General features: G+C 38.3%; 3 non-coding genes across 3 annotated transcripts; 1 reads left to right on the plus strand and 2 right to left on the minus strand.

The window, feature by feature from the left end:
• Positions 1–7,634: 7,634 nt before the first annotated feature.
• LOC148580862 (small nucleolar RNA R71) lies at positions 7,635–7,742 on the plus strand. The gene has a single exon (XR_015896089.1). It is a non-coding gene; the product is annotated as a small nucleolar RNA R71 (small nucleolar RNA).
• A 31,373-nt stretch (positions 7,743–39,115) lies between these two features.
• Positions 39,116–39,219, minus strand: LOC148580863 (small nucleolar RNA R71). The gene has a single exon (XR_015899193.1). It is a non-coding gene; the product is annotated as a small nucleolar RNA R71 (small nucleolar RNA).
• Positions 39,220–47,501: 8,282 nt separating this feature from the next.
• Positions 47,502–47,608, minus strand: LOC148580864 (small nucleolar RNA R71). The gene has a single exon (XR_015899098.1). It is a non-coding gene; the product is annotated as a small nucleolar RNA R71 (small nucleolar RNA).
• Between the last annotated feature and the right edge of the window lie 24,481 nt (positions 47,609–72,089).

A 72,089-nucleotide genomic window follows, 5' to 3' on the forward strand; every position in this document is an offset into this window, starting at 1 on the left:
GTCATAGAGGAAGATATCCTCATTAAAGAGGACAAGCCCATCACTAAGAAAAGGATGGAGCAAACAAGAGAGCCCACTCATGGACCTCAACAAGAGCATGAGGAAATTCCTCATCATGAAATCCCTGAGATGCCTTAAGGGATGCATTTTCCTCCACAAAACTATTGGGAGAAAATCAACACCTCCCTAGGAGAATTAAGTTCCAACATGAGACAACTAAGGATGGAGCACCAAGAGCATTCCATCCTCCTCCATGAAATTAGAGAAGACCAAAGAGCCATGAAGGAGGAGCAACAAAGGCAGGAAAGAGACATAGAGGAGCTCAAGCACTCCATAAGATCTTCAAGAGGAAGAACTAGCCGCCATCACTAAGGTGGACCCGTTCTTTAATTTCCTTGTTTTTATTTTTCTATTTTTTGAATTACATGCTTTATGTTTTGTCTATGTTTGTGTCTTTATTACATGATCATTAGTGTCTAGTGTCTATCTCTTAAAGCTATGAATGTTTTATGAATCCATCACCTTTCTTAAATGAAAAAAAAGTTTTTAATTGCAAAAGAACTAGAAATGCATGAATTTTGATTTCTATCTTGAAATTAGTTTAATTATTTTTATGTGGTGGCAATACTTTTTGTTTTCTGAATGAATGCTTGAACAGTGCATATTTTTGAATTTGTTGTTTATGAATGTTAAAATTGTTGGCTCTTGAAAGAATAATGAAAAAGGAGAAATGTTATTGATAATCTGAAAAATCATAAAATTGATTCTTGAAGCAAGAAAAAGCAGTGAATAGACAAAGCTTGCGAAAAAAAGAAAAAAATGCGAAAAAAAAGAAAGAAAAAGAAAAAGTAAGCAGAAAAAGCCAATAGCCCTTTAAACCAAAAGGCAAGGGTAAAAAGGATCCAAGGCTTTGAGCTTTAATGGATAGGAGGGCCCACAGGAATAAAATCCTGGCCTAAGCGGCTAAACCAAGCTGTCCCTAACCATGTGCTTGTGGCGTGAAGGTGTCAAGTGAGAAGCTTGAGACTGAGCGGTTAAAGTCGTGGTCCAAAGCAAAAAGAGTGTGCTTAAGAGCTCTGGACACCTCTAATCGGGGACTTGGTGCACGAAATCGTGATTGTTCATTCCTTGGTAACAGCACTAAAAACTTAATACGCACGTTCTGAATTTTAGTTCTCTTCACAATTTCGATACAACTAACCAGCAAGTGCACTGGGTCGTCCAAGTAATAAACCTTACGTGAGTAAGGGTCGATCCCACGGAGATTGTCGGCTTGAAGCAAGCTATGGTCACCTTGTAAATCTCAGTCAGGCGGATTCAAAAGGTTATAGAGTTTTAATAATTAAAAGATAAATAAAACATAAACTAGGATAGAGATACTTATGTAATTCATTGGTGAGAATTTCAGATAAGCATATAGAGATGCTTTCGTTCCTCTGAACCTCTGCTTTCCTGCTGTCTTCATCCAATCATTCCTACTCCCTTCCACGGCAAGCTTTATGTAGGGCATCACCGTTGTCAATGGCTACATCCCATCCTCTCTGTGAAAATGGTCCAATGCGCTGTCACTACATGGCTAATCATCTGTCGGTTCTCGATCATACTGGAATAGGATTTACTATCCTTTTGCGTCTGTCACTACGCCCAGCACTCGCGAGTTTGAAGATCGTCACAGCCATCCCTTCCCAGATCCTACTCGGAATACCACAGACAAGGTTTAGACTTTCCAAACCTCAAGAATGGCCATCCATGGGTTCTAACTTATACCACGAAGACTCTAATATCTCGGACTCGGTCCCCTGTATTAGATATCTAGGAGATACTCATTCTAGCTTGTTTGTATGTAGAACGGAAGTATTTGTCAGGCACGCGTTCATAGGTGAGAATGATGATGAGTGTCACATAATCATCACATTTATCATGTTCTTGGGTGCGAATGGATATCTTAGAATAGGAATAAGCTTGAATTGAATAGAAAAACAATAGTACTTTGCATTAATTCATGAGGAACAGCAGAGCTCCACACCTTAATCTATGGTGTGTAGAAACTCTACCGTTGAAAATACATAAGTGATAAGGTCCAGGCATGGCCGAATGGCCAGCCCCCTAAACATGATCAAAGGATCAAAAGATAATCCAAAGATAAAACTAAGGATGTAAATACAATAGTAAAAAGTCCTATTTATGCTAAATTAGTTACTAGGGTTTACAGAAATGAGTAAATGTTGCAGAAATCCACTTCTGGGGCCCACTTGGTGTGTGCTTGGACTGAGCATTGAGCTTTCCACGTGTAGAGGCTTCTCTTGGAGTTGAACGCCAGTTTGTAACCTGTTTTTGGTGTTTAACTCCACTTTGCAACCTATTTCTAGCGTTTAACTCTAGAATGTAGCATGGAACTGGCGTTGAACGCCATTTTGCGTCATCTAAACTCGGGCAAAGTATGAACTATTATATATTGATAGAAAGCACTGGATGTCTACTTTCCAACGCAATTGAGAGTGCACCATTTGGAGTTCTGTAGCTCTATAAAATTCACTTTGAGTGCAGGGAGGTCAGAATCCAACAACATCTGCAGTCCTTCTTCAACCTCTGAATCTGATTTTTGCTCAGGTCCCTCAATTTCAGCCAGAAAATACCTGAAATCACAGAAAAACACACAAACTCATAGTAAAGTCTAGAAATGTGAATTTTAATTAAAAACTAATAAAAATATACTAAAACTAACTAAATCATACTAAAATTTATGTAAAAATAATGCCAAAAAGCGTATAAATTATCCACTCATCACAACACCAAGCTTAAATTGTTGCTTGTCCCCAAGCAACTGAAAATCAAATAGGATAAAAAGAAGAGAATATACTATAAATTTCAAAATATCAATGAAACTTAGCTCCAATCAGATGAGCGGGACTTGTAGCTTTTTGCCTCTTGAATAGGTTTAGCATCTCACTTTATCCATTGAGGTTCAGAATGATTGGCATCTATAGGAACTTAGAATTCAGATAGTGTTATTGATTCTCCTAGTTCAGTATGTTGATTCTTGAACACAGCTACTTTATGAGTCTTGGCCATGGCCCTAAGCACTTTGTTTACCAGTATTACCACCGGATACATAAATGCCACAGACACATAACTGGGTGAACCTTTTCAGATTGTGACTCAGCTTTGCTAAAGTCCCCAATTAGAGGTGTCCAAGGTTCTTAAGCACACTCTGTTTTTGCTTTGGACCTTGACTTTAACCGCTCAGTCTCAATTTTTCACTTGACACCTTCACGCCATAAACACATGGTTAGGGACAGCTTGGTTCAGCCGCTTAGGCCAGGATTTTATTCCTTTAGGCCCTCCTATCCACTGATGCTCAAAGTCTTGGATCCTTTTTATTACCCTTGCCTTTTGGTTTTAAGGGCTATTGGCTTTTTCCTTTTGCCTTTTGGTTTAAGGAGCTTTTGGCTTTTTCTGCTTTCTTTTTCTTTTTCTTTTCTTTTTTTTTGCCATTTTTCTTTTCTCTTTTTTTTTTCTGCAAGCTTTTGTATTCACTGCTTTTTCTTGCTTTAAGAATCATTTTTATGATTTTTCAGATTATCAAATAACATTTCTCTTTTTACATCATTCTTTCAAGAGCCAATATATTTAACATTCATAAACAACAACTTCAAAAGACATATGCACTGTTCAAGCATTCATTCAGAAAACAAAAAGTGTTGCCACCACATCAAAATAATTAAACTAGTTTCAAGGATGAATTCAAAACCATGTACTTCTTGTTCTTTTGTAATTAAAACATTTTTCATTCAAGAGAGGTGATGGATTCATATTCATAACTTTAAGGCATAGACACTTAAATACTAATGATCATGTAATAAGACACAAATATAAATAAACATAAAGCTCAAAAATAAAAAAACAGGAAAATAAATAAACAAGGAGATTAAGGAATGAGTCCACCTTAGTGATGGTGGCGTCTTCCTCTTCTTGAAGAACCAATTGTGCTCTTGAGCTCCTCTATGTCTCTTCCTTGTCTTTCTTGCTCCTCCCTCATAGCTCTTTGATCTTCTCTAATTTCATGGAGGATGATGGAGTGCTCTTGGTGCTCCACCCTTAGTTGTCCCATGTTGGAACTTAATTCTCCTAGGGAAGTGTTGATTTACTCCCAATAATTCTGTGGAGGAAAGTGCATCCCCTGAGGCATCTCAGGGATTTCATGGTGAGGAATTTCCTCATGCTCATGTTGAGGTCCATGATCTCTTATTTGCTCCATCTTTTTCTTAGTGATGGGCTTGTCCTCTTCAATGAGGATGTCTCCCTCTATGTCAATTCCAGCCGAATTGCAGAGGTGGCAAATAAGGTGAGGAAAGGCTAACATTGCCCAAGTGGAGGACTTGTTAGCCACCTTGTAGAGTTCTTAAGGTATAATCTCATGAACTTCCACCTCCTCTCCAATCATGATACTATGGATCATGATTGCCCGGTCTATAGTAACTTCAGACCGGTTGATAGTAGGAATGATTGAGCGTTGGATGAACTCTAGCCATCCCCTAGCCACTGGTTTGAGGTCATGCCTTCTTAATTGAATCGGCTTACCTCTTGAGTCAATTTTCCATTGAGCTCTTTCCTCACATATGTCTATGAGGACTTGGTCCAACCTTTGATCAAAGTTGACCCTTCTTGTGTAGGGGCGTGCGTTCTCTTCCATCATTGGCAAGTTGAACGCCAGCCTTACATTTTTCGTACTGAAATCTAACTATTTTCCCCAAACCATGGTGAGCCAATGCTTTGGATTCGGGTTCACACTTTGATCATGGTTCCTAGTGATCTATGCGTTTGCATAGAACTCTTGAACCATTAGGATCCCGACTTGTTGAATGGGGTTGGTGAGAACTTCCCAACCTCTCCTATAGATCTCAAGTCGGATCTCCGGATACTCATTTTTTTTGAGCTTGAAAGGAACCTCAGGGATCACTTTCTTCTTGGCCACAACTTCATAGAAGTGGTCTTGATGGACCTTTGAGATGAATCTCTCCATCTCCCATGACTCAGAGGTGGAAGCAATTGCCTTCCCTTTCCTCTTTCTAGAGGTTTCTCTGGTCTTAGGTGCCATAAATGGTTATGGAAAAACAAAAAGCTATGCTTTTACCACACCAAACTTAAAATGTTTGCTCGTCCCCGAGCAAAAGAAGAAAGAAAGTAGTAGAAGAAGAAGAAAATAGAGGAGATGGGGGAAGAAGATGTATTCGGCCAAGGAGAAGAAGAGAGGGTTGTGTTGTGTGAAAATGAAGAAGGAGTGAGGGGTTTATATAGGAGTGAGGAGGTGTGTAGAGTTTGTCCATTAGGGTTAGGTTTGGAAGGGAAATTAGTTTGAATTTTGAAGGTAGGTAGGGTTTATGGGGAAGAGAGGGTGGATGTGAGTGGTAAAGAGGTGATGGGAAAGAGTTATTGAGGTAATTGGTGAGGGGTATTTGGGGAAGAGTGTTATGAAAAGTTGTGAAGAGGAGAGAAGAAAATGTTGGGGTCCTGTGGGGTCCACAGATCCTGAGGGGATCCTGTGGGTCCACAGATCAAGTGGGATCAAGGACTTAACATCCCTGCTCAAATTAGGCGTGTAAAAAACCCTTGCTGTGCAATCCTGCCATTTAACGCCAGACTGCTGCCTATTTCTGGTGTTAAACGTCCAAATATAGCTTGTTTCTGGTGTTTAATGCCATGTAGATGCTTGTTTCTGGCGTTAAACGCCAGCTTGGTGCCTATTTCTGGCGTTTAACGCCAGACAGATGCTTGTTTCTGGCGTTTAAACGCTAGACTGTTCTCCTCCAGGGTGTGCTATTTTTAATGCTGTTTTTCATTTTGTTTTTGATTTTTCAGTAGTTTTTGTGACTCCACATGATCATCAACCTAATAAAACATGAAATAACAAAGAGAAAATAAAATAGATATGATTAAATAACGTTGGGTTGCCTCTCAACAAGCGCTTCTTTAATGTCAATAGCTTGATAGTGAGCTCCCATGGAGCCTCACAGATAATCAGAGCAAGGTTGGAACCTCCCAACACCAAACTTAGAGTTTGAATGTGGGGGCTTTGATTGACTCTGCAGTGAGAGAAGCTTTTCATGCTTCCTCTCCATGGTTACAGAAGGAGATCCTTGAGTTTTAAACACAAGGTTATCCTCATTCAATTGAAGGACTAACTCTCCTCTGTCCACATCAATCACAGCTCTTGCTGTGGCTAGGAAGGGTCTTCCAAGGATGATGGATTCATTCTCATCCTTCCCAGTGTCTAGGATTATGAAATCAGCAGGGATGTAAAGGCCTTCAACCTTTACTAACACGCCCTCTACTTGTCCATAAGCCTGTTTTCTTGAGTTGTCTGCCATCTCTAATGAGATTCTGGCAGCTTGCACCTCAAAGATCCCAAGTTTCTCCATTACAGAGAGTGGCATTAAGTTTATTCTTGACCCCAGGTCACACAGAGCCTTCTCAAAGGTCATGGTGCCTATGGTATAGGGTATTAAGAATTTGCCAGGATCCTGTTTCTTTTGAGGTAATTTCTGCCTATCCAATGCATTTAGTTCATTGGTGAGCAAGGGAGGTTCATTTTCCCAAGTCTCATTACCAAATAATTTGGCATTCAGCTTCATGATTGCACCAAGGTACTTAGCAACTTGCTCTTCAGTAATGTATTCATCCTCTTCAGAGGAAGAATACTCATCAGAGCTCATGAAGGGCAGAAGGAGGTTCAATGGAATCTCTATGGTCTCTAATTGAGCCTCAAATTCCTTTGGTTCCTCAAAGGGGAACTCCTTGTTGGTCACTGGACGTCCCAGGAGGTCTTTCTCACTAGGATTCACGTCCTTCTCTTCCCTTGTAGGTTCGGCCATGGTGGTCAAATCAATGGCCTTGCACTCTCTCTTTGGATTCTCTTCTGTATTACTTGGGAGAGTACTAGGAGGAGTTTCGTTGAATCTTTTACTCAGTTGGCCCACTTGTGCCTCCAAATTTCTAATGCAGGACCTTGTTTCATTCATGAAACTTAAAGTGGCCTTAGATAAATCAGAGACTATATTTTCTAAGCTAGATGGATTCTGCTCAGAATTCTCTGTCTATTGCTGAGTGGATGATGGAAAAGGCTTGCTATTGCTGAACCTGTTTCTTCTACCATTATTAAAGCCTTGTTGAGGCTTTTGTTGATCCTTCCATGAGATATTTGGATGATTCCTCCATGAGGGATTATAGGTGTTTCCATAGGGTTCACCCATGTAATTCACCTCTGCTATTGCAGGGTTCTCAGGATCATAAGCTTCTTCTTCAGAAGATGCCTCTTTAGTACTGTTAGATGATTTCTTCAATCCATTCAGACTTTGAGAGATCATATTGACTTGCTGAGTCAATATTTTATTCTGAGCCAATATGGCATTCAGAATATCAAATTCAAGAACTCCCTTCCTCATAGGCGTCCCATTATTCACAGGATTCCTTTCAGAAGTGTACATGAACTGGTTATTTGCAACCATGTCAATGAGTTCTTGAGCTTCTGTAGGCATTTTCTTTAGGTGAAATGATCCACCTGCAGAATGGTCCAGTGACATCTTTGATAGCTCAGACAGACCATCATAGAATATATCCAGGATGGTCCATTCTAAAAGCATGTCAGAAGGACACTATTTGGTCAGTTCCTTGTATCTCTCCCAAGCTTCATAGAGAGATTCACCTTCTTTCTGTTTGAAGGTTTAAACATCCACTCTAAGCTTACTAAGCTTTTGAGGAGGAAAGAACTTGGCTAAGAAAGCCGTGACCAGCTTATCCCAAGAGTTCAGGTTATCCTTAGGTTGAGAGTCCAACCATATTCTAGCTCTGTCTCTTACAGCAAATGGGAAAAGTATAAGCTTGTAGACCTCGAGATCAACCTCATTGGTCTTAACAGTATCACAGATCTGCAAGAATTCAGTTAAGAACTGAAAAGGATCTTCAGATGGAAGTCCATGAAACTTGCAGTTCTGTTGTATCAGAGAAACTAATTGAGGTTTAAGCTCAAAGTTGTTTGCTCCAATGGCAGGAATTGAGATGCTTCTTCCATGTAAATTGGAATTTGGTGCAGTAATCACCAAGCATCTTCCTTGCATTGTTATTATTTTCAGCCATGTCTCCTTCTTTTTCGAAAATTTCTGTCAGATTTTCTCCAAAGAGTTGTGCTTTAGCTTCCCTTAGCTTCCTCTTCAGAGTCCTTTCAGGTTCTGGATCAGCCTCAACAAGAATGTTCTTATCCTTGTTCCTGCTCATATGAAAAAGAAGAAAACAGAAAAGAAAATATGGAATCCTCTATGTCACAGTATAGAGATTCCTTATGCAAGTATAAGAAGAGAAGAATGTAAGAAGGAGAAGAGGTAAAATTCGAACACGGAGATGAAGATGGGGTTCGAATTTTGGGTGAAAGAGAAGTGTTAGTAGATGAATAAATAAATAGAAGGAGATGAGAGAGAGGGAATTTCGAAAATTAGTTAAATTAAAAAAATAAAATTTAAAGTTAAATTTCGAAAATTAAAATTGAATTCAAATTAAATTAAAAATTAAAACAATTAGTTAAAAAAAAGGGAATTTTGAAAAAGAGGGAAGGGATTTTCGAAAATTAGAGAGAGAATTAGTTAGGCAGTTTTGAAAAAGATAAGAATCAATCAAAAAGTTAAGTGGTTAATTGAAAAAGATTTGAAAATCAAATTTGAAAAGATAAGAAGTTAGAAAAGATTTTGAAATTGATTTTGAAAAAGATGTGATTGAAATTTATTTTGAAAAATATTTGAAAAAGAAATTTAAAAAGATTTGATTTTTACTTGACTAACAAGAAACTAAAAGATATGATTTTAAAATTTAAAGATTGAACCTTTCTTAATAGGCAAGTAACAACTTAATATTTTTGAATCAATCACATTAATTGTTAGTATTAAATTCAAAAATATGAAATAGAAATAAGAAAAAGATTTTTGAAAATCAATTTGAAATTTTCGAAAATTATGAAAGAAAAATGAAAAAGATTTGATTTTTTTTTGAAAAAGATTTGAAAAAGATAGAGTTTTTAAAATGAAAATTTGATTTGACTCATAAGAAACAACTAATTTTGAAAATTTTTTGAAAAAGTCAACCCAAATTTTCAAAATTTTATGATAGAATAAGGGAAAGATATTTTTTTGATTTTTTTAATTTTTCATGATGAAAGAGAAAAACATAAAAAAGACTCAATGCATGAAAATTTAGGATCAAAACATGTGATGCATGCAAGAACACTATGAATGTCTAGATGAACACCAAGAACACTTTGAATGTCAAGATGAACACCAAGAACTTATTTTTGAAAAGTTTTCAAGAAAAGAAAACATGCAAGACACCAAACTTAAAAATTTTTATTCTTTAGGCATTAATGTTTCAAGAATGCATATGAAAAACAAGAAAAGACACAAAACAAGAAAATATGAAGATCAAACAAGAAGACTGGCCAAGAACAACTCGAAGATCATGAAGAATGCAATGCATGAAATTTTAGAAAATAATTTTTTTAGAAAATTAAAAAGATACAATTGACACCAAACTTAAAACTTGACTATAGACTCAAACAAGAAACATCAAATTATTTTTGATTTTATGATTTTGTTAATTTTTTTTGTTTTTTCGAAAATTATTTTGGGAAAAAAGAAAAAAGAAGAAATATTTTTTTTTGTATTTTTCGAAAATAAGAAATAAAAATCTTAAAATTAAAATAAAATTACCTAATCTGAGCAACAAGATGAACCGTCAGTTGTCCAAACTCGAACAATCTCCGGCAACGGCGCCAAAAACTTAGTGCACGAAATCGTGATTGTTCATTCCTTGGTAACGGCAATGAAAACATAATATGCACGTTCATAATTTTAGTTCTCTTCAAAATTTTGATACAATTAACCAGCAAGTGCACTGGGTCATCCAAGTAAAAATTTATACCCTTTTTGGCATTGTTTTTACATAGTTTTTAGTATGATTTAGCTACTTTTTACTATATTTTTATTAGTTTTTATTCAAAAATTACATTTTTGGACTTTACTATGAGTTTTTGTGTTATTCTATGATTTCAGGTATTTTATGGCTGAAACTGAGGGACCTGAGCAAAAATCTGATTCAGAGGCTGAAAAAGGACTGCAGATGCTGTTGGATTCTGACCTCCTTGCACTCAAAGTAGGTTTTTTGGAGGTACAGAAGCCCAATTGGTGAGCTCTTAATTGCGTTGGAAAGTAGATATCATGGGCTTTCCATCAATATATAATAGTCTATACTTTTCCCGAGATTTGATGGCTCAAACTGGCATTCAAATTCAGCCTAAAACATCTTGGCGTAAAACGCCCAAACTGGCACCAGAATTGGAGTTAAACACCTAAACTGGCACCAAAGCTGGCGTTTAACTCCAGGAAAAGCCTAAGCATGAAAAAGCTTCAATGCTCAGCCCAAGCACACACTAAGTGGGCCCTGGAAGTGGATTTCTGTACTTAGTTACTCATATTCTGTAAACCTAGATTACTAATTTAGTATAAAAACTACTTTTAGTAATTTATTTAAGAAGGCTTTTATCAAGTATGTGAATCATATGCTATTGTACACGTGTGGAGGCTGGCATCACAGCCATGCCTAGACCTTTCACTTATATATTTTCTACGGTGGAGTTTCTACACCCCATAGATTAAGGTGTGGAGCTCTGTTGTTCTTCATGAATTAATGCAATTACTACTATTTTTTCTTTTCAATTCACGCCTACTTCTTCTCCAAGATATCGTCTCGTACTTAATTTAGTTAAGTCAGAATGAAGGGGTGACCCGTGACAATCACCCAATCTTCGTTACTCGCTTAGCCAAGATCGCGTGCCTGACAACCACAAAGCGATCTACATGATGTTCAACGTAGTCATTGGATGACAGCTAGAGTATACTCTCTTGGATATCTAATACACGCACCGAGTCTGTGAGATTAGTATCTTCGTGGTATAGGCTAGAACCATTAGCAGCATTCCTGTGATTTGGAAAGTCTAAACCTTGTCTGTGGTATTCCGAGTAGGATCTGGGAAGGGATGACTGTGACGAGCTTCAATCTTGCGAATGTTGGGCGCAGTGACAGTGTGCAAAAGGACAATGGTCCTATTCTGACGCTAGCGGGAACCGACAGATGATTAGCCGTGCGGTGACAGCGCATATGGATTTGTTTTCATCTGAGAGGATCATACATCTTGCCATGGAAGGAGGTAACGCATGGTTAGAAGAAGGCAGTAGGAAAGCAGAAGTTCAGAAGCAACAAAGCATCTCTAGACGCTTATTTGAAATTCCCACCAATGAATTACATAAGTATCTCTATTTTATTTTCTATTTTATTTTCTATTTTATTTATATTTTAATTATCAAAACCTCATAACCAATTGAATCCGCCTGACTGGGATTTACAAGGATGACCATAGCTTGCTTCAAGCCGACAATCTCCGTGGGATCGACCCTTACTCACGTAAGGTTTATTACTTGGATGACCCAGTGCACTTGCTGGTTAGTTACACGAGACTATGTAAGAATCCTTGAGATCAGGTTTTCCCACACCAAGTTTTTGGTGCTATAGCAAGCGAAGAAACAATCACGATTTTGCGTACCTGGTTCCCATTCCCTACAACATAATTTGAGCCAAACTCATAGCCAAAGGGGTGAGAATTCATAAGAGCAAATGAAAATAAAAATAAAACTAGTAAGAACTAATAAAAACTAACTCCTAAAACAAGCAAAAACTAGCAAAGAAGCATATTAACATATATACAATAGCCAATAACATAACACCATTGCAATTACCTGGCAACGGCGCCATTTTGATGAGCGAGATTGTTGTGATGGTATAGAATTTCACACAAATGAATGAATTCTCGTTGCAAGTATAGTTCTACACCAACAAACAATCCTCCCAATCAAAAATTTGGTTATCACAAAAAACAAAACCTAAATAAGAATTAACCGAAGTATTTAGACTCCGGGTCATTCCACAAGGAATCGCAATGAAGTGGTCAATTATTCGCTATGAAGAACAAAGGGGTTTGGTTGATGAAAGGGGCAATAAAATAAATGACAAGAAAAGTAAAGAGAGCAATTAAAGAAAGCAATTAATAAAGAGACACATTCTTGGCAAGGTTTGAGATCATAGGCTTTCTATCCTAGTCATTAATCATAACAATACTTAACAAGAATTTATCTTATTTCGTCATCCCCAATGTTGGAAGAAGGTATAAGTTATCTTCCATTAGAGAAAGTCAAACAAGACTAGTTAATCTCAAATCAAAAGTCCTAATCAACTCACTAATTATATTAGCAAGAGATTAGAGTCATTGAAAATAAAAGCCAAGAATGCTCAAAATCTACTCTAAAGCCCAACCAAGCATTTTGTCAAACACTTGGTGGGTGTATAAAGAAAGCATAGTAAAAGTGCAAGAATAATAAATCTACCAACTACCAATTGCAAGAAAAGTAAATCAACAACTCAAATCATCAATAAGAGAACATTGAACATCAAATTTCATTAAATTTGAACCAAATCCAACAAGAGCATCTATGAACATAAAAGAGAGCATAAAAAGAAAATTAACACTACAAACCATGCAAATCAAAGAATAGAAACAAGAAATTATGAAGGAAACAAGATGAGAACATGAAAATTGACCTAGATCTAAGATGGAAATATCCTAAGAACCCTAATTCTAGAGAGAAGAGGGAGCTTCTCTCTTTAGAAACTAACCTACATGATGCCAAAACTACAAACAATTGCTCCCCCCTTGCCCAAGCTTGAATTCTGTATGAACTAGCATCGGAAATGAGTTGGGTTGGGCCCAAAGTGCTTCATAAATTGCCCCCAGCGATTTCATATTTAGTGGGCCATGTGCAGCATCGGCACGCACACGTACAGTGCACGTGCACATCCCTAGACGTCAAGAAAATATGGCAAATTTTATATCATTTTAAAGCCCCGGATGTTAGCTTTCCAAAGCAACTGCAAACACCTTATTTAGACCTCTGTAGCTCAAGTTATGATCGATTGAGTGCGAAGAGGTCAGGCTTGACAACATTTCGGTTCCTTCATTTCTTCATGTGTTCTCCCACTTTGCATGCTTTTCTCCTCACTTCTTCCATCCAATACTTGCCTTATGAATCTGAAATCACTTAACAAACACATCAAGGCATCGAATGGAATTAAAGTGAATTGAATTTAGCTATTTTAAAGCCTAAAAAGCATGTTTTCACATTTAAGCACAAATCAAGGGAGAATTGCAAAACCATGCTATTTCATTGAATAAATGTGAGAAAAGGTGATAAAATCCCCCAAATTAAGCACAAGATAAACCACAAAATTGGAGTTTATCAACAACTTCCTGATGGGCACGGAAATTGGCGAGTTAAGAATGATTAAAAATATGCGTTGCAAGTATAGTTCTCAACCAACCAGAAATCCGCTTATCAATTTAGAAGGGTGTCACAGAAATTAAAATCAAAATACTGGGAGTATGAATCCCAGGTCGTCTCCCAACGAGTTGCAGAAAAGTGTGCTATTTTATTAATCAGATGTTTTCAATATGGTTTGAGTTGAATGGCAGAAAATTAAATTTGAGAATTTATATAAATTTAAATAAAAGCCTTGACTGGGAGTTGATTAGCTGGAAGCCCTATTCGTGTTGGAGTTCTCTCAAGATTAATTGACAATTGAGAGTTATTTTGTTTAGTTGTCCCTTACTAAGTAAGGGTAAGTCAAACGAGTTGGAATGCTGTTCTATCCACAAGTTGCAATCCACTATTAGGAGGATTGGTGTTAGTGAATAGAGAGCAATCCAACAATAAACCCAATTACAATCTCTCTCTTGAGCATCCTAACTCAAGGGTTCCTTTCAATCAACTCCCCATCAAGTTAGGGAACTACTCGCTCATTGTAAATGTAAAATTCATAACATAAGAAAGGGAATTAAAGAAAGACATGATAAATAATGATCAAAAGATTAATTAAAAATAAAAGTAATTCTTATATTAATAAATGCTAAAATAATCCAATAGTAAAATTAAGTAAATTAAGGAACATGGAAGAGTAAGAGACAAGTGAAGAAAACGAACTAGAATGTCGAAGTCTTGATGAGGCAATAACTCTTCTTAATATCCCAATGCAAAAACAATGAACATAACAAATCCTAAAAACTATGAATGTGTAGAGAGAAAACCTAGAGGAGAGGAAAACTAGATCTAAAAACTAAAACTATGCGGAATGAATGTTGTTGTCAATTTCTGTATGTTCTCTGGCTCTAGTCTGCTTTTCTGGGCCGAAAACTGGGTCAAAATAGGGCGGCCCGAAATCGCCCCCAGCGATTCTACAGATTATGCAAATCGTGTATATCACGCGGTCGCGTCATCCATGCGGCCGCATCATTCGGCTTCTGCTTTGCCACGCGGTCGCGTCGTCCATGCGGCTGCGTCACTCGTTCTATTCCATGCTACGCGATCACGTCATCCATGCGGCCGCGTCACTTCTCGCTGGTCATCTCCTCAATTTCTTGTGTTCCTTCTATTTTTGCAAGCTTTCTCTCCAATCTCCAACTCATTCATGCCCTATAAATCCTGAAACACTTAACACATAGATCACGGCATCGAATGGAATAAAGGAGGAATAAAATATATAATTAAAAGTCTCTAGGAAGCAGGTTTTCAATCATGCAATAACTTTAGGAAGGAATTAAAAATGCATGCTTATTTAATGAATAAGTGGGTAGAGATCATGATAAAACCACACAATTAAACACAATATAAACCATAAAATAGTAGTTTATCAACCTCCCCACACTTAAACATTAGCATGTCCTCGTGCTTAGTTGAAGGAGATAAAATGAATGAGTAAGAACATGTAAAACCTATGAAATGCAATGCAACCTATATATATGAATGCAACTATATGATTTTTGTCCACTTGATCAAAAGTAAGTAAGCTTCTTCAAAACAATTACAAATCAAATTCTACTAACTCAATTCTTATACAGTAAGAACAGATAAAAATGCAAGAAGATAGCTCATGAAAGCAGAGAACATTGAAATTCAAGCATGGAACCCTCACTGATGATGTATATACACTCTAGTCTCTCTAGTGTATAGGGTCATCACTCTATCCTTCTCTAATCATGCTTTCTAATTTTTGTTCTTCTCCTAACCAATCAACAACATTTAATATACCAATGCAAACATCATGAGGTCTTTTCAAGGTTGTAATGGGGCCAAGGTAAGGGTGAGGATATATATATGGCTAAGTAAGCTTATAAATTGAATCTTTAATTAACCCAAGCTTTAACATAACCTATATATATATTCCATATAATTTTAGAATTCATACCTAGCTACCCGGAAATCCCTTTCACATCCATACTTATGTATCAACCTTTTATTTTGATTTTATCATACATGCATTGATCATTGAATGCTTGACTTAGCATTGGGGTAATTTTGTCCCCTTATTTATTTATTGAGTATTTTTGGATTTTTTTTTATAAACATAGAAACATAAAAATAACACAGCTTATCAATGCACATAGATTTTTAATTCTTATAGTTTCACATGAGTAGGTATCCAAATTTTCATAATATTATCATGACTCATTCCCTTATTATCCTTTGTTCCCACATTTTCCGATACTTGATTGACTCACACAATTCTATCTTAAGCTAACCAAAGATTCCATTTGGGATATATAATTATTTTTCCGCTTAAGACTAGTGATGTGGTAAAATATAGAACAAATGGGATTTAAAGGCTCAAAGTGGCTAACAAAGGTAATTGAAAGGGTAGGCTTTATTTGGATAAGTGAGCTAAACAAATAATGGCCTCAATCATATGCAAACATATAAATATAATAAACATTGGACATATAAGATGAAACAAAATATAGATTACAGTCATAGAGAAGTAAACACATAAGAATAAAATAATTATGGTTAAATAATATAACCATTCATAAAGGGCTGAAATCTCACAGGTTGTGTGTTCTTTAGCTCAAAAATCATGTTCCAAATATAACTCCAAGCAAATTTAACATAAAATAATTAATTAAAAACACTTGAAATTTTGTTCCAAAGATAGAGTCTTAGAAGAAACTCATTGTCTTTTCAATCAAGCAGAACATGCATGCAACTAATCTATTACTATGCAATTTATCCTATTCTATAAAAGAAAAATCTAACTAAATATCCTAATTTATTGGTGCTAGGGAAGAGAAATTACCTCCGGAAGTCAGGTACTGACCGACCTCCCCACACTTAAGGCTTTGCACCATCCTCGGTGCCATCTGTCAAGAACAAAGGTGGGCTGGTAGTAGTATTTCCACAGTCGGGACCATCATGGCTCCCTGTGCTGGTAAAGGAAGTGAAGTCCGGGGTGTCTGAGTCCTTAAATTTTCCCATGATCAGCTTCTTGAGGTATGTGAATCGGCGCTTGTTACGACGCTCTCTCATCTTAGCTTTGTGTTCTTGCCGATCCAACTTTTCAAGTATCTGATGGAGCAGCTGATCAGTGGTGGGTGCTTGTGGTGTTGAAGAAGAAATATCTTCAACTGGTTCAGTAGGATGGTTGATAGTGGCTGTTGGAAGTCTAAGGTACTTCCCGTTAGGGACATACTGATCATCCCGGGGAAGCATGGCTTTGGTGTCCCCAGCTCTGTAGGAGACTCTGGCTGCTGAGACAATATCTGAGACCAAGGCAGGGAAAGGTAAGTTGCCCGCAATTTGTACATGTCCCATGGCATTCCGGATATGTCTTGGTAGATTCAGAGGTTGGTCTGTAAGGATGCATCATAGTATAACGGCCATGTCCGTAGTGAAGGAGGACTCGTGAGTGCTCGGAAAGACGTAATGGGACATGTTCTGTGCCCATACGCGAGCCTCCAAGGTAAGTGCTGAAGCCGATATTCCCTTAGAGCGGGTACGATGGTATCTGTAGATCCATCGACTGCCAGGTAGTGCGATAACTCTGAGAACAGCGTCCCAGTCAAATTGGTACATCTGGCGCTTGAGTGCGGCTTCTTGAAAGACATCCAATTCTTCTGGAACAGGGGGAAGACTTAGAACTTTTTGAATGGCCTCTTCTGTAATGGGGACTTGCTTCTGACGGACGTAGACAGACTGCAGGGTTGGTAGGTGGTAGTTGGAGTATAACTCGACTACGCATGAAAGATTGACCTGCCTTAGCTATCTTTGTAGGAACCCCCATTGTCTTCGGGCAATCTGTGGCTCAACAAATGTAGTAATGTGGTTTCGGGCAATCAGTTTATCAGTAACTTCAGCTGGAAAGAACTTTTCCAAGAATTCTCTTCTCAGTGTATCCCAGTTGGATACAATTGCTACTGGTTGAGTGTAGTACCACTCTCTTGCCTTTCCCTCAAGAGAAAATGGGAAAGCTTTCAGCAAAATTGAAGTTTCATCTGCACCATCACGCTTGACAGTAGAACAGGCTGCCTGAAAATCTCTCAGGTGCTTGATAGGCTCTTGAGCAGGTAAGCCATGAAACTTGGGCATCAAATTGAGTAGTGCGGTCCTTATTTCAAAGTCTGTAGCCACCGCTAGGTGATGCGCTTGAAATGGTTGCATTGTAAAATCAGGGGCTTCAACCTCCTAGATAGTACCTCTCCTAGCTGCTGCCATGTTACCTGTACATAAAACAACCAAATCAGTAGAACGGGGGCTGGTTTCTTTCTCAAACGACGTTTCAGATCCGCCCTCAGAGAGGACTAACCGACGCTGAGCTTGCCTTAGTCGTGAAATAGTTCTTTCAATCTCAAGATCGAATATTAGCAAGCTTGGATCAGGAAGCGAACGTGTCATCTAAGGAAAGAAACAAGCAGCTCAAAGTAGCAAAATAAAATAAAATACAAATAAATAAATTCCAATTAATAACTTTAGCACTCTATTGTACCACCCCAGCAACGGTGCCAAAAATTGATGGGCGCAGAAATTGGCGAGTTAAGAATGATTATAAATATGCGTTGCAAGTATAGTTCTCAACCAACCAGAAATCCACTTATCAATTTAGAAGGGTGTCACAGAAATTAAAATCAAAATACTGGGAGTATGAATCCCAGGTCGTCTCCCAACGAGTTACAGAAAAGTGTGCTATTTTATTAATCAGATGTTTTCAAAAAGGTTTAAGTTGAATGGCAGAAAATTAAATTAGAAAATTTATATAAATTTAAATAAAAGCCTTGACTGGGAGTTGATTAGCTGGAAGCCCTATTCGTGTTGGAGTACTCTCAAGATTAATTGACAATTGAGGGTTATTGTGTTTAGTTGTCCCTTACTAAGTAAGGGTAAGTCAAACGAGTTGGAATGCTGTTCTATCCACAAGTTCCAATCCACTCTTGGGAGGATTGGTGTTAGTGAATAGAGAGCAATCCAACAATAAACCCAATTACAATCTCTCTCTTGAGCATCCTAACTCAAGGGTTCCTTTCAATCAACTCCCCATTAAGATAGGGAACTACTCGCTCATTGTAAATGTAAAATTCATAACATAAGAAAGGGAATTAAAGAAAGACATGATAAATAATGATCAAAAGATTAATTAAAAATAAAAGTAATTCTTATATTAATAAATGCTAAAATAATCCAATAGTAAAATTAAGTAAATTAAGGAACATGGAAGAGTAAGAGACAAGTGAAGAAAATGAACTAGAATGTTGAAGTCTTGATGAGGCAATAACTCTTCTCAATATCCCGATGCAAAAACAATGAACATAACAAATCCTAAAAACTATGAATGTGTAGAGAGAAAACCTAGAGGAGAGGAAAACTAGATCTAAAAACTAAAACTATGCGGAATGAATGTTGTTGTCGGTTTCTGCATGTTCTCTGGCTCTAGTATGCTTTTCTAGGCCAAAAACTGGGTCAAAATAGGGCCCGAAATCACCCCCAGTGATTCTGCAGATTATGCAGATCACGTATGTCACGCGGTCGCGTCATCCATGCGGCAGCGTCATTCGGCTTCTGCTTTGCCACGCGGTCGCGTCGTCCATGCGGCCGCGTCACTCGTGCTATTCCATGCTGCACGGTCGCGTCATCCATGCGGCCGCGTCACTTCTCGCTGGTCATCTCCTCAATTTCTTGTGTTCATTCTATTTTTGCAAGCTTCTTCTCCAATATCCAACTCATTCATGCCCTATAAAGCCTGAAACACTTAACACACAGATCACGGCATCGAATGGAATAAAGGAGGAATAAAATATATAATTAAAAGTCTCTAGGAAGCAGGTTTTCAATCATGCAATAAGTTTAGGAAGGAATTAAAAATGCATGCTTATTTAATGATTAAGTGGGTAGAGATCATGATAAAACCACACAATTAAACACAATATAAACCATAAAACAGTGGTTTATCACTCCCTTTTCCCTCACAACCAAAAGAGAAACACTCTCAATTGCGTCCTAGGAAGAACGACCTGAGAGTCTAAATACTATCGGTTAATTAGAATTTGAATTTATTATTTGATCTTGAGAATTTGTTGTTGGTTTGGACTATGCTACCAACGAATTGATGCTTTTTTTGATTGATTCCGAACCGGCAATAATTCTCATGTCAGAGATCCGGAGAAGAGGTTGGAAAGTCCTAACCAATCCCATTCAAGATGTTGGAATTTTAATGTTGCAAGATTCTATGCTAATGCATGGGTTACTAAAAACCATGACACTAGTGTGAACCCAAATCCAAAGAATTGGAGCACCATGGTCCGAGGGAGAACCTTAGACTTCAGCTTGGAAAGTGTGAGGTTGGCGTTCAACTTGCCTCTGATGCAAGGAGACCCACATCCTTACACTAGGAGAGTCATCTTTGATCAAAGACTGGATGAAGTGCTCTCAGACATCTGTGTGGAAGAAGCTCAATGGAAAAGAAATTCCTAAGGCAAGCCCATTCAACTAAGAATGCTTGACCTAAAGCCCATAGCTAGAGGATGGTTGGAATTCATCCAACATTCCATCATCCCTACTAGCAATCGGTCAGAAGTGACTGTTGACAGAGCCATTATAATTGGAAGTGAGGTGGAAGTACATGAGGTGATTCCTCAAGAACTATACAAGATAGCTGAGAAGCCTTCCACCAATGCAAGGTTGGCATTCCCACACCTCATCTGTCATCTATGCAATTCAGCTGGAATTGTAATAGAGGGAGATATCTCCATTGAGGAAGACAAGCCGATCACCAAGAAGATGATGTAGCAAACTCGAGAGCATGCACAAGAGCCTGTGCAGCCACCTCAGCATAAGATCTCTGAGATTCCTCAAGGGATGTATTTTCCTCCTCAAAGCTATCGGGATCAATGACACACTTCTCTTGGAGAACTAAGCACTAATATGGAGCAATTGAGGGTGGAACATCAAGAGTATTCCACCATCCTTAATGAAATAAGAGAATATCAAAGGGCTTTGAGGGAAGAACAACAAAGACAAAGGAGTGACATTGAAGAGATCAAGCACCACATTGGATCCTCAAGAAGGACTAGTCGCCACCATTAAAGGTGGATTTGTTCGCTTATATCTCCTTTTCTTTTGTATTTTTCTATTTTTTGTTATGTTGTATTGTCTGTTCTCTTGTTCTTATTGCATGATCATTTGCATTGATGTCTTAAAGATGTAAAATGTTCTATATATCTCACCTTGCTTAAAAGAAAATTTCAACTAAAAAGATTTGAGAGATACATGAATTTCAAGTTTAAAATAAGAATAGTTCAATTATCTTGATGTGGTGGCATTGCTTTTGTTTTCTGAATGTATGATTAAACAGTGCATATTTGAAGTTGAAATATTAGAATGTTGGCTCTTGAAAGAATGATGATAAAAGTGAAGTATTATTGGTAATCTGAAAACTCCAAAAATTGATTCTTCAAGCAAGGAAAAGTAGCAAAAAAAAAAAAAGAAAAAGCATGTTGCAAAAGAAAAAATATATATGCATGTGAAAAAGAGAGAAAAAAATGGCAAAAAAAATAAATAAACAAAGAGAAAAATCCATTACTGCAAAAAAATGCAAGAAAAGGATAGCAGATTGAAAAAGTCAGTAACCCTTTAAATCAAAGGCTAGGGTAAAAGGATCCAATGCTTTGAGCATCAATGGATAGGAGGGCCTAAAGGAATAAAATCATGGCCTAAGCGGCTCAAACAAGTTGTCCCTAACCATGTGCTTGTGGCATGAAGGTTTTCAAGTGAAAAGCTTGAGACTGAGTGGTTAAATTCGTGATCCAAAGCAAAAAGAGTGTGCTTAAGAACTCTGGACACCTCTATCTGGGGATTCTAGCAAAGCTGAATCACAATCCGAAAGGGTTCACCCAGTTAAAGTGTATGTGGCATTTATATATCCAGTGGTAATACTGGAAAACAAAGTGCTTAGGGTCACGGCCAAGACTCTAAAAGCTGTGTTCAAAAATAAAAAAGAACAGAACTAGGAGAGTCAATAATATCATCTAGATTTTGAGTTCCTAAAGAAACCAACATTTCTAAGTTTTAATGGATAGTGAGATGCCAAGACTATTCAGAAGCAAAAAGCTTCTAAGTCCCGCTCATCTAATTGAAACTGAGCTTCATTAGAAACTCTAAGATTTATTGTATCTTAATCTTTATTTTTATACTACTGTGCTTTTAGTTGCTAGGGGACAAGCAACAGTTTATGTTTGGTGTTGCGATGAGCGGATATTTTATACGCTTTTTGGCATTATTTTCATATAGTTTTTAGTATGTTTTGTTTAATTTTTATTAAGTTTCTATAAATTTTAGTGCAAAATTCACTTTTTTGGATTCTACTTTGAGTTTCTATCTTTTTGTGCAATTTCAGGTGATTTCTGGCTGAAATTGAGGAGTTGGAGCAAAAGTATGATTCAGAGACAGAGAAAGCACTGCAGATGCTGTCCGGATCTAACCTCCTTGCACTCAGAAGAGCTTTTCTAGAGCTATAGAAGTCCAAATGGAGCGTTCTCAACGGCTATAGAAACTGACTTCTAGAGCTTTCCAACAATGTATAATAGTCCATACTTTGCTTCAGATTAGAAGGCCCAAAACTGGCGTCCAACGCCAGCCTCCTTCCCCCTTCCAGGCATCCAGCACCCAAGGAGAAGAGACCAGCATCCAAACACCCAGAGAGGATCCCCTAGCCAGTCTTCAATACCCTAGAAGCCTCCTAACACGTGGATCTCATCAAAGCTCAGCCCAAACACTCACCAAGTGATCCCCAAAAGTAGATTTTAGCACTAAAAAGACTTTTTTACCGTTTTTATGTAATCGTTAGTCATTAGCTTAGTATTTAAAGAACTTTTACACCTCTCATTAGGGGAGATCTGCCATATTTTTGTCTTACTATTGTATTTCCTATCGGTATGAGTTTCTAAACCTCCTAGGTTAAGGGGAGGAGCCCTGCTGAGTTCTATGAAATAATAAAAGTATTACTGTTTCTCTTCAATCTGTGTTTGATTTAATTCTAAGATGTATATTCATTCTTCAACATGGTGAATGGGATGATCTGTGACAATCAGCTCCGTTTATCATACTAAGACCGCGTGCTTGACAACCACCCGTGTCTTATTGGGTTCGTGTGAATACATGACTAGAAAGCACGAATCACCAGCTTGATTATGCATCTGTTAGATGGCTAATCCACGACTTTGTTGGGGACTTCTCGAGACACCAGTTCAGCCAATTTACGGGGAGATTAGGGTCTCTATGGTAGAGGCTAGAACCCAAAGAAACAGCATTCTCTAATCCAGAAGATTTGACCTTATTTGTGGCATTTTGAGTAGGATCACCAAAGGGAATGGACTGCTAGAGCTTCACCCTCGTTCAGATAGGATGACCGCGGCCATACAGCGTTTGATCTGAAGCAGAGGAGATTGATGACCGCAACTATACGGTGTTGATCACACATAGTCTGCCATAGAAAAAAATCATTCACAATTAAAGGAGACAGTAAGAACAAAGTTAATTCAGAAAGACAAGGCAACTCTAATCCTTAACCATCTTCCTATTACTGATTCCATTTAAATTTACAAAGCATTTTATACACCATTCCATTTATGCATTCAAACCAACAACTTCTTGATTCGCCTGACTAAGACCTGACTCGCTTAGGTATTACTTGGACGATCCAGTGCACTTGCTGGTACAGTTGTACGAAGTGTGGGGATTCATGCACCAAGTAACTAGGTTTGAATTGAGATATTTAGTATTGTTGAGGTTTTAGCTTAATTGGTAAATTCTTATTTTTAACCAAATTCGGAGGGCTGTAACTTGGCCCTCGGAGCTTGAATTTGAGTGAACTTTTACTTAAATTAAAGATAATTAAGAGAGCTTTAAAATGGTATATATTTTGTGGAAATTGGAATTTTGTACAGAAAGTTATGGATGTTGGAAGTTAGGGTAAAAAATTTGAATTCTGTGATGCTACAGAAAATTTGAAGTTCTGGTTTGTGTGCCCACGCACACATCTATGCCTACGCACAGAATAGAGCGGGTGTTTCAAGTTGTGCGTATATACAACATCATGCGTATGCACAGGTCGGGAATGTCCTCTAGTGCATGCGTACGCACAAAACTTTATGGTTAAGCACAAGCCTTGTTTTTGACTAAAAACCTTGTTTTTAACTGTTTTACCTTTCCGAAAAGCGTGTAAACATCCGTAATACTTCTTTAAAACTTCTTAGCTAGAATTTAGGCTTTAAATCAAGGAAAAAAAAACACAATAAGTGAATTGAGAAGGGTAATTGTTACGATTTTAGAGTCGGTGACTTAGGTTTTGGAAGGTTGTGGATGAAAGTTTGTGAATGGTGAGTTGTAAAGTATTTCCTGAAGGAGTTTTGAGAAGATGAGAATGATTATAATAAATTGAGAAATAATAATATATTGTTTTGTGTCTTGAGCAAGGATGGTGGTGTAATCCTATTTGTTTGAGGTACCCAGTAGGGATGGTGGTCTAATCCCACTTACTGTGGAGGCAAGGACGGTGATGTGATCCCAATTGCATATTATCTTGTGCTTGGCAAGGATGGTGGTTTAATCCCACTTGTAGATTGAGTTGTGAATGTAACCCAGTAAGGACGGTAGTCTAATCCCGCTTACTGTGAAGGCAAGTATGGTGGTTTAATCCCGCTTGTTTATGGAACCTACGGGTAAGGATGGTGGTTTAATCCCGCTTATCCGAGTCAGGTCTGGCAACATAACCGACGCATGAGCTCATGGCCAGTAGGACAGGCATTCATCATATGCATCTTCTATATGTTTGTTTTCTTTTCTTATCCTCAGTATGCCGAAATGAATCACATGCCTACTTGCTATTTGTTTACTTGCTATATATGCATAATACTTGTGCTTTACTTGTTTGTATTATTTGTGTCTTCTGCTGGGATTGAGGAGGCTTGGTAGGCGGTGGCGATGGGATCGTATGGAGGATAGGTTGGTGAAGGTTGTGAGACAGCGGTGACTAGTTTTAGTTAGAAATCCCCTAAGTTTAGATAATCCTATTTATTGTTTATGGTTTAAGTTATTTATTTATTCTAAGCTTGAATCTCGGTATCGATGTGAAGTTCTAGGATTGTCTTTGGCATCCCGGAACCTTACATCTTATATATTGGTCACTGTTACCATATTGAGAACCTCCGGTTCTCATACCATATATTGTTGTTATTTTTCAGATACAGGTTGCAACTCACCACGGTGAGTTTGCGGATATGGTGACAGAGCGGAGGATAGTATCCATTATGTTTTCTTTCACTTTATCTTTGTTTTAGTATTCTCTCACCTTTTGTATATTTAATATTGTTACCTTAGAGGCTTTATTTTTTGAAAAACTTTAAGAGATAGGTCGTTGCTGTTTTAAATTTTCAATACTCTGTTGTGTTCAGTTTGACTAGCTGGCCTAAACTCTACAGGTTCTGACTAGTCGTCTTTTTGTATATCTTACTTATATATATATCTTGTTTATTTAAATTTATTACCTTGTGTATCCTAAAGCTATCTACAAGGTTTTATATGTATTATGTCTTGTTCTGTTCGTACCTACGCGCTTAGTTACCGTGTGTGAACATTTCGCGCTTTGTAATTCCACTTTAGGCGACTTTGATAATTATTCCTTCATCGGGCTTCTAGTTATTTAAATATATATATATATATATATATATATATATATATATATATATATATATATATATATATATATATATATATATTAAAAGCTTTAGGACTATCGTGGCACTAGAGGTAAGGCTTATGATAACGGGGTGTTACAAGCTTCGGGCAAGGCACTCCACTTAAGAAGAAGTGAGCTCAAGCCTGTGGCAAGAGGATGGATGGAGTTTGTCCACCACTCAATCTCACCCACAAGCAACCAATCCGAGCTTACCGTTGCTAGAGCTATTATGATTCACTATATTATGATCGGTCTGGAGGTGAGAGTGGACAAAATTATTCTGAATGATATATATCATTTTGCCTCCAATCCAAGCTCATGATCTCCACTGGGGATCACTAGCATCATCCATTGCCTCTATAAAGTAGCTGGTGCTTTCAATGAGAATGATATCCCTATATTACTAGAGCACTCAGTCATTAAGAGATCAATAGAGAAAGTAAAAGCACAACCCCCTCAAGGAGCTCAAGAAGAGAAGAAATCCAAGGAGTTCAAGAGGAAAAGCTTCAAGGGGCCCAAGAAGAGGAGATGCTACAACTTTCTCTACCCTCATACCAAGTCCCTCAAGATCAAGCTGAACCATGTCAACACTCTTCAGCTCCCCCATAATAAGAGGTAGAGTGGCAACAAATTTATTCTGCATTTCAAAAACTCTCAGCACAACAAGCACACCTAACTCTAACTCCATTCGAAAAAGTAGCCAAGATGTACGGGAAGGAGCTTGATAAGATAAACAAGGATTTTCGAACAATAAACTGGCAAATATTTTTATAATTAAGACAGGAGAAAAATAGAGAAACAGGATGAAATTAGAGCAAGGTTTAAAGCATTACAGTTTCAAGAAAGGCAGAATCGAAACTAGAACACGAAGGATAATGCCATCAAGGACAGCAAAGCAACGTCTCCTTCAAACTTGATGGGGATAAAATGGCAACTCTGATGTGGTGCACGACTCACCGGTGACCGTGGCAGCAACGACGAGGACCGTGGCTCTTCTGGCTCGCACGGCTCTACTCCCTTTATCTTTCTCTCTCGCGTCGTTGACTTCTCCATGGTGGGATCCAATAGGGATGGCGATGACATAAACTGCGACGGCTTGGCTATGGCGGAGGTGGCTTCAATCGACAGTAACAGTGATGAGCGGATATTTTATACGTTTTTTACATCATTTTCATATAGTTTTTTGTAATTTTTATTTAGTTTTTATTAAGTTTTATAGTTTTTAGTGTTAAATTCACATTTTTGGATTGTACTATGAGTTTTTGTATTTTTGGGCAATTTCAGGTATTTTCTAGCTGAAATTGAGGAGCTGGAGCAGAAGTCTGATTGAGATACAGAGAAAGCACTACAGATGCTGTCCGGATCTGACCTGCTTGCATTCGGAAGAGCTTTTCTACCGCTACAGAAGTCCAAATAGATCGGTCTAAATGGCTATGAAAATCTGACTTCCATAACTTTCCATCAATATATAATAGTCCATGCTTTGCTTCGGATTAGAAGGCCCAAAACTGGCATCCAACGCCAACTTCATGCCCCCTTCCAGGCGTCCAGCGCCCAAAGAGCAGAGCCAAGCATCCAAAGGCCCAGAGAGGACCCCCTAGCTGGCATTCCATGCCTAAGAGACCTCATAGCGCGTGGATCTCATCAAAATTCAGCCCAAACACTCACCAAGTGGGCCCCAGAAGTGGATTTTAGCACTAAATAAACTGTTTTACCCTTACTAGTCATTAGTTTAGTATTTAAAGGATTTAATTCATGTAACACGCATACATATCATATACTTATCATAAACCATTCAGCCCTATTTTCGTTTTTACTTTGTTTTTACCTTCAGTATTATTTTCTAAACCTCCTAGGTTGAGGGGAGGAGCCCTGTGGAGTCCTATGAATTAATAAAAGTATTATTATTTCTCTTCGATCCGTGTTTGATTAATTCTAAGATGTATATTCGTTCTTCATCAATATGAATGTGTTGAACTGGCATAAGGTTATCACATCCTACATGGGTTCAGAGTGCGTCTTTCATCGGACAATGATGAACCACTACCTTGAATATATGTCTCTCAGACGGCTAATCAACGATTTCATTGGGGACTTCTCGAGACATTAGTTCAACCGATTTTCGGGGAGATTAGGGTCTCTGTGGTTGAGGCTAGAACCAAAGATACAGCATTCTCTGATTCGGAAGATCCAACCATGTCTGTGACATTTTGAGTAGGATCATGAAGGAGAATGGACTGTATGCGCTTCACCCTCAAGTAGAGATGGATCCGCACTAAACTTGGGGTTCAAATCCGGAGGAGTATTGGCAGCTGCTCAAACCAGTGTCAATCATATATAGCCTACCATTGAATAAGATCACTCACAAGCAATGAAGACAGTAGTACCAAAGTTGATTCAGAAAGACAAAGCAACTCCAACTCTCAACTCTATTCCTATCACTGAAACACTCTCTGATTCTGCCTGACTAAGACCTGCAAGACAACCATAGCTTGCTTCAAGCCACAATCCTCGTGGGATTGACCCTGACTCGCTCAGGTATTACTTGGACGACCCAGTGCACTTGCTGGTACTGTTGCTGTACAAAATAGTATGGGTTTTGCATACACGTGCACCAAGTTTTTGGAGCCGTTGCCGGGGATTGTTGAGTTTGGACAAACTGCCGAATTGTTTTGCTCCTTAGATCAGGTAAGTTTATTTTACATTATTTTAATTGAGTCTGTAATTTTTGTTTTCTTCTTCTTCAATTTTCAAAAATTCTTAAAACCTTTTTCAAAAATATTTGTCTTTTCTTTGTTCAATTTGTGTTATTAGTTAAAGACTTTGTTATGTTCTTCTTGAGTCTCTGATTTTTGCAAGAGTATAATTTTGATTTGAGTCTTTCATTTTTATTTCCTTCTTCAAAATTTTTGAAATCACAAAAAGTTTTTCAAAAATATTTTTATTTTCTTTGTTTAATCTTTGTTCTTTGCGTGTGTCTATGTTCTTGGTAATTTCGAGTTCTTTAGTCCTATTTTCTAAAAATTTTCAAAAATAATTTTTCTTTGTTTTAATCTTATGTCAAGTCTTTAATTTTAGTGTTTTCTTGGGTTTTTCTTTGTGTTTTTCGAAAATTGTATTTTGGTTTTCAAAAAATTTTATGTTTGGTGTTCTTGTTGTGTTCTTGAGTCCTTTGAGTCTTTAAATTTTGTTCTTTGTGTTCTTGTGAATCTTCAAGGTGTTCTTGAGTCTTGCATGTGTCTTAATCTTAAAATTTTTAAGTTTGGAGTCCCTTGGTATTTCCCTCCAAATTTTCAAAAATAAAGGGGTGCTAGATCTAACAATTTTAAGTCTTGAGTCTTTTTTGTGTTTTTTTCTTTCATAAAAAAAATCAATAATAAAAAATATCTTCTCTAACTAATTTCTAACATAATTTTCAATAATTCAAAATAAAATTCAGATTTCAATTTTAAAATTTTTTATCTTATCATGTCTTAGTTGTCAAGTTTTCAAAAATCAAATTTTTCAAAAGTAAAAATCATATCTTTTTCAAAAAAATCTTATCTTTTTCAAAATCATATCATATCTTTTTCAAAATTCAAAAATCTCATCTTATCTTTTTCAAATTTCAAATTTCTAAAAATTAAATCTTTTTCAAAATCAATTTTCCAATCTTATCTTTTTGTTTCTTATCTTTTATAACTTCTAATTTTTAAATCATATCTTTTTCAAAATCAAATTTCAAAAGTATTATCTTTTTCTAATTTCAAATTTTAATTTTAAAACTTTTCTTATCTTATCTTCTATCTTATTTTTAAAATTTAAATCTTTTCTTATCTTATCTTTTATTTTTATTTTAATCTTTTCTTAATTAATATCTTATCTTCTCTCTCTTATTTTTTCCAAATTACCTAACTAACTTTTCCCTCTCTTTTTTTTTTCGAAAATCATATCCCCTTTTTCTCTCTCATTTTTCAAAACCACCTAACTAACTCTCACCTCTCTTAATTTTTAAAAATTTCTCTCTCTTCTCTCTCTTCTATTTCAAAAATTCACTAACCATTTTTAAAATATTTTTAAATTATTAACATAATTTTTGAAAAATTAATTGATTAATTAAACAAAAATAAAAATATTTTAATTTTACTTTTTCTATTTATACTACTCTTCTTCTCACATTTCTATTGCTCAAAACTCTCCTATCCCTATTTCTATTCTTGGTCTACCTCAACTTCTTTATCTTATTTCTTTTTTTCTTCACATCTCACTTGAAGCTTCTTGCCAATTGGCATAGAAAGCTTTCTTGTGATTTCCATTCTTTATTTACTTTCATCTACTATTTCCAAGCTATTTTTCTTCTACTTGTTTTATTTATTTTTATTTTTTTATCTTCTTCTTCTTTCTCTACTTCTGACTTTAAGGAGGAGCTTCTTATCTATTGGCATAGTCTCCCCTCTTCTTTTTCTTTTCTTCTTATTTATGACCAGGAACAGGGATAAAGAACACCTATTGACTCCTGATCCTAAACCTGAGAAGACTCTGAGGAGGCATTTACAACTAGCTAAAGCACAACACTCCGGAAGAGACCTCTCAGAAAGTTTTGAACAAGAACTGGAAGACATGGCCAAACCACAAGAGGAGCCCAGAAAGGTCCTTGGTGACTTCACCGTGCCTACCTCTGACTTTTATGGCAGAAGCATTGATGTACCTGCCATTGGAGCTAACAATTTTGAGCTTACGCCTCAATTAGTCTCTCTTCTATAGCAGAACTGCAAATTTCATGGACTTCCAATGGAAGATCCACATCGGTTCTTAGCAGAATTCTTACAGATCTGTGATACTGTAAAGTCTAATGGAGTTGATCCTGAAGTCTATAAGCTGATGCTTTTTCCCTTTGCTCTAAGAGACAGAGCTATGTTTTGGTTGGATGCCCAACCAAGAGAGGGTCTTGACTCTTGGAAAAAGCTAGTTAATTCTTTTCTGGCTAAGTTCTTTCCTCCTCAAAGGATGAGCAAGATTAGAGTGGAAGTTCAAACCTTCAGACAAAGAGAAGGTGAATCTATCTATGAAGCTTGAGAAAGATACAAGCAACTAATCAGGAGATGTTCTCTTGATATGCTCTCAGAATGGTCCCTCATAGGCATGTTCTATGATGGTTTGTCTGAGATATCCAATATTTCTTGGATAGATCTGTAGGTGGATCTCTCCACTTGAAGAAAACACCTGCAGAAGCAAGAAAACTCATTGAAATGGTTGCTAACAACCAGTTCATGTATACTTCTGAAAGAAATCCTGTAAACCATGGAATCTCTCAGAAGAAAGGAGTTCATGAAGTTGAGACTCTGAATGCTATCTTGGCACATAATAAGATCTTGACCCAATAGGTCAACATGATCTCTCAACATCTCACTGGGATACAAACTGCACATGGCAGTAATCAGGAAGCTTCTCTTGAAGAAGAAGCCTATGATCCTGATCAATCCACCATGGAGGAAGTGAATTACATGAGAGAAGCCTATGGAAACACTTACAACCCTTCATGGTAGAATCATCCTAACCTCTCATGGAAGGATCAATAGAAACCTCAGCAAGGTTTGAATCAAGGTGGTAGGAACCAGAATAGGTTCAACAACAGACCACCATTCCCATCTTCTCAAGTGAATATGGAGACTTCTAAGCAGAGCCTTTCTGACTTAGCCATTCTAGTCTCCAGCCTCACTAAGACCACCCACAGTTTCATTAATGAAACAAGGTCCTCCATTAGAAACTTGGAGGTACAAGTTGGTTAACTGAGCAAGAGGATCCCTAAGATCCCTCCTAACACTCTTCCCAGTAATACTGTGGTTAATCCTAGAGAAGAGTGCAAGGCTGATGACATGTCATAATGTCTTGTTTTTCTATGCTTTTTCATACAAGAAATTAAAAATTAGTTCCTAAATATTGCATGCTTTTGTGCTTAAATGGTATATTTCTTTGATCTTTTAATTTTATAAACTTTGTAGGAAATAAGAAGAAAAAGAAGCAAAAAAAGCACAAAATAAACTAAAAAGGAGAAAAAAGGAATTTTGGGACACATTTTGGAGTTGAGGCACACTTTTGAGCCTTAGGCCACGCTTTTAAAAGCGTGGCCCATGGCTAACTCAAGGAAGCGTACTCTATTTCACCATCAGCGCTCATTTGCAAAGAGAGCGCCAAGTTAAATAAGCCAGCATTTTCGGGCAAGTTGAAATTTGGAGGCAAAGTTTTGCAAACGACACGCACGCGTGCATAACCGGCACGTGTCAATTGTGCATTTGAGACAAGGCACGCGCATGCGTGGCTGGCGCTGAAGCGTGGATTTGAGATTTTGCTACCCACGCGCATGCGTACATGACGAGCACGCTGGGGCAGTGCTAACTAAGCCAACGTAGCTCTCGTTAAGTGAACGCTGCAAGGGACGCGTACGCATAAGTGACGCGTACGCGTCGATGAGCCAAAACACCAGGGACACGCAAGCGTACAGCACGTGTACGCGTGGGTGCCCAAATATTCCGTTCTCTAAACGAATGCTATGCTCTTCTGGAAGCTGCAACTCTACTCAATTTGTCTGATTCCAAGCCCAATTGAAAATTCAAAGTAAGCAGAGCCCAATATCATCACTCGAAGGCACAAAGATCATCTAGAATAGGAATTTTGCATTTAATTGTAATTTGTTTTCAATTTTAATTTCATTTTCAGCCTATAAAAAGGCATCAGTTTCATTTCAAAAGGGAGGAAGAGATCTGTTAGGCTGCAATAGTAGTAGGCAGCAGTAGGAGTAGGAGTAAGATAGAATAGAAAGCTCTCGTTGATACACTTTTATTTTTCTGCACTTTCTATATTTCAGTCTTGAATTCAGTTTATGAAATTTCAATTTCTACAATCCTATGCTACAATTTCCTTTTCTACAATTTTACCTTTTTGTTTATGTTCATCAGTCTGATTTAAATTTTCCTGAAATTTAAATATTCTGCAATTGTTCTGAGTTCTGATTTACTGCTTCATTTAATTTTCCAGCACCCGATTCCCTTTACATTTGCTGCAATTTACTTTTCTTGCTCTTTAAGCTTCTGCTGATTTATATTCTGCAATTTACAATTCTCTGCAATTTACATTCCTTGCTCTTTGAGATTATGTGAAATTTACTTTCTGCAATTTACAATTCTCTGCAATTTACTTTCTATTGCTCCAATTTTAATTCAATTCATCATTGTCTGCTTGACTAGACTGATCACTCACTAAAGTTACTTGATCCATCAATCCCTGTGGGATCGACCTCACTCTTGTGAGTTATTACTACTTGATGCGACCTGGTACACTTACCGGTGAGTTTGTATGGAATCGTTTTTCCCTCATCATGTTTTTGGCGCCATTGCCGGGGATTGATATAGATCGACAATGATTAAGTGGGTGAGAAGTCTAGATTAAGCATTTTCTTTATTTTTGTTCTTTTAATTTTTTGTTTTTAGTTGATACCAAGGTGTTTGAGTTATTGCCTCACTAAGAAATTCTTCTCTGTGACATGAATTTCAATTTTTATTGGTGATGTGTTTTACAAAATTCAAATGGAGTTTAACTCATCTTTTGATCAAAAAAATTTCCTGGGATATTGCCCACAATCCCAATATGATTCAAGTCATTATCCTAATGATGGTTGGGAGTATCACCAAGAACTAACAGATTCTGAGCAACCCAATCAATGGGGATATGCTTCAGAGCCAATAGATGAGCAAGACAATTTCATGAGATATTGCCCACCACCACAAAATGATTCATATTATTATCCTCATGGTGACTGGGAATATCAACAAGGAATGAGGGAGTATGAACAATCAAGTGAAATGAGCTACCTCACAGAGCCACAAAGTAACTCATATTGTTATGACAGTTACACAAACTATGGTTGGGAAAGAGATTTCAATAATTCATATTCTAATCATTCAGAGACATTATCACTTGACTATACTATCAGTACATACATTGAAGATTGTTCCTCCATGCCACAAAATAATCGACACTGTGATGAATTCAACAATCACTCAAGTTGTGGGTGGGAGGATCAAAACCAAACAGCATTCAATAGTTTATACTCCACTCATCAAGAGACATCATCACTGGAGTGTGCTTTCAATAAATTCATGCAAGATTATCCCCCAATATCACAAGATAATCCATACTATGATGAATTCAACAATTTTTCAAGTTATGCTTGGGAGGATAAAAATAAAAAAGCAATCAATGTGTCATACTCTATTAATCAAGAGCCATCATCACTTGAGCAAACCTTCAATTCATTCATGCAAAATTGTCCAACCTCACCTCACAGTTTTTCATCTGAAAATTCTTCATCATTTGACTATGCTTTAGCACATGAATCCGTCCATACTTCTCAAAATAACTTCACCACGATGCCCATATATCCAGAAACTTATTCTCATCCTTCATCCCTTAATCTAGCATTTGAACAATGTTTACACACATCCATAGACTCTTGGAAAGAACAAGAAACTCTCTGCAAAAAGTTGGATGGATATTTAGAGCAAGCAAGGAAGAACAAAAAAATTCTAATCAAGGAAGATGAAGATCAAGTGGTGGATGTTAAGAAGGAAGTGGAGAAGCAAGATGAAGAGATCCCTGTGTCAAGCAAAATTTCAATGAAGAAGGAGGTGGAGATATTTGAACCTAAAACTGCATATCCACAGAAGCCACCTGAGAGGACAAGGGAACATGAAAACTCACAACCTCCACAAACTTCCCTGAACCAAAGATTCTCAACACTTGAATCTGTGATTAAAAGATATGAAGAGGAGATGAAGAAATCTTAGGAAGAGCAACAAACCTCCTCCATAAAAGTGCTATTAAATCAAATGTTGAGTGCAAAAGAGGAAATGGATGAACAAGAAAGTGAGGAAGACAATCAAGGAAATCCATACTCAAGTGAGGCAGAAATTTGCATGGAAGAAGGGCTTATTGAACCACCAATGCAAAAGACTTTTGATAAAGATAAAGCTCCAACAATCACACAACAACCATATCTTGATATCGAAGGAGTGAAGGCAACTAACTAGAGCACCGAGAAGAGGATTGTGACCAAGATACCAAGGACAACATTCAAGAAAAGTTCAACTGCAAACAATCCTACCCCTGATCCAGCAAGCAAGTTCAATCAAGCAAATAACAAAAGGGAGCTTGCTGAGGAGAGACCAAAACAGGGGACAATAGCTGAATCTTCTCCCCCCCTGAGGTCATTTCTCTTAACAAACTGAAAGAAGAGGAAGAAAGTGAAGAATAACATGTCAAGCTAATGACACTAAAAGAGTGCTTGTTGGGAGGCAACCCTACCTTAGGTAACATTTGATTTCTCTGCTTTGTTTATTTTCTTTCTTTAGTTTGTTTAATTTTAATAAATTGGCATATGATTGAATTCTAAGTTTGGTGTTGCCCTGTAACAATCTGTTTCAATCTCTATGGATGATTGCATCAAATCTAAAATGAAAGTGTCACACTAAGATTCTAAGTTTGGTGTGCCACTTAATTTTCTATGCAATGCATCCAACAACATTACTTTTCTGCATAATCATAATGCCTCTGCAGTTTTGTCTTTCTTTTGGGCTGATTTTTTTTCCTTTGCTTTAGTTAGCTCCTTGTTTTCAATGCTTTCATTTATTTTGCTCCTTAACTGTTTTTGTTAAATATTGATGCCAGGGCATTTTGGGCAATTTCACTGACCTTTTCTTTACTATTTTTAGGGTAGTTTCATGCATTTTCTTAGAAAATAAGCTAGTTTTGGGTAGATATTCACTTACATCTTGATTCAAGCATACATTGTGCACTTTACATGATTTCATGAGGATTTTGCATAAATTATATGATAAATTGGATGATGCATGACTCATGACTTGGACTAGAGCTTTGATGCACTTTGTTGCTTGATTTCAAGACAAAGGAAGCAAAGAAGAACCACGTTAGCAGTCACGTTAGTCCCACTAACGTGACTTCTAACGTGGAATGGGTGATAACTTGGAAAGTTAATGAGAAAGGTAATCGCCAATAATGCCCTCGAAGCCATCATAAGCCCACGTTAAGAGTTACGTTAACTAAGTTAACGTGAACTCTAACGTGAAAGAAGACAATAAGGCCAATGTTAGTGACACTCCCCTTTGTCACTAACGTTGGACCAAGCTCAGAATTGGCCACGTTAGTTGCCACGTTAACTTAGTTAACGTGGCTTCTAACGTTAAGAAGCAAAAGGGAAGCCAACGTTAGTGACATTCACCTTTGTCACTAACGTTGGCCAAGCTACCATAAGCCACGTTAACTCCCACGTTAACTTAGTTAACGTGGAAGCTAACATGGAGAGAGCAATTGGTCGCCAACGTTAGTGACACTTACCTTTGTCACTAACGTTGGGGTGAACCACCAAGAGCCACTATGAGCAACGTTAACTCCCACATTAACTTAGTTAACGTGGAAGCTAACGTGGAAAAAGAGATGATGAGCCAATGTTAGTGACACTCACCTTTGTCACTAACGTTAGAGATGGCTAGCATGACTACGTTAGAAGCCACGTTAACCTAGTTAACATGGACTCTAACGTGAGAAATAGGGGCACACTGGAATGTTAGTGACAAAGGTAAGTGTCACTAACGTTCTCGAAGGATTGGCAAGCTTACGTTAAGAGCCACGTTAACTAAGTTAATGTGGACTCTAACGTAGAGAAGGGGAGGCTTGATGCCAAGGCATCATAGGCTAGTTTCACTAGCATGTTTCTGTTAGTTTTAGTTGTTTTATGCATTTTCTTGAGCTTAAAGTAACCAAAAATGGTTAAATGAAGAACAAAGTAATGAACCATCCAAACAATATGATTTTGATGCAAATTCCATGAGTTTTAGTTATATTACTTAAATGCTATGAATGAAAGATTTCTCATGAAATTTTGCAAGACTTTGATGCAATTGTTTGGATGATTTCAGGGAAGAAGAGGCTAAGCAAGGAAGCAACAAAATCAATAAAGGAAGCTTGAATATCACATGTGGAGTTTAAGTTCCAGTTTAAGCCTAAACTGGAGCTTAAACGCCAAAATCATGAAGGATAAGAAATGCTGGGATTGAAGTTTAACCTCCAGTTTGACCTCAAACTGGAGGTTAAACGCCAGAATGAAAAGCCTCACTTAAGGAGCATTCCACGTTTAACCTCCAGTTTGACCTCAAACTGGAGGTTAAACGCCAGAATGAGTATGCCACCGAGGGAGGAGTTCCACGTTTAACCTCCAGTTTGACCTCAAACTGGAGGTTAAACGCCAGAACCAGGAAGAGTACCAGGGGCCATTCCACGTTTAAGCTCCAGTTTGACTCAAACTGGAGCTTAAACGTGTTCGATAGTTTTTTCACTCCAGGGTTGCTCTCTCCATCTCCACGTTTAACCTCCAGTTTGACCCCAAACTGGAGGTTAAACGTGTTCGACACCTCCAGGGCCACCATTCCAAGCTTCCACGTTTAACCTCCAGTTTGACCTCAAACTGGAGGTTAAACGTGTTCGACCTCCAGGGCTGCCCTTCCTATCTCCACGTTTAAGCTTCAGTTTAACCTTAAACTGAAGCTTAAACGTGTTCGACTACATGACTCTCCAGGGCTACCTTCTTCCATTTCCACGTTTAAGCTTCAGTTTAACCTTAACTGAAGCTTAAAGGTGCTTCTACAAATGGCCTCACTGGAAGTGTCTGGCGTTTAAGTTGCAGTTTAAGCTTAAACTACAACTTAAACGCCACTCTTGAAAAGGGTTTCTGGGCCAAAAATATTGTGATTTAAGTTAGTCTTTGAGCACAATTATTAACTTAAACTTACTTTGGTATGAAACCCAATTGAATATCATGGTTTATGGGATTGGGCCTGAAGGATTGATGAGTTTGAAATCTCAATTTATTGAGTCATGTGTCATTATTTGATTATCACTAAGTTGGCTCAATAAATGTTACAGGATCTGGATCAACAACCTCATCAAGATTATGGATCATAAACCCAAGGCAAAAGGAAAGCAAGGAGAGGCCTCAAAGCCCAAGAAGCACAACTGAAGCTCAATATAGAAAGTGTATAAATAGGATAGAAGTTAAGTTAGAAAAAAGCCTTTACTTTCACTTTTAGCTAGTTTCTTTTTCTTTGTAATTGAATTCAGAGCTATGATTCACTAAACCCCCTTTCATTGGGGTAGGGAGCTCTATTGTAATTCAATGAATCAATAATAGTTTATCTTCTTCTTCAATCTTTTCTCTTGAATTTTGTTAGAAAGCTTCTCGATCTAATTCCATTGAGTAGTTGTCTTGGGAAAGAGACTACTCATACTTGGAATCCTTCGGAGCCTTGGGAAAGGAATGGAGGATTCATGCTAGAGAAGCTTTCTCACAGTGGATTGGATTGGGGTTTGGATGGATATTGTGACATGTAATCCTACCAAATTGTGGTTCATGAAATTGTGTGGTATAATCAGTGATCAAGCATCATCTCTTCTTATGAACATTTAAACCAAGGGATTGGGAATTTGTTTGTTTTTAGAGAGCATTGGTGAGCCAAGGAATTGGGATCCAATCATATAAGATTGCCAAGCAAAATTCAATGAATGCATTGGTTGAGGAAGAGATTTACATGTTTTGATTCGGAGATTTCAATATCTCCTAAACCCAATGAATTCCCCATTTCTGATTTCCACTTTCTCTTTACATTCTGCAATTCAATTCTTGCAATCATCCCCATTCCCTTTTAATTTCAGCAATTTACATTCTGCTCTTTAATTCATGCAATTTAAGATTCAGCCATTTAATTTTCTTGTCATTTACTTTTCCCGCCAATTTTACATTCCGCAATTCTCATCTCAAATCTTGATTCCGCTCAACTAGAACACACTTCTAATCCGAATTGCTCACTCAACCAATCCTTGTGGGATTCGACCTCACTCTACTGTGAGTTTTTACTTGACGACGATAACCGGTGCACTTGCCGGAAGGAATTTTGCCGATCGTGCAATTTCCTAAATCGTAGCATAACACGTTTATGCGCATCAAGTTTATGGCGCCGTTGCCGGGGATTGGTTTTCGATTGACAATTCTCAAGTTGGAAGCTAACTAGATTGAGCAATTTTCTCTTGCTTTGTTAATTCTGTTCTAAATACTTGTTGAATTTTAATTTCTGCACTTGGTTACATGCTTTCCTTCTTTATGCCTTTAAATTCATGCAACTAACTCACTGACTCACTAACTGTTTGAATTAATTCCTCAATTGATCTAACCATACTCTTCCATTAACCAAGAGTATTTTACTTGTTTGTGTTTGAGCTGTGTTCTTGTATGACAGGTAGGAGAGGAGAGACATCAACTCCTCCATATACCGAACCGGAAAGGACCCTTCATAGACTTAGAAGGGAAGCAAGAGGGAAGAGAGTAGTGGGAGAAGAGGAATCTGAAGGAGAATCTGAGGACAATTTTGAGGAAGCTCTAGATCTCAACATGGATAGAGAAGTTCACAACCATGAGAGAGCTGATGGAAACAATGCCATTCCCGAGAGGAGGGTTCTTAGTTCATACATAAACCCAACCTCTGGGAATTGTGGTAGTAGCATCCAGAAACCACCCATTCAGGCCAACAATTTTGAGCTCAAGCCACAGCTAATATCATTGGTGGAAAATCATTGTTCCTTTGGAGGAAGTGCTAATGAAGACCCAAACCAACATCTCACAAAATTCCTGAGAATTTGTGACACTGTGAAGTCCAATGGAGTCCAGGAAGATGCCTATAAACTGCTCTTGTTCCCATTTTCACTTAGGGACAAGGCAGCTAAGTGGCTGGAATCATTCCCAAGGGGGAGTCTAACCACATGGAATGAGGTGGAAGGCAAGTTTCTGGCACGTTTCTACCCTCCACAAAAGGTCAATAGGCTTCGATCTGAGGTCCAAACTTTTAGACAACAAGATGGTGAAACTCTCTACGAGGCATGGGAGAGATTCAAGGACTTGACAAGGAAATGCCCACCAAACATGTTCCATGATTGGGTGCAATTGCACATCTTCTATGATGGGCTCTCTTATGAATCAAGGAAGGCTGTAGACCATTCATCAGGAGGTTCATTGAACAAGAAAAAGACCGTGGAAGAAGCCATTGAAGTGATCGAGACAGTGGCTGAGAATGAGTACTACTATGCATCAGAAAGGCACAACACTAAGGGAGTCATGGAGCTGAACCATGTTGATACAATTCTAGCCCAAAACAAGGTGTTTGCCAAGCAACTAGCAGAGCTTACCAGGCAATTAGAAACAAAGCAAGTGGCTGCAATACACACACAAGATCAAGAGGAAGTAGGCATTGAAGGAGGTGATTGGGATGAGGTTAACTATGTGGGAAACCAACAAAGGCAATCATATGATCCACCCTCCAACACTTACAACCCAGGCTGGAGAAACCACCCAAACTTTGGGTGGGGAAACCAACAAACCCAACCACAAAACCACAAACCTTACAACCACAACCAACAAAACAATTCCACATACCAAAACTCCAACCAAAGATCATACCAAGCCACACAAAGCACTTACCCCAATCATCATATCATGGCCAAAATAATCAACATACCCAACCTAATCCGAACCAACAATTTCAAGATCAATTAAACCGGATGGAAGGAATGATGGCAACCATGAGCCAAGACATAATTGAATTGAAGAGCTTCAGGGATGATGTGAGAACTACCTTAAGAAACCATGGTGAAAAACTCAAAAGGTTGGAATCTCAAGTAGGAGAGCTATCTCAACAGGCACCCAAATCAACTGCAGTGTTCCCTAGTGACACAGAAAAGAATCCTAAGGGGTAACAAAAGAGAGTAAGATGGGAAGAGTGCAAGGCCATCACCATATTGAAGGAAGTCTCAGAAGAAGGAGGAATCAGGTCCTCACAGCAGGAACCAGAAATCTTGAAAGAAGATATGGAAGAAGTTAAGCAGGAAAGTGGAACTGAGCAAGCCAAGGATCTGCAAAAAGGCATGATGGAAGTATACCAACCAAAAGCACCATTTCCTGAGAGGTTAGGAGGAGGTGAAAAAAGGAAAACCTATTCAAGGTTTCTAGAGACATTTAATTCTCTGCATGTCAATATTCCCTTTCTTGAGATTCTTCATCAAATGCCCACACACATCAAATATTTAAAGGAATTGTTAAGCAAGAAAAGAGTTTTGAAGGGAGGACAAACGGTAACAATGAACAAAGAATGCAGTGCTCTCATCAAGAAGGACACACTCTCTAAGAAAACGGACCCAGGAAGTTTTCATATCCCTTGCATCATAGAAGAAACAAAAATTGACAGAGGATTCTGTGATCTAGGAGCTAGCATAAATGTGATGCCTCTAACTCTGATGAAGAGGCTACAACTGAACGAGGTGAGATCCACTGATGTAATCATACAACTGGCTGACAAAACTCAGAAGCAAGCTGAAGGGGTAGTTGAAAATGTGCTGGTGAAAGTAGGAGATTATTATTTCCCCACAGACTTTGTCATTGTGGACATGGAGGAAAGCTATTTACACCCTATCATTCTGGGCAGACCATTTCTAGCCACTACTAGAGCGCTCATAGATGTAGAACAAGGAGAACTAATTCTGAGAATACATGATGAACAGCTCATGTTCAAAATCTTCAAACCTGCATCTGAACCTGAACCAGAATCTGAAAGGCCTAAAGATGATAGTAGCCATCCGTGTTTGGAGGAAAGTAATCCAGCAGCTGAGACTCTAAAACAGTCATTGGAAGGCAAACAAGAGTTGCAAGAGTTAGAGCCACAAGAATCAGTGGAAACAGATCAGAAGGATCCTCCTGACATAAAGGTCAATGAAGAAATCCTCAAGAGAAAGGGAAGAGTGATAGGGAGATTGCCAAGAGGATGGAGAAACAAGAAAATTCCCACTGAAGGTTTTTCTCCAGGGGATAAAGTGATCTCAAGTCATTATCTGCCAATCCCACCTGGCCTCAAGACCATTCCTTCCCAGCTCCCTCAAGTGTTCACAATCAAGAAAGTTCTTTCTATGGAACATTTAGAGGTCATGAATGAATCAAGAGGGGACGTTTTCATAGTGAGAGGAGAGGACGTCAAGCACTACAATCCACCCTAACAAGGGACAACCGTCAAGCTAATGACGTTAAACAAGCGCTTGTTGGGAGGCAACCCAACCTGAGGTAATACCTTTTTGCTGTTTCTTTCATTTGTTTCAATAAAAGGGGTAAAGTAGTTTCTGTGCATTGCAAAGAATTAAGTTTGGTGTTTCACACCAAACAATGAATTCATGGCTCCATAAGTCAAAGGGGAATGTGTGACTCTAAGTTTGGTGTTCCACCATAAAGATCAACTGAACACAACAACCTTTGAATTATGTGAAAGGAACAACTATTCTAAGCAGTCACAGAAATGCTTAAAACCCTTAGTAGCAACATCATTCCAAGATAACTCAAGGATTCAAAGAACACAGAGAAGTAAGTGGGAGACTAAGTTTGGTGTTCACACACCAACTTAAGAATCCGATACTTACCCACACATAGTTGAGCTAACCACTTAAGTGCTTGAGGAGCAAGCAACTTCATTACTCTTTGCAGGAAAGGAAACAAGAACCTTAAAGCAAGAAGCAACATTTAGGAAGAAGAAGGAGAAATCAAAGTGTTTCCTGACAACAAAGAGAAAACAAGGAATTTCACAAGGTGGTATTATTCCTTGATAATTCTTTAAAATGGTTAAACAAAAGCATGCGTGTTCTGGTTTAAACTGTAAATGTTGAATCTTTCTGGAATGTGTAGTTTTTTTTGTTAATTGCTTTGAATAAAGTGAATGCTTAGATGTTTGGATATAACTTCACCTTCTTAAACAAGTGCCTGCCATGCTTGTTCTGTTTCAAAAATAAAAGAAAAGTTTGAACAAAAGTAACTTGGCTAAATTAGTGACAAACCAAGTAGAATTAAGTGGTGGTATGCATGCTTGATTGTTTAGTCACATCACTAAAATTAGAGTGTAGAATTATCATTTTTTATGTAGAAGTAAAAATTGTCTATGGATCTTGATGAATAAATGTCTTTGGCCATGAAAAAAAAGAAAGAAAAAGGAAAAGAAAAAGCCACGGAAAAAGGCAACCAAAAAGCAAAAAAAAATTGAGAAAATAAGCTAGGCACCAATGGTTTGAACTTCTGAGACAAATGCCTGTGGTGTTTATGTATTAAGGATATGCTTGGATGAATAGGTTCGGAGGAGTGTTTCAACACTTGGTAACTTGGGTTAACTAACCCGGGATTATCAACCAAAAGTCCATTATCAAGAGCAACCTCAATACAAAACATTTAGTCACACAAAGAGGTGCTGGGCACCAATGTCTCAAGAAGAAATGTGAACTAAAATGCCTAAAGTGGATATGTGTAGTGCACTGATAAGAAAAAGAAAATGCCAAAGGCTTGTGCAACACATGACACTAAGCAAACAAGGAGCAAAAGAAGCTCTAAGAAAAGGAAAAGAAAAACAAAAGAAAAGTGCCAAAGACATAAGAATAACAGGAGGCCATAGCAATTTTTGATGGATGCAATGAAAAAGTGATAATCCTACCTGATAAGTATGAAAAAGTGATGCTGCAACTTTCTGCATAGAACCCTTCTGATGAACTTCAAATGCTTGCTAATATAGCCAATGTAATTACTTTCTGTTCATACTTTCTTCTCAAATAACTCAGGACTTGCTTAGGGACAAGCAAGTATTAAGTTTGGTGTTGTGATGCCAAGGCATCATAGGCTAGTTTCACTAGCATGTTTCTGTTAGTTTTAGTTGTTTTATGCATTTTCTTGAGCTTAAAGTAACCAAAAATGGTTAAATGAAGAACAAAGTAATGAACCATCCAAACAATATGATTTTGATGCAAATTCCATGAGTTTTAGTTATATTACTTAAATGCTATGAATGAAAGATTTCTCATGAAATTTTGCAAGACTTTGATGCAATTGTTTGGATGATTTCAGGGAAGAAGAGGCTAAGCAAGGAAGCAACAAAATCAATAAAGGAAGCTTGAATATCACATGTGGAGTTTAAGTTCCAGTTTAAGCCTAAACTGGAGCTTAAACGCCAAAATCATGAAGGATAAGAAATGCTGGGATTGAAGTTTAACCTCCAGTTTGACCTCAAACTGGAGGTTAAACGCCAGAATGAAAAGCCTCACTTAAGGAGCATTCCACGTTTAACCTCTAGTTTGACCTCAAACTGGAGGTTAAACGCCAGAATGAGTATGCCACCCAGGGAGGAGTTCCACGTTTAACCTCCAGTTTGACCTCAAACTGGAGGTTAAACGCCAGAACCAGGAAGAGTACCAGGGGCCATTCCACGTTTAAGCTCCAGTTTGACTCAAACTGGAGCTTAAACGTGTTCGATAGTTTTTTCACTCCAGGGTTGCTCTCTCCATCTCCACGTTTAACCTCCAGTTTGACCCCAAACTGGAGGTTAAACGTGTTCGACACCTCCAGGGCCACCATTCCAAGCTTCCACGTTTAACCTCCAGTTTGACCTCAAACTGGAGGTTAAACGTGTTCGACCTCCAGGGCTGCCCTTCCTATCTCCACGTTTAAGCTTCAGTTTAACCTTAAACTGAAGCTTAAACGTGTTCGACTACATGACTCTCCAGGGCTACCTTCTTCCATTTCCACGTTTAAGCTTCAGTTTAACCTTAACTGAAGCTTAAACGTGCTTCTACAAATGGCCTCACTGGAAGTGTCTGGCGTTTAAGTTGCAGTTTAAGCTTAAACTACAACTTAAACGCCACTCTTGAAAAGGGTTTCTGGGCCAAAAATATTGTGATTTAAGTTAGTCTTTGAGCACAATTATTAACTTAAACTTACTTTGGTATGAAACCCAATTGAATATCATGGTTTATGGGATTGGGCCTGAAGGATTGATGAGTTTGAAATCTCAATTTATTGAGTCATGTGTCATTATTTGATTATCACTAAGTTGGCTCAATAAATGTTACAGGATCTGGATCAACAACCTCATCAAGATTATGGATCATAAACCCAAGGCAAAAGGAAAGCAAGGAGAGGCCTCAAAGCCCAAGAAGCACAACTGAAGCTCAATATAGAAAGTGTATAAATAGGATAGAAGTTAAGTTAGAAAAAAGCCTTTACTTTCACTTTTAGCTAGTTTCTTTTTCTTTGTAATTGAATTCAGAGCTATGATTCACTAAACCCCCTTTCATTGGGGTAGGGAGCTCTATTGTAATTCAATGAATCAATAATAGTTTATCTTCTTCTTCAATCTTTTCTCTTGAATTTTGTTAGAAAGCTTCTCGATCTAATTCCATTGAGTAGTTGTCTTGGGAAAGAGACTACTCATACTTGGAATCCTTCGGAGCCTTGGGAAAGGAATGGAGGATTCATGCTAGAGAAGCTTTCTCACAGTGGATTGGATTGGGGTTTGGATGGATATTGTGACATGTAATCCTACCAAATTGTGGTTCATGAAATTGTGTGGTATAATCAGTGATCAAGCATCATCTCTTCTTATGAACATTTAAACCAAGGGATTGGGAATTTGTTTGTTTTTAGAGAGCATTGGTGAGCCAAGGAATTGGGATCCAATCATATAAGATTGCCAAGCAAAATTCAATGAATGCATTGGTTGAGGAAGAGATTTACATGTTTTGATTCGGAGATTTCAATATCTCCTAAACCCAATGAATTCCCCATTTCTGATTTCCACTTTCTCTTTACATTCTGCAATTCAATTCTTGCAATCATCCCCATTCCCTTTTAATTTCAGCAATTTACATTCTGCTCTTTAATTCATGCAATTTAAGATTCAGCCATTTAATTTTCTTGTCATTTACTTTTCCCGCCAATTTTACATTCCGCAATTCTCATCTCAAATCTTGATTCCGCTCAACTAGAACACACTTCTAATCCGAATTGCTCACTCAACCAATCCTTGTGGGATTCGACCTCACTCTATTGTGAGTTTTTACTTGACGACGATAACCGGTGCACTTGCCGGAAGGAATTTTGCCGATCGTGCAATTTCCTAAATCGTAGCATAACACGTTTATGCGCATCAAGGCTCATCAATGTTATTGGGAAAGGTAAGTCCCAATAACGTGTGCGAAGGACCAAGAGTCAACGTTAGTGGTAACGTTTGTGCCACTAACGTTGAGGTTAACATGGCTCATACTTGGGTGAGCAACGTTAGTGAAAAAGGTGATTGTCACTAACGTTCTCGAACCCACACTTTCACTTAACGTTAACACCACTAACGTCCTAAGCAAAAAGTCCCTGCCTACTTCACACTTTCTCTCTGCAAGCAAAGCTAAGCCCAATGAAGAAGATAACTACTTCAAACTCAGGATCCAAAGGCCCATACCTAAGACTTGAAGAGCCAACTAGAAGATCAGAAGAGTAGTATATATAGGAGTAGCTTTGAATTAGTTTGAGAGAGGAAACTTTAGGGAGCCTTTGACAAAGAATTACTCTCTGTATTTACTCTACACTTATAGTTTTACTTTCAGCATGTATTCTCCATCTTTGTTTTCATTTTCCAGAGCTATGAACAACTAAACCCCTTTCATTGGGTTAGGGAGCTCTGTTGTAATTTGATGGATCAATTTTAGTTTTCATTCTCTTTCTTCTATCTTTTCTCTTGATTTTACTAGAAAGCTTTCGATCTTCATCCAATTGGGTAGTTATCTTGGAAAAGTAGCTACTCATACTTGGATCTCTTCTGAACCTTGAAAGAGGAATGAAGGGATCATGCTAGAAATGCTTTCTCATGCTGGACCAAATTGGGTTTGGATGGATATGTGTCTATAATCCTTCCAACACTTGATTTGGGAAATGCATGTGGTATAATCAGTGACCATACTTCATCTCTTCTCATGAGCAATTGACCAAGGAATTGGCTATTGATCAAGATTTGAGAGATTGAATTACAAGGAATTGTAATTCGATCACTTAAGATTGCCAAGGAGATCAATGAATGCATTGATTGAGGAAGAGATGAAAATGAACTTGATCCGGAGAATGCAACATCTCTTGAGCCCAATGAACTCCCCATTTCTGATCTTATCCATTCTCTTTAATTTCTGCCATTTACTTTTATGAGCAATTACCTAATTCCCATTTAAGATTCTGCAATTTACTTTCCGCCATTTACATTCAGCTCTTTATTTCCAGCATTTACTGTTTCTGCCATTTACTTTTCCACCATTTAATTTTCTGTAATTCTCAACTCAAATTCTGATTCGTTCAACTAGAACATTCCTCTAATTAAAGTTGCTTGATCAATCAATATCTATGGGATTCGACCTCACTCTATTGTGAGTTTTTACTTGACGACGAATTCGGTACACTTGCCGAAGGAAATTTGTTGTAAGACAAGTTTTCCATGTATCAAGTTTATGGCGCCGTTGCCGGGGATTGATTTTGAATCAACAATGATTAAATTGGAGGATAACTAGATTGAGCATTTTTAGTTTGTTTAATTTAATTTTCTGTTTGAGTAATTTACTTTCAGTTTTAGTTAATTTCTTCCCTTCCCCCTACTTTTTCATTTTTTTTAGTTATTTGCAATTCAGTTCACTGACCCACTAACTGTTTGATATATTGCATCACTCACACTAACAGTAATTCTAACAGAAATACTTCCTGCATCTATTTTCCTTGCTTGTGCTTTGTTGGTTGTATGACAAGGAGAAGAAGCGGGGCTTCAACTTCCTTTGATTCAGAACCTGAGAGGACCTTCCTTAGATTAAGGAGGGAAGTAAGAGAAAAATGAGTAGTGGGTGCCGAGGAATAGGAGGAATACTTTGAACCAAACATGGAAGAAAACATGGAAAACCATCATGAAGAAGAGGCTCACAACCATGGCAGAGAAGGTCGAGAAAATCATGCTGGGGAGGAGAGAAGAGTTTTAGGCTCTTACATCAATCCAAACCCAGGAAACTATGGAAGTAGCATTCAAAAGCCGACTATCCATGCCAACAATTTTGAACTAAAACCACAGCTCATCACCCTTTTTCAGAACAACTGTTCGTTCAGAGGAGGCATCCAAGAAGACCCCAATCAACATCTAACCACCTTCCTGAGGATATGTGACACGGTGAAGTCTAATGGTATTCATTCCGACGCCTATAGACTGCTCTTATTTCCATTCTCACTCAAGGATAAGGCAGCCAAGTGGCTGGAGTCTTTTTCGAAGGAGAGTTTGACAACCTGGGAAGATGTGGTGAATAAATTTTTAGCCAGATTCTATCCTCCCCAAAGAATCAACAGGCTGAGAGCTGAGTTCCAAACTTTCAAGCAACAAGATGGTGAGAATCTATATGAAGCATGTGAGAGGTTTAAGGACCTGACAAGGAGGTGTCCACCAGATATGTTCAATGAATGGGTGCAGCTACACATTTTCTATGAAGGTCTTTCTTATGAATCAAAGAAAGCAGTAGACCACTCATCTGGGAGATCTCTAAACAAGAAGAAGACCATTGAGGAGGCTATAGATGTCATTGAAACTGTAGCAGAAAATGACTATTTCTATGCTTCTGAAAGAGGGAACACTAGAGGAGTGATGGAGCTAAACAATGTAGATGCTCTGCTGGCCCAAAATAAACGTATTACCAAGCAGCTGGCTGACCTCACCAAGAAGATAGAGAGGAACCAAGTAGCAGCAATCACCACTTCATCAGCAACCCAAGAAGGAGTGAATCAAGAAGCAGAGGGTAGTTAGGAGCAAGCCAACTACATTGGGAATTCACCTAGGCAAAACCATGATCCATACTCCAAGACCTACAACCCTGGTTGGAGGAATCACCCAAACTTTGGGTGGGGGAATCAACAAGATCAAGGCCAAGATCAGGGACGTCACAACCCCAACAACAATGCAGCTCACCAACAATTCACACAGAGAACATATCAACACCACCATAACAACACCTCTCCACAGCCATATCAAAACCAAAATAACACTTCTCATCCCTCCACCTCTAATCCCAATCCACTATCATTTGATGACAGACTCTTAAGGATTGAGAATCTACTTTAAGGCATAGGCAAAGAGATTCAAGACAGTAAAGCGTTCCGAGAAGAAGTGATGTCCAATATGCAGAATCAGGATGCTGCCATCAAAAAACTTGAGACACAAATTGGCTACCTTTTCCAGCAAATTCCCAGCCATAACCTTCGCAGCAATACTAACTCAACCCAAAGGGAGGAGTGTCAGGATATCACCCTTCGGAGTGGGAAGGAACTGAAGGAAACCCTCCAGAAACCACAAGAAAAGGACTCAAATAAAAAAGAAGAAGAGCAGGATGGAGCTCGAGTTCCCACTTTGAGTTCACAAAAAGAGGAAAGAGTGCTGAAGCCAGACGTTCCAAGAGTCCCATACCCTCAGCAATTGAAGAAAAAGGGGGATAATAACCAGTTTTTGAGATTTTTGGAGATCTTCAAGAAACTGCAAATCAACATACCTTTTGCTGAAGCAATAGAACAAATGCCACTCTACGCCAAGTTCATAAAGGAGCTCATGACCAAGAAGAGAAGCTGGAAGAACAACGAAACTGTGATACTAACCGAAGAATGTAGTGCTATCATTCAGCATAAACTGTCCCAGAAATTGAAGGATCCCGGGAGTTTTCAGATCCCTTGTATCATAGGGAAAATTACAGTGGAGAAGGCTCTTTGTGACTTAGGAGCCAGCATCAATTTGATGTCAGTAGCTATGATGAGAAAGATGAAGATCGAGGAGGCTAAACCAACAAAAATGGCCTTACAGTTGGCAGACCGATCGTTCAAGTTCCCTCATGGCATAGTAGAGGATTTGCGGGTGAAAGTGGGAGACTTGATATTCCCATCAGATTTTGTAGTGTTTGACATGCAGGAGGAAGCCAAGACCTCTATTATCCTGGGAAGGCCGTTCTTGGACACTGTTGGAGCTGTCATTGATGTCCAAAAGGGTGATCTCACCCTGAGATTACACAATAAAAAGATGATATTCAATGTGTTCAAGGCCATGAGTTACCCACAAGAACAATTGGGGGAATGTATGAGGTTGGACTCACTTGAAGAGGAAGTGCAGGAGAGTTTTGAAGAAGAAGAGCCCGAAAGGTTAATAGAGGAGGAGTCTACATCAAGTGAAGAGGTTGCAACAACAGAGATTGGCATACAAGGTGCACCAAAGGAAGAGGATGAAAAGATAGAGGCACCCAAACTTGAGCTCAAAGCACTGCCACCCACTCTCAAATATGCATACTTAGGAGAAAATAAAAGTTACCCAGTGATCATAAGCTCGTGCCTCAGCCAAGATCAAGAGGATGAACTACTCAAAGTATTGCGAAAGCACAAAGATGCCATTGGATGGACTCTTGCTGACCTGAAAGGAATAAGTTCAGCCATATGCATGCATAAGATACTACTGAAAGATGATGCCAAACCATTCATTCAATCCCAAAGGAGGCTGAACCCAATCATGAAGGAAGTGGTACAGAAAGAAGTTATGAAGTTATGGCAGGGAGGTGTAATCTACCTGATCTCAGACATCCCCTGGGTCAGCCCCGTGCATGTTATGCCCAAAAAGGGAGGAATCACTGTAGTTCCCAATGAGAAGAACGAACTAATTCCTACGAGGACCGTCACAGGATGGCAGATGTGTATAGACTATCGGAAACTCAATGAGGCTACACGAAAGGACCATTTCCCCCTCCCATTTATGGATCAGATGTTGGAAAGACTCGCAGGACACGCATATTACTGTTTTCTTGATGGTTATTCAGGATATAACCAAATAGTGGTTGATCCCAGAGACCAAGAGAAAACTTCATTTACTTGTCCATATGGAGTGTTTGCCTACAGGCACATGCCATTTGGGCTATGCAATGCCCCTGTGACTTTCCAACGCTGCATGCTTTCTATCTTCTCAGATATGATAGAGAAATTCATTGAAGTTTTTACGGATGATTTCTCGGTATTCGGAGATTCCTTTACTAGCTTCCTGAGTCACCTTGCCTTAGTATTAAAAAGGTGCCAAGAGACCAATCTGGTCTTGAACTGGGAGAAATGTCACTTTATGGTAACAGGAGGAATAGTCCTTGGCCATAAGGTTTCTAACCAAGGCATTAAAGTGGACAGGGCTAAAGTGGAACTTATTGAAAAACTACCTCCACCCAGTGATGTCAAGGCAATTAGAAGTTTTTTAGAGCATGCTGGCTTTTACAGAAGGTTTATTAAAGATTTTTCAAAAATAGCTAAGCCCTTGAGCAATCTCCTTATATCAGATACACCATTTATCTTCGATGAAACATGTATGTTAGCATTCGATCATTTGAAAGAAAGATTGTCATCTGCCTCTATCATTTCCCCACCTGATTGGAACTTACCCTTTGAATTGATGTGTGATGCATCTGATTTTGCAATTGGGGCAGTGTTAGGGCAGAGGAAAGATAACTTAGTCCATGTGATATACTATGCTAGCAAAGTCCTCAATGATGCTCAAAGAAATTATACCACTACTGAAAAGGAGTTGCTAGCCATAGTTTTTGCATTTGACAAGTTCAGATCATACCTCATTGGTGCTAAAGTGATTGTTTTAACAGATCACACAGCACTTAAATACTTATTTGCCAAGCAAGAATCAAAACCAAGACTAATAAGATGGATCTTATTGTTGCAGGAATTCAATATTGAAATCAGAGATAAGAAAGGAGTAGAGAATGATGACAAGCCATCTTAGCCTATTTTAACTAGTCTTTTTCTTTTGTTTTCATTAGAATTATGCACTTTCTTGAGCTACAAGCAAGCCAATTGAGTAGATTTTCATGTTTCCCTTGATTGAATCAACCATATATGAATTCATGCCATTTCATGAGGTTTTATGCTATATTTGTTGCATATTGTGAAAGAATGAATATCTCATGATTTTGAGCATAGCTTTGATGTGTTTGGTTGATTAATTATAGGTGAATAAAGCTTGGAGAAGGGTTGAAGCAAGAAGGAATGGCTAGGAGTAAAGAGGAGACAATGGAATAAGTGAAATTGAACCAGGAAGCAAGAAGCTGGACCTAAAGTTAGCATCAAACTTTTGCACAAACTTTTGGTTGAAAAGTTAGCCCCAACGTTAGCCCCCTAACTTGGAGGCTAACGTTGGAACTTGAAAATTCTCCCCTGGGCTCTAAAAGTTTGTGCCAACGTTAGCCCCCTAACTTTGAGGCTAACGTTGGCACATGAATTTCTCCCCTGGGCACCAAAAGTTGGCGCCAACGTTAGCCCCCTAACTTTGAGGCTAACGTTGGCACATGAATTTCTCCCCTGGGCACCAACGTTTGCGCCAACGTTAGACCCCTAACGTGGAGGCTAACGTTGGCACATGAAAATTCAATGGGGAAGGAGCAAAAGTTTGCGCCAACGTTAGCCCCCTAACTTGGTGGCTAACGTTGGCGCCACTAGCACATAAGGCAAGGCCAACGTTAGGGTCAAAGTTAGACCCCTAACGTTGGCACCAACGTTGATATCAGAAAACTATGCTAGCTGATATGAAAAGTTGGAGCCAAAGTTAGACCCCTAACTTTGGCTCAAACTTTTGGTCCAACTTTTGCTAACCTCAAAACCGGTTTAATTGGTTCACTTTGGTTCTTCTCCAAACTTCAAGAGCAATCAACCAAGGCCTCTTTCAACCCAATTCCACCAAGAGCAAAGGCCCAACTCAAGGCTTGAAGATCATTTGAAGAAAGTGTATAAATAGGATAGAATTCAAGTTCTTCGGGAGCTTTCTTTTGGGAATTTTCATAAGAGTTTTCGGAGAGCTTTGGTTATTGAGTGAACTTTAATTTCTTTGTCTTGGGGAAGGAAAATTCACTTCTCTTTCTCTCAGTTTTATTGCTTTCAATTTCAATTACAATTGTCTTGGATCTTGGATTGAAGAATTGAAGAAATTCTGTTTCAATCTCATCCTTGGATCTCTCTGTTTCTTTACTGTTAATTGAATTTCATTTCCGGTTAATTGCTCTTCATTTACTTTCTTTGCAATTTACAATTCCCTTGCAAGTGTTCTTGTTGGATCTAGGAAGGCATTGAGGTCTAGACTTGGTTTTCTAGTCTCTGGGTCCTGAGATCTGAATTTCCCATTTCATTTCTCTGTTTACTGCTTTCTATGTTCATTTACTTTTCTGCTTCATATCCATTTTAATCCCAATTCCCTTTTACTCTTCTGTTTGATGCAATTCAACTTTTCCTTGTTTAAATTCTGCAAATCCATTCCCCAATTCCCTTTACAATTCCAGCCGTTTACATTTCTTGCACTTTAAGATTCTGCAATTTACATTTCTTGCATTCTAAGTTTCTGCTATTTAATTTCTTGTTCTTTAAGATTCAGCAATTTATTTCATGTTCTCTTTAATTCCATGCAATTTAATTTCTGCAAATCACAAAACACTCAACCAAATCTTGATTCGCTTGACAAAATTAACCACTAAACTAAAATTTCTCAATCCTTCAATCCCTGTGGGATCGACCTCACTCCCGTGAGTTTTTATTACTTGATGCGACCCGGTGCACTTGCCGGTTAGATTTGTGTGTTTTGGGAGAGATTTATTTTTCCTCCAAAATACTCATCAAGTTTTTGGCGCCGTTGCCGGGGATTGATTAGATTGACAATGATTAAGTGAGGTGGTGATCTAGATCAAGCACTTTTTCTTTATTTTTCTCTAATTTTGACTAACCCACTAACTGTTTGAATTTTTGCTTAAGCTAACTGGAACTTCATTCTAGCAATAGATTGAAGTGCCACTGATTCTGTGCGTTTCTTATGTTCTGCTTGTATGTCAGGTACAGGGAGATCCATTCCTGTTTTATCTGAAACTGACCAGAGAACTCTCCGAAGGCTAAGAAGAGAAGCAAGAGAAAAAAATGTTGCTGGAGAGAAAGAATCAGATGAAGAATATCATGAATTGGAGGAACACTCAACAGATCCAACAAATCCACCAGTGAGAATGGCCAACAACAATGGTCAACCCCAGAGGAGAGTCTTGGCTTCATATACACTTGCTAATCCAAGGCATTGTGGGAGTAGCATCCTTAACCCAAATGTCGATGCAAATAACTTTGAATTGAAGCCCCAACTCATCACCTTGGTGCAGAACAACTGTTCCTATGGAGGAGGCCCCTTGGAAGATCCAAACCAGCACTTATCCACCTTCCTGAGGATATGTAACATAGTGAAGACCAATGGTGTGCATCCTGACAGTTACAAATTGCTGTTATTTCCATTTTCCCTCAAAGACAAAGCCACTCAATGGTTGGAGTCATTTCCAAGAGATAGCATCAACAACTGGGATGATCTAGTAACCAAGTTTCTTGCCAAGTTTTACCCACCTCAAAGAGTTATTAGATTGAAGACTGAAGTACAAACATTCACACAAATGGATGCTGAACCCTTGTATGAGGCATGGGAACGATATAAAGCTCTAATCAGGAAGTGCCCTCCTGAGATGTTTAATAAATGGGATAAACTCCAAAATTTCTATGAAGGATTGACAATGAAAGCTCAAGAGGCACTTGACTATTCAGCAGGAGGCTCAATGCAACTCATGAAGACAGCTGAAGAAGCTCAGAACCTCATTGACAAGGTGGCTAACAACCAATATTTCTTTGGCCATCAGAGACAACACCAACCATCACTAAGGAAAGGAGTGTTAGAAATGGAAGGGGTTGACACCCTCCTAGCTCAAAACAAGATAATGCAGCAACAGATTCAAGAACAATTTGAGCAGATGGCTAAAAAGATTGATAGTTTACAAGTTGCAGCAGTGAATACAAGCCAACCATCAACCACATGGGGACAAAATGAAGAAAACCAAGAAAATCAGCAGCAGGAACAACCTCAATATGTGCACAACCAAGGCTCATGCCAAAATGAGGTTTATGGTGATACCTACAATCCATCCTGGAAGAACCATCCAAATCTCAGATGGGGAGATAACCACACCCACAACCAGCAACCGTGGCAGAAAAACTCAAACCAAAACAACTCAAGAAACACAACTTACTCAAACCACGACCAGCAAAACGCTAATAATAATCAATACAAGAAACCACAGAATACATATCAACCACCCCACCACAATCCACAAACTCATCAAAATAGCATTTCCGCACCAACATCTAACCCCCAAAACTACCACACTACCCCTACAAATAACTTCCAGCAACCACATTCCACCCCCATCATACCACCAATAGACCATCATGAAAGTAGAATTTCAAGTCTTGAGGCAGCCATACAAGCAATTGCTCAGTCCACTCAGAGCTTGGTCAAAATGCAAGAGAGAAATGAAGCTACCATGAAGAACCTTGAACGACAAGTGGGACAATTGGCCAAACAAGCTGAACGGCCAACCAATGTTCTCCCAAGAGATACAATCTCCAATCCAAAGGACAAAGGAAAAGCTACAAAGTGGGAGGAGTGCAAAGCAATCATAGTGGGAAGTGAAAAGACTAGGGAGAAGGAAGCCATCAATCAAGAAGAACACAACAGAGAAGTTCCACAAGAAGAGATGGAAGAGAGAAGTGAAGAGGAGAGAAAGACCAAGAATGCAAAAAGCTCAAAGAAAGATGATCCTGGGAGTTTTTACATACCTTGCACCATAGGAAACATAACAATTGAGAAGTCATTTTGTGACCTCGGTGCAGGTATAAACTTGATGCCTTTGTCTCTAATGAGGAAACTTCAAATTTCTAAGCTGAAGTCCACATGAATAGTTCTCCAAATGGCTGACAAATCCATTAAGCAAGCACTGGGAGTTGTGGAGAATGTGTTGGTAAAAGTGGGAAAATTCTTTCTCCCAGCTGATTTTGTCATCCTGGATATGGATGAAGACCCTAACACTCCCATCATCATGGGGAGGCCTTTCCTAGCTACAGGCAGAGCATTGATAGATGTTGAGAAAGGGGAGTTGTTGCTGAGAGTGCATGATGAGCACCTAGCATTCCATGTTTTTAAAACCCCACATGAGCCCACTCAAGAAGAAGATGGTATGAAGGATAAGGCCAAGGATCAAAGCTTAAAGGAGGCATTCAATGAGTTAACTCTAAGACTTCTACATCCATGCTTGAAAGAAGTAAAGATGGTGCAACAGACCAAAGAAATCAAGGAGGAACTAGATCCAAAACCCCCAGATGAGAACCTCAACATTCCAGATAAAGAACCACCAAGGCATGAATCATCTCCTAAGAAAGAAGAGAAGAAGAAGAGGCCAAAAGGGTGGAAAAACAAGAAAATCCCCACTGAAGGCTTTTCACCAGGGGATAAAGTAGTGTTAAACACACAACCAATGAAGATGTCTCTACAATTATTTGAATATTACACTGTGAACTGGGTCCTTTCACTTGAACACTTAGAGATCATCAAAGAGGAGACTGGAAGGAAGTTCACAGTAAGAGGAGAAAAGTTGAGGCACTATGATTTTCAACCCCCATGATCTAAGTGGATTGATGTCAAGCTAATGACAATAAAGAAGCGCTTGTTGGGAGGCAACCCAACCTGAGGTAGTTCACTTCTCATAGCTATTTCAATAAAAGGGTTAATTAGACTTATCTATATTGCAAGGAGCTAAGTTTGGTGTTGCACACCAAAATAAATTAAGAGAGAATGAAAGATTCTAAGTTTGGTGTTCCACCAAATTCTCATTTAAAAGCACATTCTCACCTTCTGCATACATGGATGCTAGCTCCGAGTAATCAGATAAACTAATTAACCAATTGTTTACTTTTTAGTTTTTCTAGTTTTTATTGTCTTTAACAAAGATAGGAGGATTTTACATATAGTTATTTTGATGCATGAGAAAGGTGGCAAGGAACTAAGTTTGGTGTTCACACACCAAAGTAAGTTCAAAAGCCTACAAGAAAATTCTGCACACTAACAAGTTACCTAAGGGCTTGAGAAACAAGCAACTTCCATGAACTTTATAGGAATTCAATCACTCTCTTGGAAGGGTTACATACCATCAGCTGAGAGTAAGAAGAAGAAGCCACCAAGAGGTTGTATTGTCACTTAATTCTATCAGCATTGAACTGTTCTAATTTGGAAGTTTGAGAGTTACCATTGCAACAGTAACTGTTAGTTTAGTCATTTTGCATCTTGAGTGTTCTAGTTGAAATAAGTATGCTAGCTTAAGTATGTGCTTGTGTGTTCACTTAACAAAAAGCATGCTTTGTCCCCTGCATTTTCAATTCAATAAAAGAAATGTTTGAATGAGAAGTAAGATAGTCTCTGTTAGATAGAAGTAGAATAAAAGTAAGTGGTGGTATGTGTGTGATTGTACAATAGCTTACTTTTAGTGAATAAAGAGCTATGATATCTCCTTCTAAGTAAAGAGTGGCCTACTGTCTATGAATCTCAATTAAATAAAAAATTCCTTGGTTAGAAAGAAAAACAAAAAGAAGGAAAGAAAAAAGACAGCCAAAAAGTGGCAGAACAAAAGGAAACAAAAAGAAACAAAGCTGGACACCAATAGCTTGAACTTTAAAATATATGCCTGTGATGTCTTTGTACTAGGATCTGCTTGGATTAGTAAGCTCTTAGGAGTGCATCAACACTCGGTGACTTGGGTTAACTAATCCGGGATCATCAGCTGAAAGTCCACTATCAAGAGCAACCTAACTACAAGGCATTTAGTAACCCAAAGAGGTGCTGGGCATCAATGTTTTAAGAAGGAATGTAAGCCAAGTGTCTATGGTGAATAATGTGTCAAGTATAAAGAAAAGAAAATGAACTTGCTACACATGACACTCAAATAAAGCTTATGAACAAGGTAATAGCCAAGGATAAAAGAATAATGAGAGGTCATAGCAGTATGTCACTTGAAGCTTGAAGGAGACTTTCTAGGCCTAGGAGTCAATAAGAAGTGAGTATTTGCATATCCACACAAAACCCCATGAACTATCAATAATACTCTACTAGCATGAACATCCTCTTCCATTTCATTCTTTCTTCTCAATAAATCTTTTCTTGCTTGGGGACAAGCAAGCTTTAAGTTTGGTGTTGTGATGACAAGCCATCTTAGCCTATTTTAACTAGTCTTTTTCTTTTGTTTTCATTAGAATTATGCACTTTCTTGAGCTACAAGCAAGCCAATTGAGTAGATTTTCATGTTTCCCTTGATTGAATCAACCATATATGAATTCATGCCATTTCATGAGGTTTTATGCTATATTTGTTGCATATTGTGAAAGAATGAATATCTCATGATTTTGAGCATAGCTTTGATGTGTTTGGTTGATTAATTATAGGTGAATAAAGCTTGGAGAAGGGTTGAAGCAAGAAGGAATGGCTAGGAGTAAAGAGGAGACAATGGAATAAGTGAAATTGAACCAGGAAGCAAGAAGCTGGACCTAAAGTTAGCATCAAACTTTTGCACAAACTTTTGGTTGAAAAGTTAGCCCCAACGTTAGCCCCCTAACTTGGAGGCTAACGTTGGAACTTGAAAATTCTCCCCTGGGCTCTAAAAGTTGGCGCCAACGTTAGCCCCCTAACTTTGAGGCTAACGTTGGCACATGAATTTCTCCCCTGGGCACCAACGTTTGCGCCAACGTTAGACCCCTAACGTGGAGGCTAACGTTGGCACATGAAAATTCAATGGGGAAGGAGCAAAAGTTTGCGCCAACGTTAGCCCCCTAACTTGGTGGCTAACGTTGGCGCCACTAGCACATAAAGCAAGGCCAACGTTGATATCAGAAAACTATGCTAGCTGATATGAAAAGTTGGAGCCAAAGTTAGACCTCTAACTTTGGCTCAAACTTTTGGTCCAACTTTTGCTAACCTCAAAACCGGTTCAATTGGTTCACTTTGGTTCTTCTCCAAACTTCAAGAGCAATCAACCAAGGCCTCTTTCAACCCAATTCCACCAAGAGCAAAGGCCCAACTCAAGGCTTGAAGATCATTTGAAGAAAGTGTATAAATAGGATAGAATTCAAGTTCTTCGGGAGCTTTCTTTTGGGAATTTTCATAAGAGTTTTCGGAGAGCTTTGGTTATTGAGTGAACTTTAATTTCTTTGTCTTGGGGAAGGAGAATTCACTTCTCTTTCTCTCAGTTTTATTGCTTTCAATTTCAATTACAATTGTCTTGGATCTTGGATTGAAGAATTGAAGAAATTCTGTTTCAATCTCATCCTTGGATCTCTCTGTTTCTTTACTGTTAATTGAATTTCATTTCCGGTTAATTGCTCTTCATTTACTTTCTTTGCAATTTACAATTCCCTTGCAAGTGTTCTTGTTGGATCTAGGAAGGCATTGAGATCTAGACTTGGTTTTCTAGTCTCTGGGTCCTGAGATCTGAATTTCCCATTTCATTTCTCTGTTTACTGCTTTCTATGTTCATTTACTTTTCTGCTTCATATCCGTTTTAATCCCAATTCCCTTTTACTCTTCTGTTTGATGCAATTCAACCTTTCCTTGTTTAAATTCTGCAAATCCATTCCCCAATTCCCTTTACAATTCCAGCCGTTTACATTTCTTGCACTTTAAGATTCCGCAATTTACATTTCTTGCATTCTAAGTTTCTGCTATTTAATTTCTTGTTCTTTAAGATTCAGCAATTTATTTCATGTTCTCTTTAATTCCATGCAATTTAATTTCTGCAAATCACAAAACACTCAACCAAATCTTGATTCGCTTGACTAAATTAACCACTAAACTAAAATTGCTCAATCCTTCAATCCCTGTGGGATCGACCTCACTCCCGTGAGTTTTTATTACTTGATGCGACCCGGTGCACTTGCCGGTTAGATTTGTGTGTTTTGGGAGAGATTTATTTTTCCTCCAAAATACTCATCAGAGAACAAGGTAGTAGATCACCTATCCAGAATCCCACATGAGGAAAGTAGAACACATGATACAAGTGTGAACGAGCTCTTCCCTGATGAGCAGCTGATGACAGTTCACAAAGCACCATAGTTCGCAGACATTGCCAACTTCAAGGCAACTGGGACCTTACCTCCAGAGATCAATAAACATCAAAAAAGGAAGCTCATGAATGATGCAAAATACTTTGTCTGGGATGAGCCATATCTCTTCAAGAAGTGTTCAGATGGAATCCTTAGAAGATATGTTTCAGAAGAAGAAGGACGAGAGGTCCTATGGAATTGCCACGACTCATGCTATGGAGGACACTTTGGAAGGGACAGAACTGCAACAAAGGTGTTACAAAGCGGATTCTTTTGGCCCACCCTTTTCAAGGATGCCAAAGAACTAGTAAAGAGCTGTAATGAATGCCAAAGATCTGGAAACTTGCCCAAAAGAAATGAGATGCCACAAAATTTCATCTTGGAATTGGAACTGTTTGATGTGTGGGGAATCAATTTCATGGGACCATTCCCAACCTCATATTCAGACAAGTACATCTTGGTAGCAGTGGATTACGTTTCCAAGTGGGTAGAGGCTATTGCAACCCCAACAAATGATAACAAGGTGGTCATGAACTTCCTCAGAAAGAATATCTTTAGCCAGTTCGGAGTCCCACGAGCACTCATCAGTGACGGAGGGAGCCATTTTTGTAACAGACCACTAGAAGCTCTTCGCCTACGATATGGGGTAAAACACAAGGTGGCCACGCCTTACCATCCCCAAACAAGTGGGCAAACGGAGATATCCAACAGAGAGCTAAAGAGGATTCTGGAAAAGACTGTGGGTGCATCAAGAAAGGATTGGTCAAAGAAGCTGGATGATGCTCTTTGGGCATACAGAACAGCATTCAAAACTTCACTTGGAATGTCCCCATATCAACTGGTGTATGGGAAAGCTTGTCATTTACCACTGGAGCTGGAACACAAAGCTCTCTGGGCTCTCAAGATACTAAATTTTGACAGCATTGCTGCTGGTGCAAAGAGGATCCTGCAACTGCAAGAGATGGAGGAATTTAGATCTCAAGCCTATGAAAATGCCAAGATTTATAAAGAAAAGGCGAAGAGAAGACATGACCTGCATCTGGCACCAAGGAGTTTTGAAAAGGGCCAACAAGTACTCCTTTACAACTCCAAATTGAGACTGTTCCCTGGCAAACTCAAGTCAAGGTGGTTAGGACCCTTCCTTGTCACAAAGGTCTCCCCATACGGGAACATAGAAATCATGGACGAAGGTTCAGAGAGGACTTTCACTATGAACGGACAAAGACTCAAACATTATATGGGCAACATGGGGGAAAACCCCAGAGTAAAGTATCATCTCAATTAATTGAGGAATCGTCGAGCTAGCGACGATAAAAGAGCACTCTATTGGGAGGCAACCCAACCTCAGGTAGTTTCCTTTTCATCTTTATTTCAATAAAGGTCACAAGTTGTTTCCCATGTATTGCGAGGAGCTAAGTTTGGTGTTCCACACCAAAACAATCCAAAAGTGAAAGTGTAATTCTAAGTTTGGTATTCTACCAAAGGATCTTAGTTAGAATCACACTCTACTCCCAAAGCACATTGCTAGCTCCAACCAATCAAGGGAAACCACTTAGATGTAGTTAAACTTTGTTTATAATTGTTTTGTTAATAACAAGATATGAGGTTCTCCGCATATATGCAAGGTTTTGTACTGGGCAAAGAACTAAGTTTGGTGTTCACACACCAAATTAAGTTCAGAAGTCACAAGCATACATGCAAGCTAACTATTTCTCAAGTGCTTTGGGAACAAGCAACTTTCAATAACTTTGCAGGAATCTTATGAGGAAATGGTGCACCTTGACCCAAGGAGGTGAGGTAGCAAAGACTAGGATGATGACAAAAAAAAAAGAGGGCAACTAGAAACCATCACCCAAATGTTGTATTGTTAATTCCATGAACTTAGAATGTTGAAAGTTGGAAGTCCGAATGCATTTTTGATTAATAGTTACTCGTTAGTTGGAACCCTTTTAAATTCTGTCTTTTAAGCTTTTTGTTGAATAGGTCTATGCTTGCTAGTCTTTATGTCACTGCATCCTTACCTTGCTTACTTGTATGCTTGTCCTTTTGAATCAAATGAAAAGAGAATGAGTGTTTTATAAAAGACCAGAGTGGAGTTCATACTATGGAGTAAGTTCCTGAGTTTGTGGTGTGGTCATAAGTTAGTTAAGTTGGTTCAACCACAAGGTGGGAAGACAACTATCTGTCATGAATACTATGCTTTGAACACACCCCATGAGACTAGCTAAATAACAAGATCCTAATAAGAAAAAGGGAAAGAACAATCAAAGTTGAAGAATAAAAGAAAAATAGCAAGAAAAGAGACTAGGCACCAAGGGTTTGAGTCTTGAGAGATGTGTCTATGGTGTTCCTGTACCAAGGATCTGCTTGGATTACTAAGCTCTCAGGGCTGCTTTATCACTTGGTAACTTGGGTTAACTAACCCGGGATTATCAGCTGAAAGTCCACTATCAAGGCAATCTTTGCTACAGAACATTTAGTAACCCAAAGAGGTGCTGGACACAAAGACCTCAAGGAAAGAAAATAAACAAACCATGTACCTGTGGTGTGTATGTATGGAGGAGAGACTTGAGGAAGTAAGTCCTTAGGGGTGCTTCAACACCTAGCACCTTGAACCAATTGGTTCGGGAGTGTTGGCTGAAAGCTTATTTTAAAGAGTTGCCCTCTTACAGAGCACTTAGCCTAATTACACAAATAAGCCCTGAAATGACAACAAAAGGATCAATGAATAAAAGTCTCATAGGATGCAATCACAGTGAGTATTCCAGGACATGATAAAGGTCTGAAAGCCAGTGAAGGAATGAACCTAAGTTGCTATGCATGAAACCACCATAAAACCAGAAACATGACTTCCACAAGAATGACTCATTTCTCTTGGCATTCCATTCATCATTCTCCTGTTCTAGTACTTGCTTAGGGACAAGCAAGCATTAAGTTTGGTGTTGTGATGCCAGGGCATTTTGGCCAGTTTCACTGACCTTTTCTTTACTGTTTTTAGGGTACTTTCATGCATTTTCTTAGAAAATAAGCTAGTTTTGGGTAGATATTCACTTATATCTTGATTCAAGCATACATTGTGCACTTTACATGATTTCATGAGGATTTTACATAAATTATATGATAAATTGGATGATGCATGACTCATGACTTGGACTAGAGCTTTGATGCACTTTGTTGCTTGATTTCAGGACAAAGGAAGCAAAGAAGAACCACGTTAGCAGTCACGTTAGTCCCACTAACGTGACTTCTAACGTGGAATGGGTGCTAACTTGGAAAGTTAATGAGAAAGGTAATCGCCAATAACGCCCTCGAAGCCATCATAAGCCCAGGTTAAGAGTCACGTTAACTAAGTTAACATGAACTCTAACGTGGAAGAAGACAATAAGGCCAACGTTAGTGACACTCCCCTTTGTCACTAACGTTGGACCAAGCTCAGAATTGGCCATGTTAGTTGCCACGTTAACTTAGTTAACGTGGCTTCTAACGTTAAGAAGCAAAAGGGAAGCCAACGTTAGTGACATTCACCTTTGTCACTAACGTTGGCCAAGCTTCCATAAGCCACGTTAACTCCCACGTTAACTTAGTTAACGTGGAAGCTAACGTGGAGAGAGCAATTGGTCGCCAACGTTAGTGACACTTACCTTTGTCACTAACGTTGGGGTGAACCACCATGAGCCACCATGAGCAACGTTAACTCCCACGTTAACTTAGTTAACGTGGAAGATAACGTGGAAAAAGAGATTATGAGCCAACGTTAGTGACACTCACCTTTGTCACTAACGTTGGAGATGGCTAGCATGACTACGTTAGAAGCCACGTTAACCTAGTTAACATGGACTCTAACGTGAGAAATAGGGGCACATTAGAACGTTAGTGACAAAGGTAATTGTCACTAACGTTCTCGAAGGATTGGCAAGCTTACGTTAAGAGCCACGTTAACTAAGTTAACGTGGACTCTAACGTAGAGAAGGGGGAGGCTCATCAACGTTATTGGGAAAGGTAAGTCCCAATAACGTGTGCGAAGGACCAAGAGTCAACGTTAGTGGTAATGTTTGTGCCACTAACGTTGAGGTTAACGTGGCTCATACTTGGGTGAGCAACGTTAGTGAAAATGGTGATTGTCACTAACGTTCTCGAACTCACACTTTCACTTAACGTTAACACCACTAACGTCCTAAGCTAAAAGTCCCTGCCTATTCACACTTTCTCTCTGCAAGCAAAGCTAAGCCCAATGAAGAAGATAACTGCTTCAAACTCAGGATCCAAAGGCCCATACCCAAGACTTGAAGAGCCAACTAGAAGATCAGAAGAGTAGTATATATAGGATTAGCTTTGAATTAGTTTGAGAGAGGAAACTTTAGGGAGCCTTTGGCATAGAATTACGCTCTGTATTTACTCTACACTTATAGTTTTACTTTCAGCATGTATTCTCCATCTTTGTTTTCATTTTCCAGAGCTATGAACAACTAAACCCCTTTCATTGGGTTAGGGAGCTCTGTTGTAGTTTGATGGATCAATTTTAGTTTTCATTCTCTTTCTTCTATCTTTTCTCTTGATTTTACTAGAAAACTTTCGATCTTCATCTAATTGGGTAGTTATCTTGGAAAAGAAGCTACTCATACTTGGATCTCTTCTGAACCTTGAAAGAGGAATGAAGGGATCATGCTAGAAATGCTTTCTCATGCTGGACCAAATTGGGTTTGGATGGATATGTGACTATAATCCTTCCAACACTTGATTTGGGAAATGCATGTGGTATAATCAGTGACCATACTTCATCTCTTCTCATGAGCAATTGACCAAGGAATTGGCTATTGATCAAAATTTGAGAGATTGAATTACAAGGAATTATAATTCGATCACTTAAGATTGCCAAGGAGATCAATGAATGCATTGATTGAGGAAGAGATGAAAATGAACTCGATCCGGAGAATGCAACATCTCCTGAGCCCAATGAACTCCCCATTTCTGATCTTACCCATTCTCTTTAATTTCTGCCATTTACTTTTATGAGCAATTACCCCATTCCTATTTAAGATTCTGCAATTTACTTTCCGCCATTTACATTCAGCTCTTTATTTCCAGCATTTACTGTTTCTGCCATTTACTTTTCCGCCATTTAATTTTCTGCAATTCTCAACTCAAATTCTGATTCGTTCAACTAGAACATTCCTCTAATTAAATTTGCTTGATCAATCAATCTCTGTGGGATTCGACCTCACTCTATTGTGAGTTTTTACTTGACGACGAATTCGGTACACTTGCTGAAGGAAATTTGTTGCAAGACAAGTTTTCCGCGTATCAAATACCTTACCAAGAAATCCTTATTCATGACAGATTTTCCCCTTGGTAATTGTATTTAATATATAACAGTTGCCTTTGTTTTAGTTCAAATAAATTGACATAGGATTGCATTCTATGTTTGGTGTTGCTATGCAACAAAATTTGCTTCCAATCTTTACTAGATACTTGCATCAATTCCAAGTGAAAGTGTCGCACTAAGTTTGGTGTGCCACTCATTCTTTATGCAATGTATCGTGCACATCCTCTTATTTTTGCAATCACAATGTCTCGGTTTCTTTGTGCCTTCATTGTTATTATTCATCTTGCTTGCTTAAACACATGTACTACTAATATTTTATTGTGTAAGACAATCATGGTCCATTCTAGACCCCATCACCATTGTTCTAATTTTTGCTTGAGGATGAGCAAGAATTCTGAGTTTGGTATGGGAAGAGGAAGAATAGGAGGAAAAGAACAACAACAAGGAAGATGAACCACAAGGTGGTAATGCTCCTTTCTCATCCTACTTATTTCTAGTACTGTAAATTTCATGATTGTCTTTATCTTCTCTGTATACATGTGTGTTATGAATAAGCATAGTTTGATTACTGATTTTTAACATCTTGCTGTGATATTATGACTACCAACTTGAATTTTGTGAGTTCAAAATCAATAAAGCATCATGATCATAAACAAACAAGGTCATTAAAGAAGAACTTAGCATGGGCATATAAGTATCGGAAGGCTAGTATGGTTAATTGTGGTTCAATTGCATTAGATTTTATTTAATTGATATTTTCATCTAGGACATTTTATGAAATTTTTTAAATCATGAAAACCTTGAAGGAAGCAAATGCAAATAAGGCAAGAAAGAAAAAGGGAAAGAATGGGAAAGCTGAAGGCTCTGAGTACCAATGACAATTAAGTTGTTAAGTACTTGTGGTGTTTATGTATCACGCAGAAAGCTTGAAAACAAAACATTTAGAGTCAAGGCTAGGCTCAAGTGCAAAAGCACTCCCTCAAAGCACAAGGCTCTGAGCATCAATGATTAGAGAGAGTAAAGAAAATAAACAAATGAGCTTAATGAAGTCCTCTAATTAAATGCTTGTGGTGCTTATGTATCAAGTGGTAATACTTGAAAGCAAAGCATTTAGAGTCGTAGCTTTGTTATCAACTCATGGGACAAAGCACCCAAAAAAGGAGAAGCTAATATGAAAATCAAAAGCTTGTTTCAAGGAAGAAATATAAGGAAAAGATTTCATAAAATGAGCTAGATAAAAGCATCAATCATTTACATTCCTTTTGTGATTGTAGCATGCATAGAAAACTGCGAACCATGAATATCAAATTGCTATTCTTCTCACCTTGGTTTGTCAAAACTTACTGCATGATTCTTTTCTTGCTTGGGGACAAGCAAGGTTTAAGTTTGGTGTTGTGATGACATGTCATCATGTCATATTTTTCTATGCTTTTTCATACAAGAAATTAATTATTAGTGCTTAAATATTGCATGCTTTTGTGCTTAAATGGTATATTTCTTTCATCTTTTGACTTTATAAACTTTGTAGGAAATAAGAAGAAAAAGAAGGAAAAAAAAGCACAAAATAAGCTAAAAAGGAGAAACGAGGAATTTTGGTGCACATTTTGGAGTTGAGGCACACTTTTGAGCCTTAGGCCATGCTTTTAAAAGCGTGGACCATGGCTAACTCAAGGAAGGGTACTCTATTTCACCATCAATGCTCATTTGCTAAGAGAGTGCCAAGTTAACTAAGCCAGCATTTTCGGGCAAGTTAAAATTTGGAGGCAAAGTTTTGCAAACAACTCGCACGCGTGCATGACGCTGACAGGCTCCCAAGGGTGTATTGGTAAATATTTTCTCCAATAAAACCACATTGCAAGTATAGATCTACCAACAACAATCCTCGGCGGTCAAATTTAGAGAGGGATTTGGTTGTCACAAGTTCAACCCCAATAGAAATAACCGAAGTATTCAAACCTCGGGTCATCTCACAAGGACTGGGCAAACATGTGCTTCAACATTGGTTAGAAATCCGGGGTTGTGAGTTATGAACATGAAAATAAATGGGAATCTTAACAAGCAAGTAATCTTAAATTGCAACAAACTAATTCAACTATCTAAGCAAAACATGAGCAATTCCAATGAACAAGCAACATTCCACTTAATTCTATTATAAACCAAGCAAGTAACTGTAACTAAAGCAAATAATTTGGGAAAATTGGTTTTCAAATATGAATAATAAAAGCAACTCTTGGCTAGGCATGGGAATACCGTATCTTGACAATTATGAGGAACAAAGCTCATTAAGTCTACCCTCAAAGTCTTAAGTACGTGATATCTACTCCTAGACTTGAAGTACGTCAAATCGCTTTGATCATATCAACCCATAAGTCCCAACCTACCTACTAATTGGATTAGTAGTGGGTTGGCATCAATGAGTATCAAATTGACCACCAAGGGCTCCCAAATCATCAAATCCATTAGACCCAATGACTCAAGTTTACCCAATTCCCTTGACCTAGGCCAAGAGTAAAGAAGACTACTCCATAATCAAAGTAAACAATTCATCGAACACTTGGTAAGCATTAACAAAAGACATGTTCAAAATAGCAATTAAATTGAAATCTACAAGTACCCACTAACAATTATTAACATACAATCATCCAAACAACAAGATTAAACATAGAAATCATCAATGTAACATCAACAAGTCAAGATTCACAACATTCATGAAATGCGTATAAAATGACAATTGACAAGAATTCATAAAACTATCACTAGATATAAGCAAAATTGTAACAAGGAATTCAAATTGAACAATTAAAACTAGTAATTAACAAGATCCAATTCATAAATCAACAAGGGAAGATCAAATTAAACCTAGATCTAGAGAGGAACAATGGTTTCTCTCTCTATAATAACCAAAGAACCAAAAACTAGCTAAAATTATGTCTTAGTGTAAAAATGATTGATCCCCCCTTTCCCCTTAGCATCCTTGGGTCTTTTCCATGCAGAAACAGCTTGAAATTGGGCCTGATGAGCCTCAGAAATCGCCAGGCACGATTTCCTTTAATGAGGTCACGTGCAGCTTTTCACGCGTACGCGCCATGCGTGCCTGCGCGCCGATTGCTTTTGCGATCCACGCGTGCGTGCCAAGTGCGCGTGCGCGTCGATAGGAATCTTCTAAACCGCGCGGATGCGTCCATCCTTGCGCACCGCTTCCAGCCAATCCCATCCATGCGTCCGCGTGGAGTGCGCGGGCGCCCGATGCTGCTTTTCCCAAGATTTGAATTCTTCATGTTCCTCCCTCTTTGTACATGCCTTCTCCCTCTCTTCTAAGTCATTCCTACCCTATAATTCCTGAAATTACTTAACAAATACATCTCGGCATCGAATGGCAATAGAAGAGGATTAAAATATGACAATTTTAAGGCAAAATAAGCATGTTTTCCATCATGGAGCAATATTGGGAAGTGAACACAAAACCATGCATTTCTTGCGAATAAGTGTGAGAAATATTGATAAAATCCCCCAAAATAAGCACAAGATAAACCACAAAATTGTGGTTTATCAAATCTCCCACACTTAAACCAAGCATGTCCTCATGCTTAAAATAAAAAGACCAAAGATCATGATGGGAAAGGGTTTATGAAATGCAAACAACCTAAATGGATGCATGCAACTAATGAAAAATCATCTACCTACTTGGTCAAGAGTAAATCTATCCTCCAAGAATACATGTGAGCATATAAGGTGAAAATAGTATGTGATTCATGAATCCTACCAAATTGAACATCACCATGGAATGCATATGACTTGCTAAACGAACGCTTGTGAAAGCCGGGAACAAGCATTGAGCATCGAACCCTCACCGGAAGTGTATTCGCTCTATTCGCTCAAGTGTATAGGGTTCGTCACTCAATCTTCTCCTAATCATGCTTTCCAAGATTTTTCTTTCATCTAACAATCGACAATTACTTAATTCATGCTTATAAGTATCATGAGGTCTTATTCATGGGTTGTAACGGGGTTAGGGTGAAGGTAAGGATGGATATGGCCACGTGGGCTTAAAATTTGAGTCCTTGATCAACCTAGGATCCACTAGACACATAGAACAACCTATACAACTACAATATATTACCTAGCCACCCTTGAGTTTTACTCTTTTTGCATAGTCATGTATTCTTTTCAATTCACACCCATATGCATTGTTTTTGTTAATTTATCTTGGGGCATCTTTGTCCCCTTTCATTGCTTTCTCTCTTTTATTATTTTTTTTATTATTATCCCCTTTTTCTTGGGGTTTCTTTGTGAACAAAAGTTTCACTACATACAGTTTCATCATTCAACACATGAGTATGTTCCCAAATCCTAGAATTTTTCAATTACACTACAATTACACACCTATATATCTACCCGAATTTCCCAAGTATACCCTCCTATTTGAATGACACACATCCTAACTTACCTAAGGGAATCAAGGATTCAAATTTAGGGACATTCATGGTTTTTCACTTAGGGTTGTTTATGTGCTCTATTTAAGAACAAAAGGGTTTATCATGGGCTCAAAATTGGTTAGCAACGGTAGATAAAAGGGTTAAGGCCATTTGGGAAAAGTGACTATTGAAATGATGGCCTCAATCATGTAAATGTATTCATACACCAAGCAATGGACATATAGAATCAGACAAAGCAAGGATCACAATCATAGAGAGAGAGAGATATGCACACAAGAATGGAAATAATGGTTAAAAGATGTAACCATGCAATAGGCTCAAAACTTTCATGCTTGTGTTCTTAGCTCAATCACTATGTTCCAAAATACATTCTTAAAGCAAGTTTACTGCAAAAAAAAAATTTTAGAATTTTGGTAGGTCACCCAGGACGCAGTTTCTTGAAAAGGAAGTTATTATTTTGACGAAGTAACTTTATAGAAACTAACTATCATGCAAGGGTATTTACAAGCAAAACTAACTACACATGCAATATACTAATGATGAGCGGATAATTTATACGCTTTTTGACATTGTTTTCAGTATGTTTTTAGTAGGATCTAGTTACTTTTAGGGATGTTTTCATTAGTTTTTATGTTAAATTCACATTTCTGGACTTTACTATGAGTTTGTGTGTTTTTCTGTGATTTCAAGTATTTTCTGGCTGAAATTGAGGGACTTGAGCAGAAATCAGATTCAGAGGTTGAAGAAGGACTGCTGATGCTGTTGGATTCTGACCTCCCTGCACTCAAAGTGGATTTTCTGGAGCTACAGAACTCGAAATGGCGCGCTTCCAATTGCGTTGGAAAGTAGACATCCAGGGCTTTCCAGCAATATATAATAGCCCATACTTTGGCCAAGAATAGATGACGTAAACTGGCGTTCAACGCCAACTTTTTGCCCAAATCTAGCATCCAGCGCCAGAAAAGGAGCCAAAACCAGAGTTGAACGCCCAAACTGGCACAAAAACTGGCGTTCAACTCCAAGAAGGACCTCTACACGTGCAACACTCAAGCCCAGCCCAAGCACACACCAAGTGAGCCCCGGAAGTGGATTTATGCATCAATTACTTACTTCTGTAAACCCTAGTAACTAGTTTATTATAAATAGGACCTTTTACTATTGTATTAGAATCTTTGATCAGTTGTATGCTATCTTAGATCACGTTTGAGGGCTGGCCATCTCGGCCAAGCCTGGACCTTTCACTTATGTAATTTTAACGGTAGAGTTTCTACACTCCATAGATTAAGGTGTGGAGCTCTACTGTTCCTCAAAGATTAACGCAAAGTACTATTGTTTTCTATTCAATTCATCTTATTTCGCTTCTAAGATATCCATTCGCACCCAAGAACGTGATGAAGGTGATGATTATGTGTGACGCTCATCACCATTCTCCCCTATGAACACGTGCCTGACAAACACTTCCGTTCTACATGAAATAAGTTAGAATGAATATCTCTTAGATCTCTTAACTGGAATCTTCGAGGCGTAAGCTAGAATGATGGCGGCATTCAAGAGAATCCGGAAAGTCTAAACCTTGTCTGTGGTATTCCGAGTAGGATTCAATGATTGAATGACTGTGACGAGCTTCAAACTCGCGATTGTTGGGCGTTAGTGACAGACGCAAAAGGAGGGTGAATCCTATTCTAGCATGATCGAGAACCGACAGATGATTAGCCGTGCTGTGATAGAGCATGTGAGCATATTTTTCACTGAGAGGAGGGGATGTAGCCACTGACAACAGTGATGCCCTTGCATAAAGCCAGCGATGGAAAGGAGTAAGACTGATTGGATGAAGATAGCAGGAAAGCAGAGGTTCAGAGGAACGAAAGCATCTCCATTCGCTTATCTGAAATTCTCACCAATGAATTACATAAGTATTTCTATCCCTATTCTATTAATTAATTTCGAAAACCTCATTACTATTTTATATCTTCTTGACTGAGATTTGCAAGGTGACCATAGCTTGCTTCATACCAACAATCTCCGTGGGATTCGACCCTTACTCACGTAAGGTATTACTTGGACGACCCAGTGCACTTGCTGGTTAGTTGTATCGAAGTTGTGAACCATGGTATTGGCACCATGTTCTTGGCTTCATTGCCAGGGAAAGAAAGAGTCATGAATTTTATATAATCAAAGTGTAATCACGATTGTGCGTACCAAGTTGCTCACGTTGCCAGGGATTGTTTGAGCCTGGAAATCACAATTTCGTGCACCAAGTTTTTGGCGCCGTTGTCGGGGATTGTTCGAGTATGGACAACTGACGGTTCATCCTGTTGCTCAGATTAGGTAATTTTCTTTTTGTTTTCTTTTCAAAAATTTTTCAAAAATATTTTAAAACTTTCTCACCTGTTTTCGAAAAAAAAAATTATAATAAAAATGTTTTCAAAATTTTTCTTCAGAATTTTTAAGAATGAATTCTAGTGTTTCATGAAGCATGTAAAGCCTGGCTGGCTGTAAATGAAAGTCTAAATTTATTTGGACGGAGGCTTGCAATTTGTTATCAAGAGCAATATACTCTGATGTTAAATGCTGAAGCTTGGCTGGCCATTGGCCATGTCTAGTGTTTTGGACCGGAGCTTTCATTGAAAGCTTGGCTGGCTAGTGAGCCATGTCTAATTCCTGGACTGAAGCTTTAGACTAAGAATGCAAGATTCCTGGAATTCATGTTAAAAATTTTGGAATCCTTATTTTTTCTTTTTCATATAATTTTCGAAAAAATTACCAAAAAAATTAGAAAATCATAAAAATCAAAAATATTTTTCTGTTTCTTGTTTGAGTCTTGAGTCATGTTATAAGTTTGGTGTCAATTGCATGTGCATCTTGCATTTTTCGAAAATTTCATGCATTCATAGTGTTCTTCATGATCTTCAAGTTGTTCTTGGTAAGTCTTCTTGTTTAATCTTGATGATTTTTTGTTTTGTGTTGTATCATGTTTATCATATGCATTCTTGAATTCTTAGTGTCTAAGCATTAAAGAATTCTAAGTTTGGTGTCTTGCATGTTTTCTTTGCATTAAAAATTTTTCAAAAATATGTTCTTGGTGTTCATCATGATCTTCAAAGTGTTCTTGGTGTTCATCTTGACATTCATAGCATTCTTGCATGCATTCATTGTTTTGATCCAAAATCTTCAT

This window comes from Arachis ipaensis, chromosome B10, assembly GCF_059453495.1.
Source record: "Arachis ipaensis isolate K30076 ecotype BB chromosome B10, ASM5945349v1, whole genome shotgun sequence".
Classification (NCBI taxonomy): Eukaryota; Viridiplantae; Streptophyta; class Magnoliopsida; order Fabales; family Fabaceae; genus Arachis; species Arachis ipaensis.